Source organism: Paralichthys olivaceus, chromosome 9 (genome assembly GCF_024713975.1).
Source record: "Paralichthys olivaceus isolate ysfri-2021 chromosome 9, ASM2471397v2, whole genome shotgun sequence".
NCBI classification, from domain to species: Eukaryota; Metazoa; Chordata; class Actinopteri; order Pleuronectiformes; family Paralichthyidae; genus Paralichthys; species Paralichthys olivaceus.
In genome coordinates, this window is record NC_091101.1 from 991,068 (window position 1) to 1,063,156 (window position 72,089).

At 40.5% G+C, this 72,089-nt stretch overlaps 1 protein-coding gene and 2 long non-coding RNA genes across 3 annotated transcripts in view; all 3 read right to left on the minus strand.

Moving 5' to 3' along the window:
• LOC138411429 (tissue factor-like) overlaps positions 1-6,564 on the minus strand; it is a 9,894-nt gene extending 3,330 nt beyond the window's left edge. The window contains exons 1-3 of the mRNA XM_069531743.1: positions 6,297-6,564; positions 4,631-4,736; positions 3,903-4,096 (exon numbers count right to left, since the gene is read on the minus strand). Of these exons, the coding sequence (XP_069387844.1) occupies positions 3,903-4,096; positions 4,631-4,736; positions 6,297-6,360 (364 nt within the window). The 5' untranslated portion in view covers positions 6,361-6,564. The remainder of the gene's footprint in view (positions 1-3,902; positions 4,097-4,630; positions 4,737-6,296) is intronic.
• A 22,479-nt stretch (positions 6,565-29,043) lies between these two features.
• On the minus strand, positions 29,044-32,337 carry LOC138411433 (uncharacterized). Its single transcript, XR_011244076.1, has 4 exons — positions 32,178-32,337; positions 31,663-31,816; positions 31,191-31,303; positions 29,044-29,434 (listed from the first exon to the last, which is right to left on the minus strand). It is a non-coding gene; the product is annotated as an uncharacterized lncRNA (long non-coding RNA).
• A 38,974-nt stretch (positions 32,338-71,311) lies between these two features.
• Positions 71,312-72,089, minus strand: part of LOC138411460 (uncharacterized) — a 10,572-nt gene continuing 9,794 nt past the window's right edge. The window contains exon 3 of the long non-coding RNA XR_011244097.1: positions 71,312-72,089. This exon is cut by the window's right edge and continues 4,271 nt beyond it. This is a non-coding gene — a long non-coding RNA (uncharacterized lncRNA).

Sequence of the window (72,089 nt, forward strand, 5' to 3'; positions counted from 1 at the left end):
ATAATGGAACTGAGTTCACAGGTGGTGATTTCCAGGCGCTGCTGAGGAAAAGCAAAATTAGGCATGAGACGACAGCTCCGTACTCACCGCACCAAAATGGAACAGCAGAACGTGGGTGACGTACTCTTTTCGAGATGGGCAGGTGCATGCTAATTGAAAGTGAGTTACCAAAACACCTTTGGCACTACGCAGTACAAACAGCCGCAATGGTACGCAACAGATGCTTGAACAAGCGCACAGGGCTGACTCCTTACGAGATGTTGACAAACAAAAAGCCCAATGTGTCCAGAATGCAACGATTTGGGTCTGTTTGCTACACTTATAAGCAGGAAAAGGGGAAGCTTGACTCAAGGTGTGATCAGGGGCGTTTTGTGGGGTACGACAAAAATAGCCCAGCGTATTTAGTGTATCACTCAAATACAAACAAAGTGCAAAAACACAGGCTGGTGAAATTTGTGAGCAAAACAGCTTCAGAAAAACAAACACAGACAGATGAGCCAGATCTAATTGATGACAGTGTGGGGCACAGAGTCAGGACTAGGGGGACGCAGGGGGTCAACAGGAGTGCAGAAAAGGCTCTAGAGCAAAATTAACCCGGTGAAAGTCCAGATTGCGATAGTCCAAGGGCAGCAAATGAGTCTACTGAGAGTAGGCGGTATCCAACAAGAGAAAGGAGGGCACCAAATTACCTAGGCGAATTTGTGACAGAAGACAGTGATAGTGACGGGATGCATGTCACAGTAGACTACTGCTGCAGAGCAGTTTGTGGCATTCCGCAAACTTATGGTGAAGCAATGCAGTCAGACAATTCAAAAGAATGGAGAAAAGCAATGAATGAGGAAATCCAGTCTCTAAATGAGAATAAAACCTTTACCCCGACAACACTACCCGTGGGCAAGAAACCAGTGGGGGGTAGGTGGGTTTACGCAATCAAGTCTGGTGTAGATGGGAATGACCAGTACAAAGCTCGATTTGTCGCCAAGGGCTACAGCCAGAAAATGGGTGTAGACTATGGGGAAACGTTTTCACCTACAGCAGATCTAACCAGTGTTAGAATTTTGCTACAGAAGGCAGTGCAGGAAAATTTACTGGTCCACCAAATGGACGTGAAAACCGCGTTCTTACACGCCCCCATAGACCACGAAATCTACATCAATCCACCAGAGGGCTATGAGGAAAAAGAGGGTGTAGTCTATAGGCTAGAGAAATCGCTTTATGGTCTCAAACAGTCTGGAAGAAACTGGAACAGGGTTTTACATGATTGCTTAACTGAAAATGGTTTCACACAAAACCAAGCTGACCACTGTGTTTATTCTCAAGAGTCTAAAGAAGGGAAAGTGATCTTAATTGTGTGGGTAGATGACTTGATCATCGCTGCAAGCGATGAAGGAAAACTGAAAAAGGTGAAAGGGATGCTTGCAAAGCAATTCAAGATGAAAGATTTGGGGCAACTCAAACATTTTCTTGGTATTGATTTTGATTTTTCTGATGATTGCATTAAGATGTCACAAGAGGAGTACACTCACAAAATTCTACAGCGTTTCAACATGTCAGAATGCAGGGTGAGAGATACTCCTTGTGAGCAAAAGCTCGAATACATTAATGATGCAGTTAAAATGACAGATATCAGGATGTACAGAGAGGCCGTGGGCAGTCTGATATACCTGACGACCTGCACTAGGCCTGATCTGAGTTTTGTGGTGAGCAGGCTGTCACAGTACCTAGCTGAGCCTACAGAGGAGCAATGGGTTACTGTGAAGCATGTCCTGCGATACCTTAAAGGTACAGCAGACCAAGGTTTAACCTTTAGGAGAAGCACTGAGAATCTTGGTATGAAAGCCTACAGTGATGCAGACTGGGCGGCTGATACCAGTGATCGCCGCAGTACCACAGGATACTGTGTTAGTCTTAGTGAAAACAGTGCACTTGTTTCATGGAAGACAAAGAAGCAACCTACTCGCATGTGCACTTTCCACATGCGAAGCAGAGTATATGGCACTTGCTTCTACTGTTCAGGAATGCCTTTACCTAGAACAATTACTGGAGAATATGGATGGTTACCAATACACACAAACGGTAATACACGAAGACAATCAGGGGACGATTGCTCTTGCCAGAAATCCTGTGAATAGAAAGCGTTGTAAACACATAGACATTAGGTATAACTTTATTAGGTCTACTGTGAATGAGGGTAAGGTGAATTTAATGTACTGTGCTACTGATAAAATGGTCGCTGATGTGATGACGAAGCCTGTCAGCAAGTTCAAACTGGGAAAGTTTGCAGGTCTTCTTTTTGGTGACTAATATGTGTAAGCCAAAGGTACACATTTGTTCAATCTTGTTTTGGTGTTTTTGTGTTACCAGCCTGAGTACAAGTGGGGGTGTTAAAATGTAAGCCTATTTCTTATGTTCTCAGGTTACATGACTGTAAATGTTGTTTACTCTTAGCGACACAAGAGGGCGCAAGAGCACACACAATAATTAATGTGATGAATGTTCATGTATTGTATGTGACCTAATGGACTTCCCGTACATGGACATTTTTATGCGTGACTTTTCATATTCCAGTCAGTCCGCGCTCAACCCAACTGGCAGATGGCCACATTTCATTGTTCCTAAATAAATGTCCTTAAATGAGAGAAGTCGTCAGACTCCTTCCTACGCATCGTCAGCAGCACCACTCTGCTGATAAAACTCAACAATCTCTCATGGAAGTTACCATTTTAATTATGTTAGAGGCCAAAAAATTGTGAGCATTGACAACGCTGAAGCCATTTTTAGATATGACAGGTAAAGTGAGCAGTATTGGCTACAGAGTTTATCCATAGTCTGACTTTCAAACATGCACAACACAACAGGAGGTTCTCTGCCCAGACATGTTCACAACAGCAACACACACACAAACACTCTCTCTCACAGTGCTTTCACATTGAACGGAAGCGCATTGCATTCACTTGAAAAAAAAAAAAAACTCTGTTTACAATGCATGTCTAAATCAATATTTTTTTCAGTTTTTCTGACTTTTTTTTCCTATTTTTTGAAGTAATTTTTCTTCTGTTTTTCGGAATTTTTTTTTTTTTTCTGCGTTTAGAGAGCATTTGAAACAATAGACGCTTTCATTCCTTTATTGAGAGCTAGATGTAATGGAAACAAACATGACCTGCTTGTTTAGTTTCATCAAGTTTTACTTTGATCTGGGTTTAAGACACTGGGAGATAGTCCTGTCTTTAAGTCATATAGATGGTATTATCATTAGTTTGTCGATTCTACGCAGGCACCTGAGGACTTTGCGGTTGCTCAGAAGGAAAGCCCATTCAGATCTGCTGAGATGGGGCATGTATGTGCGGGCAGGAGTCACCATAGGTCCATGGGAGTCACTTGCAGGTTGGAGGTTCCGAGGGAGTTCGAAGTATCTCGATAATTCAGAAATTCAGAAAAAAAACTACTCCGAAAAACAGATAAGAATTACTGCGAAAAACAGAAAAAAAAAATTGTCAGAAAAACAGAAAAAAATATTCAAAAAAACAAACCAAAAAATAAATTACTCAGAAAAAACCGTTTTGTTTTTTTTCAAGTGAATGCAATACACTTCCGTAGAATTATCCTGAAATTCTACGGACATTATACTAGGAGGCCAGGAGGAGAAAGTCTGCAAAAACTGGGGAGCGTCTCACTTGGACATTTGCATTCACACATGCACCTCCTCTGGCAAATATACTGAGGAACTGCTGAGTTCGGTGCATGTCAGAAAGCAGCTTGAGAAAGACAGAGCTGAGCTGCAACAAGAGGTCATTGGGAAGGACCGGAGCACTGACGGGCTCTGGGACAATTTAACAGCTGTTATTTCCAACACGTTTTGTCAATTAGAAAAAAGTCTTCACGAGTGTAGCAGAAGAACGTACTGTCTTTGTAGGGGCAGAACCGTGGTGTGCTGGTGTGAGGGGACTCAATGAGGTCAGTGGTGGCCCCCCTCGGGGTTTCAGACAGGACGTCAGCTGTGTAGTAGGCGTTCAGGTCAGTCAGAGAGCTGGGCAGATCACACACTGTTTCTGTGGTCTGGATACAGTGAGGAGTCCTCTGATTGTTCCCTGAAACCCTGTAAAATTTGACAAGTTTCATATGGACATGAATGATGGATGAAAATAGTCTTATTTAGTCTATAATAGACACCAGATGAGCAATAAATTAGGTCTTAAGTCTGTCTAGTCTGGGTATCATTTATAACGCATACAGTCAGAAATAAATAATTTATTATCTGTGCAAAATAACATTGATGTGAATATACTGTGGAACAATGAGCTGAAAGAGCTGTTTGCAGCTGTTGGCATTTGTTAATTCTATTTGATTGTTGACATTGCTCTTGCCTCTTTCATTTTTCTCTTATTGAATCACAAAGGTCAATTGTCTTTTAGTTATCTTACTATTTAAAGAGCTCTGGCCTAAAATATACATTCCAGTAAAAGCTTTTACTGAATCAATAATGGAAAAACTCATTCCTGCTAGGTCACATAGCGGGAAAGTGTGAGGGCATTTGCTTTCCGTGGACACACTGACAAGATGAACGTTTCTGGGAATTAAATGCCATTTGTTAAAAGAGTTAAAGGGTGAGGGTTCGGATGCAGGTACTTACTTAGAGTACTCCACAGTGTAGCTGTAAGTGGCTGATGGTTTTGGTTCCCAGGACAAAATGGTTTTAAAGTTGGTTGATTTCCAATTTTGTGCTTGGGGATAGGAGCCTGGAAAATGAGACAATTTGTGTAAGATACTATACTAACATGATTTAAATGAAGGTTATAGTGACACACAAATGTTGACTCCTGTCATTATGAAAGAAAACAATACACCAAAGGTGTTTTATATACTTTATTAACTTATACAAGTAATTTCCATAGGTGAGCTGTACAGGGGACTGTCACACAGTGATAGGGCCTTAGTGCCATAAGTTTTAAACTATTAAAGGCCCAGTGTGTAAGATTTGAAGGGAACTATTATTTAATGTAGAATAATTCTCATAATGTTTTCACTAGTTTATTTCATCTAAATTGTATGAATTGTAGTTTCCTTACCCCAGAAAAGGCCCTTTAAATGTAAATACTTCGAGGAGACCCTCTCTACAGAGGCCACTATGTTTTTTACATTAGTCCAGACTGAACAAACTAAACACCTTTTGAGTTTTCATGACAATTAAAGGCTGCTTCAGTTTCTTTTTCATGTTTGGAAGGAGAGCGTGAGGTGTGGGGTAATCAGTTGCAAAATGCAATTTCAACACTAGATATCACAAAATTCTACACACTGAACACTATTTAACACTAAACTACACTTTTAAGTAATAAACACTTAACACCTTAATTGAGGCCCGTCACAATATGTAGGACTACACACATTCATTAGAGAGAAAAAAGCTTTGCACAAATGAGGCACTGTGGACCAGAAATAATTAAAAAAGCCACAAGTTCAGATACAGCACTTTGTCAGTGAGATAAGATAATGTTAATGTTGTGAATAGAGCACGTTGCGATTGTCAGTGTAAAATATCCTTGGTCCTATATTTTATTGGACTGACTGTTCTGTCACAACCACAAATGTGTGGGTTTTATGACTACAAAGCAGCAGTAGAAAGTGTGGCGCCCAAAGAACATAAGAGAAGGGCTGTTTTTATATCAGCAGTCTGTTACCTTACCTTACCTGAGTTGTTTAAGTCAGATCAGTCATTTCTTATTAACAACAGCTATACACTGTGGTAAGTCATTGCTGTTTCTTCACAGTATGAGCAAATACTGAGAAGAAACAGCAGTCCCCCCCCCCCCCACCCCCTCATGTTACATAATGTTTTAGGTACTAACAAATGCCTCAACATTAAATTGTTACAGGTAATCTTAAATTCTTAAATGTGATTTACAGCCTATAAAGCACGAGTGTCCACTGGTGTTCAAACATTTTTTTTCAAATATTAATCCTGCAAAGTGTGTAGTGACTTGTACTGAAAACTCTATAAGACATGAAAACTGTAAAGAGTATTTCTATGTGTGCCGGAAATCTAAACATAAACACTAAACGAATGACTGTATGCTGCTCCTCCAGTGACCTGTTCATGTAGATCTGTTCATGTGAATCCAACTTTACATTTGCTATACATTTACATTTTCACACTCACAATACTACAAAACAAACTGCTCCACACAGAGAATCATAGTATTTGATATTGTATGTACATATCATATGTCGCGCTACTACAATTTGACTTTAAGGTCATTTGAGAGAACGCGTGGAATGAAGGGCGAGCAGCGTGGACTCACCTGAGGCGGAGCGTGTGGAGAGAAAGAAGAGTGTAGAGACGAGAGCTGCTGTGACTGACATCATCTCCTCTGATGTATTCCTAAAGGTTCTGTTCTGTGTCTGTGCTGCTACTGAGCGAGTAACCTGTGCAGTCTGTCGATCGTCTGACTCTCTTGCTGGAAACCAGTGGTTTTAGCAACAAGCGGGGCATAGCCAAATATGGAGCGTCCGGCCGTGGCGTCACCAGACTGACACAGCCACAGTATTGCAAATTACTATACAGCATGCTGTCCTGCTGAGGTCATCCGCCACGTAATCAACCTTACTGATGTATTATTAGTTATTATTGTTATTCATATTATTGTTGTTATTATTATTATTGTTGTTGTTGTTATTGTTATTATTATTTCGACGTTTTGGTCAGTCAGCATATAATTATTGGACACCAACCAATCACAGCTATGAAAATCAGCTCTATTCATTCATTCATTCTCTCACTTCACCTGGCAGATTCTTTGAAATCAAGTGAAAGAAAGAAACATGGAACATCTGTAACAAATTCCAAGTAAGTAACTGAGGCTGATTTCAGAAAAACCATTGTTGCAACAAAGTCCTCAAATTACAATGCATGCTCCAAATCAAGGGCTTCTATTACCTCAACACAAAAGGCCTGATATAACAAGTTTTCTTGTTCTGTGAAGGTGAGAGACAGTTTATAGGCCAACGTTAAACAATAGTCCACCTGAGTCGCAGTGGTTTCTGTGAATATTTCTGCTACCAACACCTGAACTCTTCTTCAGTATTCAACAGTTCAACATTCATTCCACGCTGCTCTACAACCCTCACAGACAAAAGAGATCAAATAATCAGGCACATGCAAAAACTTACATATTGCAACCTTGTAATGGTTGACTTGTTATTTTTAGTGACACTGTTGCGGTGTAATGTTCAATAACATGATTCAATCTTGTGATTGAATTAAGTTTCCAAGTGTTAATAATTCAATCATATGTATTTTCCAAGTTGACGAAACTATTACACTTGAGTTCGACCAGGAACATATCAGATGCTATTATATTCCACTGTTTAAAAAAACAAATCCAGGTTTTTAAAAAAAAAGGTGGTTTGTGATAAACAACACAATAGTTTCCCCCCAGTATTTATTGTATGCAAAATAATTCATTAGACTTATTTATCTCAAAATGAGTTTTTCATTTGGCTCAATATTTATATATTTGCTTATTATTTTAATTACCACAAGAAGTTTTAAAAAGATGTAACAGGTGGTGAATATGTTTCATGACAGATTTATAAAAAATTTTATTTGGTTGGTCAATGTTCAACAGACACAAAGATGTTGGTAATGTGACTCAAACCGAGAGGTATAGTAGGTTCAGTGTCGTCATAGTGGGAATGGAATGGATGACATGCTTCCCGATGGTATGTTGACCATACAACCCTTACTACAGCGTGAGAGAACCTAAATATTCTAGAAGCTTACAAGCTCTGACCAGGTCGATGGCATCATCATGTCTCTGCAGAGGACATTAGTCAGGACTTCCACTAAGAGCTCAAGTGGGTGATCTGGAGGTCTATTCATAGACTGAGTGGTTTAGAGTTATGCTTCCAGACATACAGAGACACTGAGAGTGAGTTTGGCCTGTGGTATGTTAATAGAGAGGTTTATACTGTGTTAACCACAGTTAATATTCCACGTTACTGAAAGGGAAGCCCTCTGTTGTTTGTCTTTGCTCTCATATGTACAGGGTGGCCAGCCTTTTCAAATCAGTCTTACTACTACATTACTTCACCACACACGGTAACCTGTTCAACAATGTAACTGTAATAAAATCTCTGCAAATTCAGTTTCACATGCAGATTAAATCAAGTGAAACTAGCAGCAGGAAGGTTGGAATGCATGTACAACACTATAGCTTTGTGAGATGATTAGGAAGGACTGTCAATGATTTGTAGCAAATTTCAAAGCAGAGACAGTGGTTGTTTAATGTAGACGGCAGTTTTTCTTCCCATGGAGTTGGCACATGTGGCACTTTGCCAGAGCTCCTCCCCCTGCCCCATTATCCTTCTAGTCCCACAAGCCCCCCCACCCCTGGCAGTGAGGGGCCTGGCTGTATTACACTTCACCGTGGCTTGAATACCAAGGAACACTCCGAAGGGAAGGACTGAATCCAAATGACTAAATGAGTCCACCAACTGTTTACACAGGATAAAGCTTCAGGAACACATGCACACATACCTGCACAGGCACACATGTCAAGAAAAGCAACAACAGCAGAGTTTAGTGATCTGTGTTGATGGGTGAGATTAAATTTAAATACCAGAGAAAAGCTTAATGCTCCCAGACCCTGGTGAATTATGTAATTCTATTTCAATTTCTCCCCCCAAAAAATCTTACCTTTATAGTACTGACTTCAGTGCAGCAATCAAGCATTCACTTGGCTCTGTGGTCCATTGCTTCTTTAGTCTTAGTCTCAGTGAACTTTATTGTCAACCAAACAATGCAACAGGTCACAGAGGATTCAAATTGCGTTTCCCCATACTCCAAATGTGCAAGTAATATATAACACACAACTTATAACAAACAACAAATAGTGCAAACAAACAACAACAATGGAAACAACATATACAGACAGACAATGGACCTATAAGTTGTATAAGAAAAAATAAATGAATAAATAAAATAAAATAAAATGAAAATAAAATGAAATTCACAGTGTGACAGAGTGTATTCATGACAATAAAAGTAATTCTTCTTTTTCTTCTTCTATTCAAATTTTGAGGTATGTTATCAAGGGGCTATAATGAAGATGCAACACGGAAAAGTGCAAAGTGTAAAAAGTGGTAAGGGGGAGGTGCAGCCATACAGTATATCTGGGTGTCAAACACTGTTGGATCCACCTGAGATTTATTTTCCTTTTATTTTCAGTGTATAATCTTCAGCAGTCCTTTTCAACTGCAGCCCATTGGGCCAAAGTGTATTTGGGTTCTGAGGGTTCTGCTTCCCCCCCCAACACAATAGAGGTATTTATCACAATATACAGTACAGACAAATCCAACAACAACTCTTTCTGGGACACTTTACATCCCTTAAGTCCCTGTTACTATAATCAACCAATTGCAGACTACTTTTATTTTCTGAATCTGAATAATGCTTTAGAAAGTTTCTCCAAATGGTCTTTAGAGTGAATATCCTTTCACAGCCAATGTGTCTCATCCATCTATCAGTTTATCAAATGAGTAAAACCAGAGGTGGGAAGTAACAAAGTACAAATATTTCATTACTGTACTTAAGTAGATTTTTCAGGTATCTACTCCTTAAATTCTCAAAACTGGCTCGTTACTTGTTTCAACCTCCACGGATGACAACACGACATAAGAAAACATATCAACACAGAGAGGACCTCACTAAACCATCCAATCTATGGTAGTGACAGGTGGTGTGTACAAAGGGCAGGGACTTAATCAACCCGAACACATTCCACATCCATTTATTCCCTGTAGTCTTTATTATTCTGTCTGAAATTTGGCAGCAAAACTAGATGTGTGTCCAGTGATTTTTTTTCTCAGTACCAGTTCTGTGTAGGTTGATACCAAAAGAGGAAAACTATCCTATATCCTAGAAAAAGCATTGTGTATCATTGAAGTTAAAAATTCATTTTTACTTTTTACTCATATACTTGAGAACATTTCAGAGCCTGTACTTGAGTTAAGGAGTTGTATCAGTACTTTTACTTTTACCAGAGTCTTTTTTTACTCAAGTATCTGTATTTCTACTTTAGTAAAGAATGTGAGTACCTTTGCCACCTCTGAGTAACACAGTGTAATGTGTAAATATGCAGTGACAACCTGAGCTACTGTCCCGAGATGAGAAGTTCAGTGAAAGGTTTCACAATGAACTACACTGGCCATGCTCTTTCTGCAGATTTATTGCAGAGTTTAAACAGCAACATGGATTTGTTATTATGTTCAGTTAATAATGAAATTGCCTTTACACCACAGTGATGGACATGAATTGGAAAGAGAGAGAGAGCTGAGGGAGAGTTCAAGACAATAAGAAAACAATTACTCTTTCTTAAGTAATTATTCACTGACAAAAATGATCACCTCCGATAAAATGTGAAGATCGATACCTAACACCATAATTCTCACAAAGTCATCAGGATTAATTGTTCTCTTTAAATTTACCAGCTGGGGGCAGATGTTTATTTAACACTGTGCCATCCTCTCTTTTTATGTTGTTGAAAGATAAAAGGATATTCAAATTTCTTCTGTTATTCTATTGAGGAAATGTCAAAGACAAAGGCCTGTGAGGCTGGGCGTCATCCAGTACTTCCTGTTTTGCAAACTTGTTACTTATGGCATATTTACCAGGAGCATAAGCCTGCATCCTCTAAGAGAGGATGTGGTCATCTTAGTATTTCATGTAAATGAATTGGCAAGTCACGGGTCCTTAAATATCTATTGACAACATTAAACAACTTTACAATAAACCTTTGAATAATATTGACAAGCTGCGGGAATGGGGATTGTCTGTCTAATGGAAGGAGACAGTGTGTAAACTGAGGTCTGCTGGGAGTCAGTCAGTAAGCCACCATCGTAAAGCTTAAAGTTGCCCTTTTCGATTAACAATTTGGTCAACCATTTGGTCAGTCCTCCACATATATCTTTGCTCATGCAATTATACATACACAAATGTAACATTTCCATTACAGTGCTAAAAGTGTTCGAGCTGAGCAGGGATCAGTGAGGATGAGGTCGTATTTAAAGAGACCACTTTGGTGAGAGAATGGGCTGTGATTGGTTCGTGACTGACGAGCACCCATAAACCTATCGGTAGCTGAGCATATGACTCTGTGTTCTGCATGAACTAACACAATGCTTCATTAGTCACAATTCAAGTTCAGGATTTCTACGATGACATTCTCACTTTAAACTTAATGTCCCTTGATGATAGTATTCTAAGAGTTTGAGGACTGATGCCTAAAATTTATGTCCTTGGTTTTTGTCACATTTAGTAGTAAAAATGCACAGTCACACCAATACAGATTCACAATCCACAATGGGACCATGGTTGTTCTCATCTGCATGGAGGAGACTGACTGTCACAGAGTCATCAGCAAATTTGAAAAGTAATCTGTTGTCATGCCAGCTGCGGCAGTCATCAGTATACACATTATAGAGGGGAGGTGAAAGGACACAGGAGGAGACCCTGTGGATGATGACAATATGTCTTACATGCATTACTTTCTGTGTCAGTTGTCAGTTGCAGCTCGAGGCATGTATCCAAAATTATCTTTTCCAGGCACTATACTGATACTGTAGTCACTACAAGTTACGCATGTTCCATTTTGCCTGGGGGGACATTTAAAACAAACGAGTCTACAACACAATAAAAATCACATGAAAATCAACCTCCCTCCTCATCTTTTCATATTTTTTTACTCCTCCATTTTTTAATGTGGATTTAGAATTTAATACTGAGCATAGCCGTGAAATTGCCCCCCCAAATAGAAATGGTACAAGTTGTCAAATAAATGTTATCTACAAAAATCCCCACAGATTTCAAAAACATTCTCAGAACACAGTTAACAGCACAGTATATTGTAAGGTATCACATTTTTTATTACTCACCTTATTGATGGAACCTCAACCATATTTACTGTCCCTGGCTCAGACTCTCTCTCAAGCATCTACAGTGGGTGTTTTCATTCCCAAAACACAGGCTCTCTTGTGGTTCCAAGAGTCTGTAAGTGTAGAACAGGAGGTAGAGCATTCAGCTACCAGGCAGACAACTTCTGTGCATTTACGGTTAAACATAAAACATTCCTTTTTGATAAAGCCTTGCTGGATCAGGTGAGTCCTGAACCATCCCTTAGCTGCTATAGGTCTAGACTGCAGGGGAAACTCCCATCATCCACAGAGCACTTCTCCACTTCTCTCTGTCTCTCTGAACAGTACTATTGCAATATATTCAGTAGACTTTTCAAAAATAATGTTTTTTTTTCTTTCATGAACATATTTTCCATTTCATATTACGCACACACCAACCTATAACTGTGGGCTGAGTTTCCTGAGCACATATACACATTCACCTAACACACTGGTAAATATTAACCATTACTATGAGGAACTAATACCTGAAAAAGGGAGTATTTGAATGAACAATACATGGACACAAACTTTTCTCAAATCATGTGCATTATGACTGAAGGGAGTAAGCAAGGTGTCTCTTAACGTTCCTCAAAAGCTACATGCTCCCTCTGCTGGATCCCTCTGGTAACTACACCTGCTCTTACTGCTGCTGGTGTTAGAATAACTTGTTGAACATAAAACACAAGAATACACAAAAATACTGTTCTCTAACTGCTGCAACTGACAGTAAACATTATAACCATAACATGAATATGCTCAAGTATTAGAATATGAGAAATTTAATGTTACTCTGCTACTTCAGCTAACTTGCTGGTGAAGCACAATATTCCTTGTGTCACAAAAGCAACACGTGTCAGAACCTGTCTGACTGCCTAATTCAACCAGTTACAACTTTTTTTCTTTCGCGCCTGCGGACACCAGGCCGAAATAGGTGGATGGGCTTTCTGTAAAGAAGGCTCCTGTTGTGGTTTCAAACCTCTCCGTGCTTTCTGGCATTTGCTGGAGGCCCGTCAAATTGCAATCTATAATGAAAGGGGAATCAGAAGTTAGTGTAAATCCCATTATCAATGCCTAGTATATGCTGGCCCCTCATTTCAGCCAAATAAGCCTCAAACTGTTTGAAAGTTACACCTTTGCGATCACGTAGGCCCCCCGATCAACATTCTTCCCTCTCATACCCGTATGTACTCTGTACGGCTATGAAAATGGAGCCCTTAGAAATGGGCTTAATTGATACCAAAGGTCACAAAGGTCACCTGGGACCTTCTGCGGTTTTGGTGAAAATCGGTAATGCAGGCTCAAAGAGCCCCTCATGACCAGTGGGTCAAATTTGGGGCTCCTAGGCCCTTGGGAAGGCCCCGAAAGGGATCGTAATTTTCCCAAAAATCTCCAGAACCAAGAGGCTGCGAACCCTGTTTAGGCCCCTGACCAGCTAGAGGGCTGAAATCCAAGTGACAACTCATGTAGCGTTGATAAGAAATTCCCTCAAGCAGTCCAAGTTACCAGATATAATGAAATTCCCTACTGACAGTCCTAACATATCACATTCACAGTGACGTTACGCTGACCTTTAACTTCGAATGGGAATAAAATCCTTCATCTTTGAATTGAAGTTAATATTTTTACCAAGTTTGACGACATTCCCATAGGCTGATCTTGATATATCATTTTAAGGAAAAATATTAACATACTTTGTGAGAACACTGTGACATTTGGCTACCAAAATGAAATCCAAATCCAAATTCATGTGAATGTTTGTGCCAAATATGAAATAATTCCCTGAAGGCATTTTGGATATATATTGCATATACAAGGCAAGAAGTGTGCTTTGTGAGGTGCTAGTGACCTTGCCATTTGATCTTTGACAACTTGATTGAGTCCAAATGAATGTTTGTGCCACATGTAATGATATTTCCTTTGGACAATCTTGATAAATTGTATTCAAAACAATGCAAAGTTATGTCAGCTTGACCTTTTGACCTTTGACTAATATAACGTAGTTGTTCATGAGATATCGCATTCACATGAATGGGACAGACAGATGGATGGACAACTTGAAAACATAATGCCTCTGGCCATACTGAATGTGAAAATGGTAAAGAAATAAATATAGCAATACATGATAAATAATTTGTTCCATGTTCTTTTATTTTACAAGGATGATTTCTTGACAAAACAAGCCAACTCTATAAATGTGAACTGAGTGTCAGAAATTAACAAGACATTCATAGCATCTGCAAACAATTTTTCCCCACAAATTTCTGTAACTTTCTGAGAATCTACATCACAGTATATTGTAAAATATCATGTGTTTCAATACTCACCTTATTGATGGAACCTCAGTGATGTCTACTGTCCCTGGCTCAGACACTCTCTCACGCATCTACAGTACATGTCAAGAAAGGTAATGGTAGCATTAAAATAACATTAGATTTCTACAATTCAGTTGAACTATTATAGTTTCAGATATTAACCATTTAATTCCGAGTTCAGTCAGGAACCCTTTGTTATGATTTACCCATTTGTTGCAAATGGGGACACAGTTATGATTGGCGCTGAAGGCTCCATTCTTTGGATGTTCCCTGGTTAGCCGAGCAGCGTGCTAAGATAAAACAGGGAACATATGCAGAACCCCCCAGTGGGCGTAGCAGGCAAGGTACTTTGGTTAAGATGATTTACCACAACCGTGTTTGTACTCTGTGCTGTGGTGGCAATTTCTGTGAAACAAGCAAATGTCAAACACTTCTTTATGTAAGTTTAATTCAGAATCTGCAGATGGACTCATTAGTACACATCACCTGATTGACATGCACAAATGAGCAAAGAACATAGGAGAATCTGTGTTCTTATAACTCACAGCCCCCTCCCACTAAGCATGCAAAGGTATATATTACCCTTCTGTAGTTTCACTCAGTGGAGGAGACATCCTGTCCTTTTGTTTACATGTTCTGTGGATGACCCCCCCCCCCCCCCCCCCCGTGAGATCCCAGTTGTTTGATCCCAATCAGAGATACAACGAGATACCATAAAGTTGTGGTTTCTCGAGGCCATAAAACTCAAGTCTCTTAAGCCACCATCGTAAACCTTAAAGTTGCACTTTTAGATTAACAATTTGTTGGTCCTCGACATACAGTACATGTCTGCTCATGCAATTATACATACACAAATGTAACATTTCCATTACAGTGCTAAAAGTGTTATAGCTGAGCAGGGATCAGTGAGGATGAGGTCGTATTTAAAGGGACCGCTTTGGTGAGAGAATGGTCTGTGAATGGTGAGTGACTGACGAGCACCCATGAACCTATCGGTAGCTGAGCACATGACTCCGTGTCCTGCATGAACTAACACAATGCTTCATTAGTCACTATTTAAGTTCAGGATTTCCACAATGACATTCTCACTTTAAACTTAATTTAAGGTATCTCGAATTGAGGCAAATTAAAGCTGACCTTGAATTGTGATCAGTCACAATCAAATTGTCATATATCACAAATCATAAACTGGATTTATTTTCATAATTAATTATGGATAAAATTACAAGGTATGTTGCAGAAATCTGGAATGGATATCTATATCATTGAGCATTGTACAAGTTACATTGTACAAGTACATGTTCTACTGAATAAGGGATCAGCCACTTGCTATCTGTAAACCCCCAACCCCCAAGTGAATCTCCTAATATTATGCTAGGTGTTGTTTGGGCAAAGAAAAACTTAAAAGAAAAAAAGTCTAATTTCTGCATTTCAGCAGGTGCTCTTAATAAAAATGTTCCCTTTTTAGCACCATGCATCTTATCCACTGAAATATCCACACTTACATCACTGATATAAACATATACCTATTGAGATTTAAATAAAGTAAATGGAGAATTACAGGATTACCTCCACATTTGCTATGGTTTGAGATACTGCTGCTAGTGCGACATCTAGTGGCAGTGAATATCGCTAATGAATATCATATGTACATAAACACTCTCAGAGGTGGGTAGTAGAACCTGTGGTGAACTTCAGCTGACATAAAAACTCAAAAGCTTTAGTTTGTCCAGTTTGGACGCGCTCCTGATGTAAATATAAAGTATTTAAATCTAGCAGGGCCCATTCTGTTCAATCTGTACAATTTTGACGATTGCCCACTGGTGGATTATTTTATATTCAATTCTTGCCAATAGATCACTTTCTCCTAAGTCTTATACACTGGACCTTTTAAGAAAATACTTCATTCAATACATTGTACTCATTTTCTTGTGGACAGTTTTTCATGCTCAAAAATCTTTGCTTTAACCCTCCGTTTAAGTGAATTGTTCTTTACTTTATTTGAAGTAAGAGTAGTTCAGTTAAAGAAGTCAAAGTACATTTCAGAACCTGTACTTTTATACTTTTACTTGGTTAAAGAAGCCGAAACAGTGGTTAAACTTCTTTATTTTTAATACAAGTATCTGTACCTCTACTTGAGTAAAGAATGTGTGTGCTTTTATCACCTCTGCACACACATACACACACACAGTGGATTTTTTTTAACAACAGGGAGACCACAACTTCACAATAACACAACGATACCCACAAGCAACAGTTAAATTCGAAAAAACAAGCTGCAAAGCAACCAAACTCACGCCATGCAGTAGCAAACTGTCAATAACAACTGCCTGGAAACTCCAAACAATTTGTAGAGCAGCACATAATGTCCTGAGCACGTACTTACATAGGCATCAGGACAAACACCAAATGTTAGCTCTCAACTTGAACCCGGTTATGATGCTGTGGCAAGACTTTAGAGTACAGCATGAATGTACAGTTCATGCTCAAAAACCTATGTGCTGGATTTTAAAAAGTCCTGCAATGGCAATGGTTCAAACATTCCTCCACAGGGATGTAAAAGACTTAAAGTTATTGCAAATAGAACAGTATTTAGGTTTTGGGGTGGATTACCTTTTAATGGGGGATTTAGATTAACTCTTTCCTTTCAATAAATCCAATGATATACTCACATTGCCTTTACCTTATATTAAAATGTGTTTGATGATCTGCAACATTGCTCGAAAAACATTCCTCTGTTACGGCATGCTGTCAAAAAATAACTTGATGATGTGAAGAGCTATTTGTTTCTCTTATCTGTGAAGATAGTTCTTGATAAATCTTTATAAGGCTATATGTTTGGAGTCATTGCTATGTGCATGATTGTATTATGCATGTTATTAATTATAATATTTTTGCACGGCACTAAATACAAACGATTTCTGCATCATCATGCCACTTTCAATTAACATACAGAAACAGAAGCAAATGAGACAGAACTGTGGTTGTTCTCTAAGATGTGATACAGTTACATTTTGTTCTGTTGTTGCCTTTTAACTGAAGTGCCAGTATGTATGACATGTGTCAGATCAGCCTATGTTGTGGTGGCTGGTCATTATCCTGTCTGGTCCATCGGCCATCACGGACCAACATCCTGTCTGGTCAACAGACTGAGGCCCCTGCTGAAGAAATACAGAGTCACTGTGTACTTGTCTGGCCATGACCACAATCTGCAGGTATGTAAGTGAGTGCACGCTCAATCATAAAAAATATCATGTGTAAATGATACACATCAAGGAAGTGTATCTCAGTGTGCTGTTATTTGTCTGTCTGTCTCTTTGACAGTTATTTATTCTTTTTCATATCCCACTTATCACACTGTGTTTGAGAAGAGCATGTGCAAGATTGCCCCTCTCTGTACAGGAGGTGGCATTCACTAGTGGGTGCTACAAAGCCTGTACTTGTTGATAGTTCAAAGCTAGTTTGCATCATTTTCTGGCACCAAGACTGGCATGTGCCCACATTACACAATCACAGGTTTTATACATTTCCAAAAATTAGAAACCATCCAGATAGTTATTGGGTTAAATGATACTTTGTTTCAACGGATATTACTGGTCAATATAATTAGTCATAAAGATGAAATCTTATTTATTTTATATGAGCACAGTGTTGACATATTGTTCCAGGAAGATGAGCATTTGTTTTTCCTGCAGTAGTATAACTTACAGTCCAACAATTGGCTTCAACTTATCTCAATGAAGTAAATGATTGCACAATGTGATGGCTACTGAGTAAAGACAGCCTTAAGAATGGTACACTGTAAGCCTTATCTTCACTATGCAAGTCTGTATGGCACAAAATGACCGTAAAAAAACTAAAGTCACTGCACAACAGAAGCAGAAAGGGAGGGGGGATTGAAAAGATGGAAACAATAACATAGAATGATACACTGTGATGGAATATCTGGTAACTTAATCTACCACTTGTATGATATGGTTTTATATTTAATTTTATAATTACCTCAACATTATGAAGTTATCTGTGTCTCTGTAAAACACGTTGGAGCAAGCGGAATCTACTGTGCAATGTGAGTGTTGCAGTCTAAGCATACAGATGTGTTGATTGTCAATATGTGTGTGTCAGTGTAAGAGGGAATCAATGTGCTGCATAAAGCCCTACAATGAAATAAGATTGGAAACAAGTGGTTGATATGAGAACAGTTCAATCAGGAGAGACTTTAACTTGACAGTTGAATATTTTTTTTATTTCTATGCAATTAAGACTTTTGGCATTTTGACCCCTATGTGATGTCATTGGCATCAGAGGGGTTGATGGAGAAATAATTATGAATGACTCTGCTGGACTGGACCATGGCTTCGGATTAAACCGGAGGAGATTGGGTTGAAGGGGAGTTACAGCGATCACTAATGACAGCTGACTGCCGGAGAGAGGAGAAAGGATTTCAAATTTGATCACAACCGCACGACTGGCTGGATGAGATTGTGGCAATATCTGAATGGGCATTCAAAATGCCCACAATCAGCTGATTAATAAGAAAAAATATATATAGAGAGATAGATTTGTGAGTAATTGAATATTTCAAATTTATATAGCACGGTATCACAACAAGCAGTTGTCTAAGGGTGCTGCACAAAAGTCCAAGTCCAAGAAGAAACACAAAATCCAACTTGTTCCACACCGAGCAAGCATGAGCAACAGCGGGGAGGAAAAACTCCCAGGTGTAAGAAACCTCCGGCAGAACTGGGCTCTGTGTGGACGGCCTCTGCCAGGAACGGTTTATGAGAAAGTTTTCCTGAATTATACTTCCTACTTATACTGTGCAGCTTCATGTTGCAGCTGAATACCCCTCATCTTACCCTCCTCTTCCAAACATGAAAGAGAACCTGTGGCAGCCTTCACTTGTCATAAAAACTCAAGAGGCGTTTAGTTTGTCCAGTTTTTACTACTGTAAAAACATGGCGGCCTCTGTAGAGAGGACCTGCTCCCCATGTAAATATAAAGTATTTAAATATAGATGGCTCATTCTAAGAAAACAACAATCGTACAATTTAGATAAAACACACTAGTGAAAACATCACTAGGATTGCTTTGTATTCACTTTCTGCTCCCTTTCACCTAAATCTTACACACTAAACCTTTAATGAATTTTGTCGCTGTATCTTGGTCTAATTGAGCACAACATTGATGCCTTTAATGCTGTCTGTCTCTGTATTTTTAACAGTTCATCAGAGAGGATGATGGGAGCTCATATGTAGTCAGTGGGAGTGGGGTGGTCAGCGATCCTGACACCACTCACAAGGACAGTGTTCCTCAGTCCTGGCAGCTCTACTCCAGTCCTGTCAATCACACAATAGGAGGCGTGGCTTACTTCCAGGTCACTGAGCATAAGATGACAGTCACCTTCATGCAGACTAACGGGAAATGTGTTTACCGCACAGAGCTGCCAACACGTATAGTCAGAAGTAATGGCATGCTCTAAAACTGAAGATATGATTACTGATATCTTTGGGCGATGGCATGTTACTATTAAGTGAAATGTGTATATATTAAGATATATTCATAGTATTTTGTACTGTATGTAATGTTTGACACATGTAACAAAATACAAACTGTTTTATGTCTTTTGTTGTGCATTGTATTTCATGATGGAGGCCTCAATGTGCAGGATAAAATATAGCTCTACTTGCATACAAGTAAGTAGTAGAGCAATAGTAGAGCCAAGTAGAGCATTGTTAGGTTTGCAACCAAAACATCTGCTCTGCCATTTTCACTCAAAATTGGACCAAATTAATATTTGATTGTCATATTACTGCTTTTATTTGTTCAATTTTTTATTTACTTTGCTTGCTTTTCAGTCAAAGCACTTCTGTTTTTTAAAGTGCTATATGAATAAAGTGTATTACTAGTATCAATATTATTATTATTATTATAGTATTCAAGTGAGTTTACCATGAGTGAGTGACTACAACAAGTTTCTGGAATCAGTGTGGGCGCCCATCTGCCTTGACTTGAGGAGAATAATGGAGGAGAGGAGAGATGAGTGGATAAGAGGGGAGAGAAGAGAGAGAGAGAGAGAGACAGAGAGAGACTGTTGTTGTCATAAAAATATAAATATAATGAATAGTGATACATTGAGATGCAATTATATTATTAATAATAACAGTTTATCATCATCATCATAATCATAATATGGTGGTAGTATTAGTAGTGAAATTTGGAGAGAGAGGGAGAGAGATAGAGAGATGGAAGCACAAACAATGGACTTTAGTTACATGAAGTAATATGAGAAAAATATGGGGCCACAGGCACAGTTCAGTGCATGTTGGGAGTTGTAGAAGAAAATTGTTGTTGTTTTCTCTATTTCTTTTGATATTTTTATGCACCTTTCAAGTTCCTGCTTTTCTTCATGACATCGATCTTTGTGTTTACTGTATCTACTTTCCCAGGAGGATGGCTTTTGAGACAGCTTTCCTGATTACATGTTGTTATGGCCTGGCTGGCTGAGACCATAACAATAATAATAATAAATGTATTTATACATAAAATGCAGCTAAAATGTATTATCATAGCAACAAGTCTTGAGTTGTTTCTTAAAACTATCAACAGAAGAAGCATGTCTGATGTGTGGTGGGAGTTTGTTCCAAATCTTTGGATAGCATAGCATAGGAAAGAGAAGCAAGAGAAAGCTGCTTCCCCAAACCTTTTATAGTTTGTTTTGGGGACATTGAGCAAGCCCGCTGTAGACGACCTGAGGGAATGATTCGTAACATATTCCGATAAACAGTCAGAGATGTATGACGGTGCTGTACCATTAAGAGAATTAAAAACAAGTAAAATAATTTTAAAATCAATCCTCAGTGATGCTAGAAGCCAGTGTAAAGACACTAAAATAAGAGTAATATGGAATCTTTTCCTATTTCTCATTAAAACCATGGCGGCTGAATTTTGCAAAAGCTGTAGGCGATCGATGGATTTTTTCGGTAATCCTGAATATAGTGCATTACAGTAGTCCAGGCGAGAAAGTATAAAAGCATGAATCAACTTTTTGGCAGTTTCCAAAGTGAGGTACAGTCTTACTCTTGCAATGTTTCTTAAATGATAAAAGGCAATCTTTGTGACATTGTTTATGTGTGGATTAAAATCTAGTCCTGAGTAACACCCAGGTTCTTTATTTTTGATTTATTTTGCTGCTCCAACTTTGCCGATAATCTTTTGTCCTTGAACATTACAAGATTTTCAGTTTTATTTTCACAGGCAATTTATAACTTGGTTTGGCGCATCAGAGTCATCTGGCACTAAATAAGGGAAGACACATGATGGATCAGATTTTTCTAACAAAAAGTAATTTTCAAAGAACTAAAACAAAAAAGAAATTCAACTGATAAGGCTGACAGGAACTGAATTCCAGACCAAAACAAGATCAAATTAATGCTACAGAAATCAAAACTCATCTGAATGGCAGGATGAGCATGGCTATTATTATATGAGGCAGTGGCCAGCTACCTCTACTTCACTGATGGCCCCCAGCTCCAGCCAAAGCAGGATCTTGCAACACAAGACACACAAGCAAGTATACCTAGGCAAGATGCTGAACCCCAAATTGCCCTTCATTGAAAAAAAAACTGTATGAATATGTGTGTGAATGGGTGAATTGCAAACTGTATTGTAAAGTGCTTTGAGTGATCATCAAGACTAGAAAGGTGCTATATAAATACAAACCATTCACAAGCTCTCACATCACAGTGTGAATTCAATTTACTTGAACCCCCAATGCATACAGATATGCCACATCAGCAGGGGTGGTGAAGGTGTTTATCACATGACTTAGTGAATGATTGGAGCATAATTGTATAATAAATTAGCCTGTCCAGGAGTTCCTGGAGTTGTATTCACATTTATTTTCACAGAGACCCCTCCATCGGCAAAGAGATGAGTAGATAATGAGTGAATTTTCTTTTTGCGTTGAACTATCCATTTAAGTGATGATACAAAAACCTAAACTCTGAATGTTGTCCATTAGAAAGAATTGTACCGCCTTGTGTGATGTCTCTCCCCACTCTGCAGTGAGTAAAACACATCTGAACAAGCCACAACATTTTTATTCTTTCACAGAATTCCCCAAGCGGTCGACAGGTAACAAATGCATGGACTACTTTTTCAGCATTCTTTGAGACGAGATGTTTCTCATTTTCATATTTTGTAGGTGGAAGAAGGCTGTCCCAGAGGCTTGTTTTCATGTAACTCCAAGGTTCCCCACAGTAAAGCTGGGGGCCAGGCTTAAGCCATGCAAGATAACTGGGTTCAGACCTCTTTATATACAGTCTATGGTTCAGACAATGTTTCTCTGAGACATTTAAGTACTTCTCTTTTGTTTGCCGTAAACCATATTATATTGTATGGCATCAAGATGTAATTATCTGTAGAAATGTCAGTCTGTGAATGTAACAAATGGTTTCATTTGAGGTTTAATTGATGGGTGCAGAATGGCCCTGAAACACGATATTTCCTTTGATTACTATCCTACCTCATTACCTCTACCTTCACTGTGGCTCTTCATATTGTAGGCATTATTTTATTCACCCAAATTTGTAAAAGACTATGGTTTATCTTTTCTACTTTGTATTTGTATTTTGGTTTTCTTACATGATGCCCATGGGTGATCATGACCATCTCATTGCTGAATATTAGTTGTGAAAACTTATTGTTGTTTCTATCTTGGCATAGAAATTGTGTTATCTCCCTGCTAAAATTTGTAGAATCAACAAAATGCATTCTGTCCACTTTACTGTTTGGATTGACTAAATGAAAATAATGAAGTTAATCTGGGTAACTTTACAGCTTTAACTGTAACTGGTGAGATAGTTGTAATATGTGTCTTTGCACTGCTCAGTTTTGCAAAATCCTCACCCTATTCACCTCATTACCCTTGTTTTCACCTTACTCTTAAACACGTTTCATATTCTTATTGTATTTGATGTCAATATTGTATTTGATGTCAATATTGTATTTGAATGTCAATTTTGGTCGGCTGGTTTTCCAGAAAGGACAGCACAAGAATTTCAATTCACAGGGGAACGTGTGTTCTCGTGTGTATTGGACAGTAAAAATTGTTGAATCTTGAATTGGCAAGAAAACATTCAGCCACTGAGCCCTTTATGGAATAGTTTGGACATGGCTACAGACAAATAACAAAGGCAGTGTCCAAGATGAAACACTAAAACACTTGACTTCTGCTAACGATAGTCTTTGGTTTCCACTGACTGCATTTCCATTGGATTTGCACTCAAAATCATTGATTTTTAATGGTTTGTGAGTGTAGGAATAATGGGGATTGTGACTTGATTAGGTGGGTGCAATGGTTTTTTCCGTCCACTAGATGGAGGTCATTGACCATGGATCACAACAGTTTTTCCAAGATTCAACATCTTGAATCAACTTTATCAGTGTTCAAGTCAAGTCAACTTTATGATCAATAATGCCATATGTGCAGGACATACAGAGAATTGAAATAGCTTTTCCCTCTTATTCCCGGTGCAAACAGCATTCAACATGAAATATAAAATATCAAAAATAGAAGTCATTCAAAGATATAAACAGGCAGTGGCAAATCTAGACCATATCAAGAGTATAAATATGGCAGATATGGCGGGATGAACAGAATGAATGGTATAAATATAAACAGAATTATCAGTGGAATATAAATATGGCAGTATGTACAGAATTACAGTACTAATATCAATGTGATGCTCTCCCAAAAAAATCCAGCACTACAAACCACCACCACCACGACTACAAATAACCTGAAACGTGCTCCTAACACTATTCTGGAGGAACGATTTGGGCCTCCACACTTGGTGAAACTTTCACTACTGACCATCCCATTCGCTGATAATAGGGAGTGTTTTTCCCTGAATATCTCAGGGACCGAAGATCATAGCTGCCAGGCACTGCCACCAACAGAAAGAGCACCCCTGAAAATGGGGTGGGGGTAGCCAAAGTAATAACAATATAGTAGTAATATGTGTCTGTTGTGCTGCTGCTGCTTCAATCATTTCAGCTTTAAATACCTAGGGGTCCACTTCAGTGACGACCTCACCTGGACATTAAACGCCACACAGCTAGTCATGAAGGCTCAACAGCGGCTGTACTTCTTGAGGAGGCTGAGGAAGTTTGGGATGACTCCTAAGATCCTCAGCAACTTCTACAGCTGCATCATTGAGAGCATATTGACCAGCTGCATCACCGTGTGGTACGACAGCACATTTACTATGGACCGCAAACGCCTGCAGAGAGTGGTGAAGACAGCAGAAAAAATCATCAAGAACTCACTGCCCTCTCTGCAGAGCATTTACCACCGCAGGCAGGGTTCACAGGAGAGCTGCCTCCATTATTAAACTATGTCCATTTGTACTGTTTACATTTACATTGCATACATTTGCACTGCTCAGTTTTGCAAAATCCTCACCCTATTCACCTCATTACCCTTGTTTTCACCTTACTCTTAAACATGTTTCATATTCTTATTGTATTTGATGTCAATATTGTATTTGAATGTCAATTTTGGTCAGCTGGTTTTCCAGAAAGGACAGCACAAGAATTTCAATTCACAGGGGAACGTGTGTTCTCGTGTGTATTGGACAGTAAAAATTGTTGAATCTTGAATTGGCAAGAAAACATTCAGCCACTCAGCCCTTTATGGAATAGTTTGGACATGGCTACAGACAAATAACAAAGGCAGTGTCCAAGATGAAACACTAAAACACTTGACTTCTGCTAACAATAGTCTTTGGTTTCCACTGACTGCATTTCCATTGGATTTGCACTCAAAATCATTGATTTTTAATGGTTTGTGAGTGTAGGAATAATGGGGATTGTGACTTGATTAGGTGGGTGCAATGGTTTTTTCCGTCCACTAGATGGAGGTCATTGACCACGGATCACAACAGTTTTTCCAAGATTCAACATCTTGAATCAACTTTATCAGTGTTCAAGTCAAGTCAACTTTATGATCAATAATGCCATATGTGCAGGACATACAGAGAATTGAAATAGCTTTTCCCTCTAATCCCCAGTGCAAACAGCATTCAACATGAAATATAAAATATCAAAAATTGAAGTCATTCAAAGATATAAACAGGCAGTGGCAAATCTAGACCATATCAAGAGTATAAATATGGCAGATATGGCAGGATGAACAGAATGAATGGTATAAATATAAACAGAATTATCAGTGGAATATAAATATGGCAGTATGTACAGAATTACAGTACTAATATCAATGTGATGCTCTCCCAAAAAAATCCAGCACTACAAACCACCACCACCACGACTACAAATAACCTGAAACGTGCTCCTAACACTATTCTGGAGGAACGATTTGGGCCTCCACACTTGGTGAAACTTTCACTACTGACCATCCCATTCACTTTTAATGGGGAGTGTTTTTACCTGAATATCTCAGGGACCAAAGGTCATAGCTGCCGGGCACTGCCACCGACAGAAAGAGCACCCCTGAAAATGGGGGGGGGGTTTGCCAAACTAATAATAATATAATAGTAATATGTGTCTGTTGTGCTGCTGCTGCTGCTTCAATCATTTCAGCTTTAAATACCTCGGGGTCCACTTCAGTGACGACCTCACCTGGACATTAAACGCCACACAGCTAGTCATGAAGGCTCAACAGCGGCTGTACTTCCTGAGGAGGCTGAGGAAGTTTGGGATGACTCCTAAGATCCTCAGCAACTTCTACAGCTGCATCATTGAGAGCATAGTGACCAGCTGCATCACCGTGTGGTACGACAGCACATTTACTATGGACCGCAAACGCCTGCAGAGAGTGGTGAAGACAGCAGAAAAAATCATCAAGAACTCACTGCCCTCTCTGCAGAGCATTTACCACCGCAGGCAGGGTTCACAGGAGAGCTGCCTCCATTATTAAACTATGTCCATTTGTACTGTTTACATTTACATTGCATACATTTGCACTGCTCAGTTTTGCAAAATCCTCACCCTATTCACCTCATTACCCTTGTTTTCACCTTACTCTTAAACATGTTTCATATTCTTATTGTATTTGATGTCAATATTGTATTTGAATGTCAATTTTGGTCAGCTGGTTTTCCAGAAAGGACAGCACAAGAATTTCAATTCACAGGGGAACGTGTGTTCTGCTGTGTATTTGACAGTAAAAATTGTTGCATCTTGAATTGGCAAGAAAACATTCAGCCACTCGGCCCTTTGTGGAATAGTTTGGACATGGCTACAGACAAATAACAAAGGCAGTGTCCAAGATGAAACACTAAAACACTTGACTTCTGCTAACAATAGTCTTTGGTTTCCACTGACTGCATTTTCATTGGATTTGCACTCAAAATCATTGCTTTTTAATGGTTTGTGAGTGTAGGAATAATGGGGATTGTGACTTGATTAGGTGGGTGCAATGGTTTTTTCCGTCCACTAGATGGAGGTCATTGACCACGGATCACAACAGTTTTTCCAAGATTCAACATCTTGAATCAACTTTATCAGTGTTCAAGTCAAGTCAACTTTATGATCAATAATGACATATGTGCAGGACATATAGAGAATTGAAATAGTGTTTCCCTCTTATCCCCGGTGCAAACAGCATTCAACTTGAAATATAAAATATCAAAAATAGAAGTCATTCAAAGATATAAACAGGCAGTGGCAAATCTAGATGATATCAAAGATTCGCAGTTTGGACCCCTGACCAGCTAGAGCTCTGACATTTTGCACACTGGATCTCCTCTCACCCCAGAAGGCTCCATATGTGTTATTAAAGCTCTGGGTGTTGCAGGTCAAGAGATCTAATTTTTTCCACCTACCTCCTACCTCAGTTCGAGCCCAAAACCAACCAGGGGCCCCAAGTTTTCAGTAGAGGTTCCCCCGGGGACCCAGGAAGCACAACTACATTCGGGTCGCCGTAGCCGGAAGTTGTTTTTATAGTGTAAAATACCTGAAAAAGGGAGTATTTGAGTGAACGATAAATGGACACATACCTTTCTCAGATCATGTGTATTATGACTCATTATCAGGGTAACCACCTACTGTAAATACAAATGCCACAATGTGTACAATTACTGCTGAATATCTACCGAACTGAAATATTACATACGTCAATAGACTATACTGAAATATTACTATAGACAATGTACATCCAGACAGACATTTAACATGTCTTATCTGTCACCTAGCACTTGCATTCATCAAACAACTTTGGATACCAGTAATAAAGTAAACATAAGCATGTAAGATAAACAAATACAGCATTTCACAAAATATTCTTTAACTCGGCTTACTTCTAATATACTGATAATATATTGCAACTCACAATTTAGAACAGTACTCACTCAGTAACGCAAATATTTCTGAAAAAATAAATTTAAAATAGCCTGCTTGCAACAACACTAGTCACATAGTTTTTCCACAGCCACGGTGTACTACTATTCCACAGACGGCGCACAGTTAGCATTGCAGGAGATTAATGTGCCTTATGTTAACTTAATCGTCGTCATGTAATTATCAATATTACTTCACGCTACACGAACAGACCGTATTACAAATAGTTTCCTGAGCACATATACACATTCACCTAACACACTGGTAAATATTAACCATTACTTTGAGGTACTGCTGTCAAAATGGAACTTCAAAAATTGGCTTAATTGATACCAAAGGTCACAAAGGTCACCTGGGCCCCTCTGCGGTTTTGGTGAAAATGGGTAATGCAGGCTCAAAGAGCCTCTCGTGACCAGTGGGTCAAATATGGGGCTCCTAGGCCCTTGGGAAGGCCCAGAAAGGGATCCTAATTTTCCCAAAAGCTCCAGAACCAAGAGGCTGCCAACCCAGTCACACTACCCAAGTTGGAAGCACCTTGTGAGGCATGCCTGCTGGACGATTGGTGGCACTTTTCCTAGATGTAAAATGCCTACAAGTTTCTGAGTCGTGTCTTTTTGGCCCCTGTTTAGGCCCCTGACCAGGTAGAGGGCTAAAATCCAAGAGACAACTCATGTAACATTGATAAGAAATTCACTCAAGCAGTGACTCCAAGTTACCAGATATAATGAAATTCCCTACTGACAGTCCTAACATATCACATTTACAGTGACTTGAGGTTACTCTGACCTTTAACTTCGAAGGGAATAAAATCGTTCATCTTTGAGTTGAAGTTACTGTTTTTACCAAGTTTGACGAGATTCCCATGAGCTGATCTTTAGATATCATTTTCAGGAAAAATATTAACATACTTTGTGAGAACACTGTGACATTTGGCCACCAAAATTAAATCCAATGTCATGCGAATGTTGGTGCCAAATGTGAAAGAATTCCCTCAAGGCATTTCGGATATATCCCATGTAATAATATTTCCTTTGTATTCAAAACAATGCAAAGTCAAGTTAGCTTGACCTTTCGACCTTTGACTTACATAATGTAGTTGTTCATGAGATATCACTTTCACATGAATGGGACAGACAGATGGATGGACAAGCTGAAAACATAATGCCTCTGGCCACACTGAAAGTGAAAATGGTAAAGAAATAAATATAGCAATACATGATAAATAATTTGTTCCCTGTTCTTTTAATTTACACGGATGATTTCTTGACAAAACAAGCCAACTCTATAAATGTGAACTGAGTGTCAGAAATGAACACGACATTCATAGCATCTGCAAACAATTTTCCCCCACAAATTTCTGTAACTTTCTGAGAATCTACTTCACAGTATATTGTAAAATATCATGCGTTTCAATACTCACATTATTGATGGAACCTCAGTGATGTCTACTGTCCCTGGCTCAGACACTCTCTCAAGCATCTACAGTACATGTCAAGACAGGTAATGGTAGAATTAAAATAACATTAGATATCTACAATTCAGTTGAACTATTATAGTTTCAGAAATTCATTTTATTCCGAGTTCAGTCAGGAACTCTTTGTCATGATTTACCCATTTGTTGCAAATGGGGACACAGTTATGATTGGCGCTGAAGGCTCCATTCTTTGGATGTTCCCTGGTTAGCCGAGCAGCGTGCTAAGATAAAAACAGGGAACATATGCAGAGCCCCCAGTGGGCGTAGCAGGCAAGGTACCTTTGTTTAAGATGATTTACCACAACCGTGTTTGGACTCGGTGCTGTGGTGGCAGTTTCTGTGAAACAAGCACAAAGTCAAACACTTCTTTCTTTAAGTTTAATTCAGCATCTGCAGATGGACTCATTGGTACACATCACCTGAATGACATGCACAAATAAGCAAAGAACATAGGAGAATCTGTGTTCTTATAACTCACAGCCCCCTCCCACTAAGCATGCAAAGGTATATATTACCCTTCTGTATTTTCACTCAGTGGAGGAGACATCCTGTCCTTTTGTTTACATGTTCTGTGGATGACTCCCCCCCCCCTGTGAGATCCCAGTTGTTTGATCCCAATCAGAGATACGAGATACCATAAAGTTGTGGTTTCTCAAGGCCATAAAACTCAAGTTTCTTAAGCCATCACCGTAAACCTTAAAGTTGCCCTTTTAGATGAACAATTTGGTCAACCATTTGGTCAGTCCTCCACATACATGTCTGTTTATGCATTTATACACACACAAATGTAAAATTTCCATTACAGTGCTAAAAGTGTTATAGCTTAGCAGGGATCAGTGAGGATGAGGTTGTATTTAAAGGGACCGCTTTGGTGAGAGAATGGGCTGTGATTGGTGGGTGACTGACGAGCACCCATAAACCTATCGGTATAGCTGAGCACATGACTCCGTGTCCTGCATGAACTAACACAATGCTTCATTAATCACAATTCTAGTTTAGGATTTCCACAATGACATTCTAACTTTAAACTTCATTTAAGGTATCTTGAATTGAGGCAAATTAAAGCTGACCTTGAATTATGATCAGTCAGAATCAAATTGTCATATATCACAAATCATAAACTGGATTTATTTTCATAATTAATTATGGATACAATTCCAAGGTATGTTGCAGAAATCTGGAATGGATATCTATATCATTGAGCATTGTACAAGAAGACAAGTAAATTATTTTTAAATAAACAGCATGGAACATGGATATGTTACTACATGTTCTACTGAATAAGGGATCAGCCAGATGCTATCCGTAATACAAACAGCCATCATCAGGGACATAGTCATCAGAGAGATCATAGTTAATGTTCATCCCAAGGTACTTGTAGTTCTTTACAAAGTCTATCACCTGCCCCTTGATGATAGTACTCAGAGTTTGAGGGCTGATGCCTAAAACTCATGTCCTTGGTTTTTGTCACATTTAGTAGTAAAAATGCAGTCACAGCAATACAGATTCACAATCCACAATGGGACCATGGCTGTTCTCATCCGCATGGAGGAGACTGACTGTCACAGAGTCATCAGCAAGTTTGAAAAGTAATCTGTTGTCATGCCAGCTGCGGCAGTCATCAGTATACACATTACAGAGTGAAAAGACACAGGAGAAGACCCTGTGGATGATGACAATGCCTCTTACGTGCATTTGTTTACCCTCACTTTCTGTGTTACTTGTCAGTTGCAGCTCGAGGCATCATGCATGTATCCAATATTATCTTTTCCAGGCACTATACTGGTACTGTAGTACCTACAAGTTATGCACGTTCCATTTTGCATGGGGACATTTAAAACAAACCAGTCTACAACATAGTAAAAATCACATGCAAATCAACTGCCCTCCTCATCTTTTCATATGTTTTTACTCCCCAATTTTTTAATGTGGATTTAGAATTTGATACTGAGCATAGCCGTGAAATTGGCTCCCCAATAGAAATGGTAAAGGTTGTCAAATTAATGTTACCTACATAAATCCCCACAGATTTACAAAACATTCTCAGAACACAGTTTACATCACAGTAAGGTATCACATTTTTTATTACTCACCTTATTGATGGAACCTCAACCATATTTACTGTCCCTGGCTCAGACTCTCTCTCAAGCATCTACAGTAGGTGTTTTCGTTCCCAAAACACAGTCTCTCTTGTGGTTTCAAGAGTCTGTAAGAGTAGAACATGAGGTAGAGCATTCAGCTACCAGGCAGACACCTTCTGTGCATTTAAGGTTAAACTTAAAACATTCCTTTTTGATAAAGCCTGGCTGGATCAGGTGAGTCCTGAACCGGCCGGCAATTTACTGAATGCAAAACACACATATAAAATACAATACACAAAACAAAACAAATACCCTGCAGGTTCCTAATACTAAGGCAAGTATAATTGAAAAGAGTATTTCACTTTTTCCTTTCGTAGCTAATCTAAGTTAAGTTAGACCAGTCTTTTTTCTCCTCAGTTCAATTTAGTCCGAAAAAAATAACAAATCAATCAGTTCAGTTCAAACTAGTTCCTGATACTCCTACCACTGAGTCACCATACGCCGAAGATTTCCTCACTGGCGCGAAGGAGTAGATGAGTTAAAGGTGAAGGTCTGGGTCTGGCTCGCCATCTTGAATCCCGTCTGTGTGTGCACAGTCCTTGCTCCGACCCAGCTTCAAACCGAGCAAAAAACCTGACCTGTGTAACATGTCATAAACACAAATAATCTCTTTTTAAATCCTCAAATCACACAATTAAATGTTTCACAGTTTCTAAGTTGTAACGTTACTGCTACGGTGTTTTTTCGTCTCAAAATGGCAGCGGAGCGGTCTCTTTCAACTCACGGCTCCGTCTCCCACACAAACTACAGCGCATACCTTTCATTTATACAGCTTACACACACTTTTGTAACATTTACAGTCTTCATAAACCCCAAAAAATAACTGATAAACAGGTTATGACGGAGCATTTCCTTGTGAATAGCTACGTTTTTAGCATTAGCTTTCCGCTAAAAAGGTACAACGCAGCAAAATTGCAAGAAAATAAACACAAAACTCACCAAAACCGGTGTGACTTAGTTCTCATAAAATCCCCGTCAGTTCCCGACCAGGTAAGTTATATTTTTCAACTGCTAAATCAACTTTTTTCACTCTTTTTCTGCTTATTAATCGCAGCTCGTTTTTCTCCGTTTTCTCCTCTGCTCTCTCCCTATGGTCTCTGCTGCAGCATCACGCAGGCGCTGCGTTGAGTGTCACTAGTCCCTTAAAGGGGCAGGCATGAAATTTCTGTCAGCATACTTTTAATCTTAAATAGACATTAAATTATTGTTGTATGAACATTTCTAATTAACTTTGATGAATTGACTTACATAAAATGGATCACTAATTTTAAACTTATTTATGCAGCCTTTAAACTATTTATTCTTATTTATATCATATCTTGACATGGGTTACAAATTGAATAGGTGATGGGATAATAATAGTAATTAATTGAGCAGTAGTATCGCAATATATTCAGTAAACTGTACAAAAATTGATATTTATTAAAATAAATAAATGAGTGTGTGTGTGTGTGGGGGGGGGGGGGGGGGTTAGGATTAGGGGTTAGGGGTTAGGGTTAGGGTTAGGTAGGGGGATAATAGCCAAGCGTGTCGGCGTCCGGCTCGGTGGACACGTAATTTCCCGGGGTGCCAGAGACTCGGGACATTGGCTACCCCCACCCCCCCATTTTCAGGGGTGCTCTTTCCGTTGCTGGCAGTGGCCGGCAGCTACGACCTACGGTTGCGGAGATATGGGCGAAAAACGACTCCCCGTGATAAGCGAATGGGACGGTCGGGAGTGAAACAGTGTGGAGGCCCAAATCGCTCCTCCAGAATAGTGTTAGGAGCATGTTTCAGGTCATAAGGGTTAGGGTGTCAGGGTATAGGGGCAAGAGGGGGTAAGAAGACGGCACAAACACTGAGATAAGCCATCCATCATGTGACCTTTGACCTTTGCGGAGGTCGCACGGGTCTGAAACTCGGCACAGCGGTCAGACCCCCTGATAAGCAAATGGAGATTTCAGATCCCCGGTCCAAAGCCTCGATGAGTTATCAGAGATAAGGCCTTAAAGGGCCTGAGAGGCTTTATAGAACAAAAAGAGGGGTGTGTCTGACCTTTGCGGAGGTTGCACGGGTCTGAAACTCGGCACAGCGGTCAGACCCCGTCCCCTGACAAGCATACTCATTTTTCAGATCCCCTGCCCAAAGCCTCCATGAGTTATCAGAGATAAGGGCCTTAAAGGGCCTGAGAGGCTTTATAGAACAAAAAGAGGGGTGTGTCTGACCTTTGCGGAAGTCGCACAGGTCAGAAACTTGGCTCAGCGGTCAGACCCCGTCCCCTGACAAGCATACGGATATTTCAGATCCCCGGCCCAAAGCCTCGATGAGTTATCAGAGATAAGGCCTTAAAGGGCCTGAGAGGCTTTATAGAACAAAAAGAGGGGTGTGTCTGACCTTTGCGGAGGTCGCACGGGTCTGAAACTCGGCACAGCGGTCAGACCCCGTCCCCTGACAAGCATACTCATTTTTCAGATCCCCTGCCCGAAGCCTCCATGAGTTATCAGAGATAAGGCCTTAAAGGGCTTGAGAGGCTTGATTTAAAAAATTAGCTCGGGAGTGGGTCTCTGAGCGGCCACCGGAGGGCGGGCACGGCCCTCCCTGAGACCGAGCATCACATGTGGTGCAGACTGTAGCGGCTTTGCACAGAGAGATCCAAAGTGAACCGCTTTTGATAGGAAGCTCGTAGAAAGATGAAACCCACGTTCCCAGCAGCACAACAGACACATATTACTACTATATTATTATAAATGTGATCATTATATAGTGTTATTATTATTACATACACACAGACAGATTCAAAGTGTGTTACTATTATTACATTATTACATACTGTTGTTAACAATCACACGACCATCATGTCATCAGTACGGTTGCCATTAGTAGTAGTAGTAGTAATACAAGTATTTCATTCTATGGTTGTATTTCATTCTATGGTTGTATTTCATTCTATGGTTGTATTGCATTCTATTGTTGTATTTCATTCTATTGTATTATGTATTGTATTTTAATGCAATAAAATCAATGTATTCAAGGCATTGTCCTTTGTAGCACAATAAAACATGGATTTAAAACATCACACCAAACAGCAGCAACAGCAGCAGCAACAACAACAACAACAAACTAAGAGAACAATAAATGATCATGATAATGAATGCGACGGTCAGGAGTGAAAAAAGTGTGGAGGCTGAAATCGTTCCTCCAGAATAGTGTTAGGAGCACGTTTCAGGTAATTTGTAGTCATGGTGGTGGTGGTGGATTTTATTTGGAGAGCATCCCATTTCTATTTCTACTGTAATTCTGTTCATATTTCCATATTTCTATTGATATTCCACTGATAATTCTGTTTCTATTTATACCGTTCATTCTGTTCATCCCACCATATCTGCAATATTTATACTCTTGATATCATCTAGATTTGCCACTGCCTGTTTCTATCTTTGAATGACTTGTATTTTTGATATTTGATATTTCATGTTGAATGTTGTTTGCACCGGGGATAAGAGGGAAACACTATTTCAATTGTCTGTATGTCCTGCACATATGGCATTATTGATAAGTGACAAGTTGACTTGACTTGAAGACTGATAAAGTTGATTCAAGATGTTGAAGCTTGAAAAAACTGTTGTGCTCAGTGGTCAATGACCTCCATCTGGTGGACAAAAAAAACAATTGCACCCACCTGATCAAGTCACAATCCCCATGATTCCCACACTCACAAAGCATTAAAAAGCAGTGATTTTGAGTGCGAATCCAATGGAAATGCAGTCAGTGGAAGCCAAAGACTATTGTTAGCCGAAGTCAAGTGTTTTAGTGTTTCATCATGGACAGGGCCGAGTGGCTGAATGTTTTTTTTTTCCAATGAAGTAGCAGCAGAAGCACAACACATATTTCTAATATATTATTATAAATATTATCATTATATAGTATTATTGTTACATACTGTTGTTAACAATCACAATAGCATCATGTCATCAGTATACTCACCATAAGTAGTAGTAGTAGTAGTAGAACAAGTATTTCATTTTATTGTTGTATTTCATTCTATTGTGTTTTGTCATGTATTTTGGGGGGAAGTCTTGCTCACACGTGTTCCTATTTATCGTGGTTAAAACAAAACATCTGAGAATCTCAGTGTATTTACCAATTTTTGGTAATTAGTGGATAAAATATATTTGTAAAGTTTAATTCTTATTGTTTGAGAGTGGGATGTGTATTTTAAGGAGAAAAAAATATTTTAAGGTTGTAATAAATTCATAAGTAATTGAAATTTCTGAGTATGTTTTAAAACATTTTTTTTAATTTTAGGGAAATCCTTATTGGGATAGTAATTTGTTTATGATTCCAACTTTTTTTTAGGATTGGTGGTTGATATAAGGGAAATGAATGGAGAAAAATTCATTATTTAATCAACTCCCTTGATCCTTTGGGAGTAGTGGAGCCAATCAGAGGAAAACGTTATTTTTATCAAGTTTAAAACTTGTTGTTGTATGTAAAATATTGTTTACAATCTAGTTTGAGTTGTAAAATAGAATTAGGAATAACATTTAAAATATCTCCTTATTAATTAATTCGTATATATAAAAAAAAAAAATCATAAAAGTGATTTGGTTTGGAATCCTCCTTTTCATATTTTTTTATACCATTCATATAATAAGGGTAGCAGAGTCAGGGAGAGAAGCCTGTCCGGGCTAAGCCCTCCCCCGCCTGTTCGGGCTGTGAACTCTGCCTCCCCCTACTCCCTCACTTTCATGAGGGAAGAGAGGTGAGGAAAGTGATTTGTTATAAAAAATGTCTAACTTTTTTAGGAATTGTTTCAATTGATTTAAATTAGATTGGATAAATAATATTAATTGTAATAGTAATAATAATAATAATAATGATAATGATAATGATAATGATAATGATAATAATAATAAAAAATAATAATGTATGCGTACATGTATACACACATACAACTATATATGTACATATATACACACACACACACATATATAAAAAATATGTTTATTTATTCCATCTTGTTTCATAACTATTTTTGTTTTATTTGTTTAAAGGGGAGAATCTGCTCCAGGTTTGTTCTGGCCACAGTCATGAACAGAACCTGTTGGTTCCATTCTTTGGCTTACGGCCTTGAGCATTAGTCCTGTGTTTGTCATCATTTTCATCCCCTTTTTAAAATGTTTAAAATTTAAGTTTAAAATGTCAATCATTAGGGTTAGGGAAAAGGGGGATTTGGTGAGGGTTAGGAAAAAGGGAAGTGGTTAGGATTAGAGAAGGGGAAGTGGATAGGGTTAGGATCTAGGGCTAGGTTAATGGTTAGGGTTAGGGTTAGGGTTAGGGGTTAGGGTTAGGGTTAGGTAAGGGGATAATAGCCGAGCGTGTCCGCGTCCGGCTCTGCGGACACGCTATTTCCCGGGGTGCCAGAGACTCGGGACTTTGGCTACCCCCCTCCATTTTCAGGGGGGCTCTTTCCGTTGGTGGCAGTGGCCGGCAGCTACGACCTACGGTTGCGGAGATATGGGCGAAAAACGACTCCCTGTGATAAGCGAATGGGACGGTCGGGAGTGAAACAGTGTGGAGGCCCAAATCACTCCTCCAGAATAGTGTTAGGAGCACGTTTCAAGTCATAAGGGTTAGGGGGTCAGGGTATAGGGGCGAGAGGGGGTAAGAAGACGGCACAAACACTGAGATAAGCCATCCATCATGTGACCTTTGACCTTTGCGGAGGTCGCACGGGTCTGACACTCGGCACAGCGGTCAGACCCCGTCCCCTGACAAGCATATGGAGATTTCAATCCCCGGTTCAAAGCCTCGATGAGTTATCAGAGATAAGGCCTTAAAGGGCCTGAGAGGCTTTATAGAACAAAAAGAGGGGTGTGTCTGACCTTTTGCGGAGGTCGCACGGGTCTGAAACTCAGCACAGCGTTCAGACCCCGTCCCCTGACAAGCATACTCATTTTTCAGATCCCCTGCCCAAAGCCTCCATGAGTTATCAGAGATAAGGGCCTTAAAGGGCCTGAGAGGCTTTATAGAACAAAAAGAGGGGTGTGTCTGACCTTTGCGGAGGTCGCACGGGTCTGAAACTCGGCACAGCAGTCAGACCCCGTCCCCTGACAAGCATACGGAGATTTCAGATCCCCTGCCCAAAGCATCGATGAGTTATCAGAGATAAGGCCTTAAAGGGCCTGAGAGGCTTTATAGAACAAAAAGAGGGGTGTGTCTGACCTTTTGCGGAGGTCGCACGGGTCTGAAACTCGGCACAGCGGTCAGACCCCGTCCCCTGACAAGCATACTCATTTTTCAGATCCCCTGCCCGAAGCCTCCATGAGTTATCAGAGATAAGGCCTTAAAGGGCTTGAGAGGCTTGATTTAAAAAAAAAAAAGCTCGGGAGTGGGTCTCTGAGCGGCCACCGGAGGGCAGGCACGGCCCTCCCTGAGCCCGAGCATCACATGTGCTGCAGACTGTAGCGGCTTTGCACAGACAGATCCAAAGTGTGTCTGGTGCGGGTCCCTGAGCGGCCACCGGAGGGCAGGCACGGCCCTCCCTGAGCCCGAGCATCACATGTGCTGCAGACTGTAGCGGCTTTGCACAGACAGATCCAAAGTGTGCCTGGTGCGGGTCCCTGAGCGGCCACCGGAGGGCGGGCACGGCCCTCCCTGAGACCGAGCATCACATATGGTGCAGACTGTAGCTGCTTTGCACAGTGAGATCCAAAGTGAACCGCTTTTGATAGGAAGCTCGTAGAAAGATGAAACCCACGTTCCCAGCAGCACAACAGACACATATTACTACTATATTATTATAAATGTGATCATTATATAGTGTTATTATTATTACATACACACAGAGAGATTCAAAGTGTGTTACTATTATTACATTATTACATACTGTTGTTAACAATCACACAACCATCATGTCATCAGTACGGTTGCCATTAGTAGAAGTAGTAGTAGTAGTACAAATATTTCATTCTATGGTTGTATTTCATTCTATGGTTGTATTTTATTCTATGGTTGTATTTTATTCTATTGTTGTATTTCATTCTATTGTATTATGTATTGTATTTTAATGCAATAAAATCAATGTATTCACGGCATTGTCCTTTGTAGCAAAATAAAACATGGATTTAAAACATCACACCAAACAGCAGCAACAGCAGCAGCAGCAACAACAACAACAGCAACAAACTAAGTGAACAATAAATGATCATGATAATGAATGCGACGGTCAGGAGTGAAAAAAGTGTGGAGGCCCAAATTGTTCCTCCAGAATAGTGTTAGGAGCATGTTCAGGTCATTTGTAGTCGTGGTGGTGGTGGTGGATTATTTTTTGGAGAGCATCCCATTTTTATTTCTACTGTAATTCTGTTCATATTTCCATATTTCTATTGATATTCCACTGATAATTCTGTTTCTATTTATACCGTTCATTCTGTTCATCCCGCCATATCTGCAATATTTATACTCTTGATATCATCTAGATTTGCCACTGCCTGTTTCTATCTTTGAATGACTTGTATTTTTGATATTTGATATTTCATGTTGAATGTTGTTTGCACCGGGGATAAGAGGGAAACACTATTTCAATTCTCTGTATGTCCTGCATATATGGCATTATTGATAAGTGACAAGTTGACTTGACTTGAAGACTGATAAAGTTGATTCAAGATGAAGCTTGAAAAAACTGTTGTGCTCAGTGGTCAATGACCTCTATCTGGTGGGCGAAAAAAACCATTGCACCCACCTGATCAAGTCACAATCCCCATGATTCCCACACTCACAAAGCATTAAAAAGCAGTGATTTTGAGTGCAAATCCAATGGAAATGCAGCCAGTGGAAGCCAAAGACTATTGTTAGCCGAAGTCAAGTGTTTTAGTGTTTCATCTTGGACAGGGCCGAGTGGTTGAATGTTTTTTTTTCCAATGAAGCAGCAGCAGAAGCACAACACATATTTCTAATATATTATTATAAATATTATCATTATATAGTATTTTTGTTACATACTGTTGTTAACAATCACAATAGCATCATGTCATCAGTATACTCACCATAAGTAGTAGTAGTAGAACAAGTATTTCATTTCATTTTTGTATTTCATTCTATTGTGTTTTGTCATGTATTTTGGGGGGAAGTCTTGCTCACACGTGTTCCTATTTATTGTGGTTAAAACAAAACATCTGAGAATCTCAGTGTATTTACCATTTTTTGGTTAATTAGTGGATAAAATATATTTGTAAAGTTTAATTCTCATTGTTTGAGAGTGGGATGTGTATTTTAAGGAGAAAAAAATATTTTAAAGTTGTAAAAAATTCATAAGTAATTGAAATTTCTGAGTATGTTTTAAAATATTTTTTTTAATTTTAGGGAAATCCTTATTGGGATAGTAATTTGTTTATGATTCAAACTTTTTTTTAGGATTGGTGGTTGATATAAGGGAAATGAATGGAGAAAAATTCATTATTTAATCAACTCCCATGATCCTTTGGGAGTAGTGGAGCCAATCAGAGGAAAACGTTATTTTTATCAAGTTTAAAACTTGTTGTTGTATGTAAAATATTGTTTACAATCTAGTTTGAGTTGTAAAATAGAATTAGGAATAACATTTAAAATATCTCCTTATTAATTAATTCGTATATTTAAAAAAATAATAATCATAAAAGTGATTTGGTTTGGAATCCTCCTTTTCATATTTTTTTATACCATTCATATAATAAGGGTAGCAGAGTTGGGGAGAGAAGCCTGTCCGGGCTAAGCCCTCCCCCGCCTGTTCGGGCTGTGAACTCTGCCTCCCCCTACTCCCTCACTTTCATGAGGGAAGAGAGGTGAGGAAAGTGATTTTGTTTAAAAAAATGTCTAACTTTTTTAAGGAATTGTTTCAATTGATTTAAATTAGATTGGATAAATAATATTAATAGTAATAGTAATAGTAATAGTAATAATAATAATGATAATGATAATGATAATGATAATGATAATAATAATAATAATAATAAAAAATAATAATGTATGCGTACATGTATACACACATACAACTATATATGTACATATATATATACACACACACACACATACATAAAATAATATGTTTATTTATTCCATCTTGTTTCATAACTATTTTTGTTTTATTTGTTTAAAGGGGAGAATCTGCTCCAGGTTTGTTCTGGCCACAGTCATGAACAGAACCTGTTGGTTCCATTCTTTGGCTTACGGCCTTGAGCATTAGTCCTGTGTTTGTTATCATTTTCATCCCCTTTTTTAAAATTTTAAAATTTAAAATTTAAAATGTTAATCATTAGGGTTAGGGAAAAGGGGGATTTGGTTAGGGTTAGGAAAAAGGGAAGTGGTTAGGATTAGAGAAGGGGAAGTGGTTAGGGTTAGGATCTAGGGCTAGGTTAATGGTTAGGTTTAGGCATGGGGCCACTGGTTAGGGGTTAGGAGTTAGGGTAAGGGGTTAGGGGTTAGGGTTAGGGGTTAGGGTTAGGGAGTTAGGGTTAGGGTTAGGTAAGGGGATAACAGCCGAGCGTGTCCGCGTCCGGCCCTGCGGACACGCTATTTCCCGGGGTGCCAGAGACTCTGGACTTTGGCTACCCCCCCCATTTTCAGGGGTGCTCTTTCCGTTGGTGGCAGTGGCCGGCAGCTACGACCTACGGTTGTGGAGATATGGGCGAAAAACGACTCCCCGTGATAAGTGAATTGGACGGTCGGGAGTGAAACAGTGTGGAGGCCCAAATCGCTCCTCCAGAATAGTGTTAGGAGCATGTTTCAGGTCATAAGGGTTAGGGGGTCAGGGTATAGGGGCGAGAGGGGGTAAGAAGACGGCACAAACACTGAGATAAGCCATCCATCATGTGACCTTTGACCTTTGCGGAGGTCGCACGGGTCTGAAACTCGGCACAGCTTTCAGACCCCACCCCCTGACAAGCATATGGAGATTTCAGATCCCCGGTCCAAAGCCTCGATGAGTTATCAGAGATAAGGCCTTAAAGGGCCTGAGAGGCTATATAGAACAAAAAGATCGGTGTGTCTGACCTTTGCGGAGGTCGCACGGGTCTGAAACTTGGCACAGCGGTCAGACCCCGTCCCCTGACAAGCATACGGAGATTTCAGATCCCCAGCCCAAAGCCTCGATGAGTTATCAGAGATAAGGCCTTAAAGGGCTTGAGAGGCTTGATTTAAAAAAAAAGAAGCTCGGGTGTGGGTCTCTGGGCGGTCACCGGAGGGCGGGCACGGCCCTCCCTGAGCCCGAGCATCACATGTGCTGCAGACTGTAGCGGCTTTGCACAGACAGATCCAAAGTGTGTCTGGTGCGGGTCCCTGAGCGGCCACCGGAGGGTGGGCACGGCCCTCCCTGAGACCGAGCATCACATGTGGTGCAGACTGTAGCGACTTTGGCTGAACTCATTGACTCCGGATTCACATGTTTCACTGGGTGGATTTAATCTACATCGGGCCGACAGGACAGAGGAGAGCGGTAAGAGGAAAGGAGGAGGGCTGGCTGTGTTTGTGAATGACAGATGGTGTAAGACTGGACATACCACTGTTAAAGAACAACTCTGCTGCAAAGACATTGAACTGTTAGCTGTTAGCATGTGGCCATTTTATCTACCTCGGGATTTTTCACACGTCGTCGTGATTGTGGCATATGTCCCCCCCTCTGCTAATGGTGACACGGCCTGCGATGTCCTGCACTCAGCTGTGAGCAGGCTGCAGACACAGCACCCACAAGCTCTCTTCCTCATCTCTGGGGACTTCAACCATGCCTCTCCTTCCTCAACTCTACCCAAATTCACCCAGTACATCACCTGCCACACCAGAGACAATAAAATACTGGATCTTTTGTATGCCAATACCAAGGACGCATATAATGTAACACCCCTCCCCCCCCTGGGGAGATCAGACCACAACCTGGTTCATCTCCGGCCTGTGTATGAACCCCTCGTGCACAGGCAACCAGCTGTGACCCGCACAGTGAGAATCAGAATCAGAATCAGAATCAGAATTCTTTTACTTGCCAGGTATGTTTGCACATACAGGAAATTGCCTTGGTGTAATTGGTGCACTACTTATGTACATAAAACAACAATGTAGAAAAACAACAATATATAAGAAATTGTATAAAATAAAATAGAATAAAATAAAATAAAATAAAGTAAAGTATATACATATATGCAGTAACAGAGTAGTAATAAATTATAAATTATGTGCAGGTGGTGGGGTGTGGTGGGGTAGAGTCAGTGCGGTGCAGAGTCAGTGTGATGCAGGGGGCTTGTTTGTGAGCCCCACTGCCACGGGGAAAAAACTGTTCAGATGGCGAGAGGTTTTAGTCCTGATGGCCCGAAACCTTTTTCCGGAGGGAAGTCTCTGGAACAGGTGGTGACCGGGATGTGAGGGATCAGCAATGATCTTGCCTGCTCTCCTACTGGTCCTGGAGTGGAACAGGTCTAGGAGGGCCGGCAGGTCACAGCCGATGACCTTCTTAGCTGACCTTATGATCCGCTGCAGTCTTCCCTTGTCCTTGGCAGTGGAGGCAGCGAACCAGACGGTGATTGATGAGGTGAGGATGGACTCAATGATGGCTGTGTAGAATTCAACCATCACTTTCTGCGGCATGTTGAATTTCCTCAATTGCCGCAGGAAGAACATCCTCTGCTGGGCCTTCTTGGTGATGGAGGTGATGTTCTCCGCCCACCTCAAGTCCTGTGCAATGATGGTCCCCAGGAATCTGAAGGACTCCACTGTTTTAACTGGGGAGTTGCACAGGCTGAGGGGGGCAGTTTGGGCTGGGCTCCTCCTGAAGTCTACTACCATCTCTACAGTTTTTAGAGCGTTCAGCTCCAGGTGGTTCTGGCTGCACCAGGAAGCCAGGCTGTTAACTTCCTCTCTGTAGGCGGCTTCGTCCCCATTGGTGATTAATCCGATGAGGGTCGTGTCGTCTGCAAACTTCAGGAGTTTGACAGAGGGATGGCTGGAGGTGCAGTTGTTGGTGTAGAGGGAGAACAGTAGAGGGGAGAGCACACAACCTTGTGGGGCTCCAGTGCTGATGGTCCGTGACTCAGAGACAAGCTTGCCCAGCCTCACGCGCTGCTTCCTGTCAGTCAGGAGAAGATGGTCTGTGGAGACTGAAGAGGCTCTGAGGGACTGTTTTGAAACAACTGTGTGGGAAGAACTCTGTGATCCTCATGGGGAGGACATTGACAGTCTCACTCACTGCATCACAGACTATATAAACTTCTGCATGGAGAACACTGTACCCACCAGGACTGTACGGTGTTTCTCCAATAACAAACCCTGGATTAATCCAGACATAAAGGTCCTTCTTAAGGAGAAAAAGAGGGCCTTTCAGTCTGGAGATAAGGAGAGACTGAAGACTGTGCAGAAGGAGCTGAGGTGGAAGATCAGAGAGGGGAAGAACCGCTACAGGAAGAAGATGGAGGATCAGCTGCAGCAGAACAACGTCAGCGGAGTCTGGAGAGGCCTGAAGACCATCTCAGGATACAGACAGGCTGACTCCCAGGCTGAGGGGGATCAGAAGTGGGTGAATGACCTGAACCTATTCTTCAACAGGTTCGATCAGACAGCTAACCCTCCCCCAGCCCAGTCGTCCTTGCTGCAGCCCCCCTTGTCGACACACTCTGTATTTCCCCTCTCCACCCCCCCCACCCCCACTCCCACTCACTCTCTCACAGCACTCAGATCACAGCCAGCCATCATTGCCCCCACCTCTACTCCCCCACCCCCCCCACTGATGTTCCCACCTCCTCCCACACCTCCACCCTCCCCCACACCCCCAATCACCCTGCCCTTGAGCCCCGATCTGTCCCTCACTGCCGACCAGGTGAGGAGAGAGCTCAGGAAGATCAAGGTGAAAAAGGCTGCAGGTCCGGACGGCATCAGTTCCAGGCTCCTCAAGTCCTGCGCAGACCAACTCTGTGGGATTGTGGAGCACGTCTTCAACCTGAGCCTGAAGCTGGGGAGAGTTCCACAACTGTGGAAAACATCCTGCGTGGTGCCGGTGCCAAAGACGCCGCACCCGAAAGACCTCAACAGCTACAGGCCAGTGGCGCTGACATCGCACCTGATGAAGACACTGGAACGGCTGGTCCTCGTCCATCTCCGCCCTCTGGTTGGACCATCGATGGATCCGTTGCAGTTCGCCTACCAGCCCAGCATCGGGGTGGATGACGCTGTCATCTTCCTCCTGCACAGAGCCCTCTCCCACCTTGAAAGGCCTGGAAGCACTGTGAGAGTCACATTCTTCGACTTCTCCAGTGCTTTCAACACCATCCAGCCTCTGCTTCTGAGGGACAAGCTGGAGCTGTCAGGCGTGGATCACCACCTCACATCATGGATTATAGACTACCTCACCAACCGCCCACAGTATGTGAGGAGTAAGGACTGTGTCTCAGACACGGTGCTCTGCAGTACAGGGGCTCCACAGGGAACCGTCTTGGCTCCTTTCCTGTTCACCCTGTACACTGCAGACTTCAGGCACAGTTCTGCACACTGCCATCTGCAGAAGTTCTCTGACGACTCTGCCATCGTCGGCCTCATCACTGACGATGATGACAGGGAATACAGAGAACTGATCAAGGACTTTGTGGACTGGTGTCAGTGGAACCGCCTCCAGATCAACTCAGGGAAAACCAAGGAGCTGGTGGTGGATTTCCGCAGGCGCAATCACACACCCCCGACACCGGTGAACATCCAGGGAATGGACATAGAGAGAGTGGACTCTTATAAGTACCTGGGTGTTCACCTGAACAATAAACTAGACTGGACTCAAAACACTCATGCGCTTTACAGGAAAGGTCAGAGCCGACTCTACCTGCTGCGTAAACTTAGGTCCTTTGGAGTGCAGGGAGCGCTCCTCAGGACCTTCTTTGACACTGTTGTGGCATCAGCCATCTTCTCTGGAGTGGTCTGCTGGAGCAGCAGCATCTCAACAGCTGACAGGAAGAGACTTGACAAGCTGATAAAGAAGGCCAGCTCTGTCTTGGGTTGCCCCCTTGACTCAGTGCAGGTGGTGGGAGAGAGGAGGATGATGACGAAACTATCATCAATGTTGGACAATGTCTCCCACCCCATGCAGGACACCATCATTGCACTGAGCAGCTCCTTCAGTGACCGACTCCTTCACCCCAGGTGTGTGAAGGAGAGATATCGTAGGTCCTTCCTTCCCGCTGCTGTCAGACTATTTAACAACCAGGTCTGACCCCCCCCAGTAGACCACACACACACACGCAATGTGCAATTAACCACTGCAATAACCACAGTACAATTTAAAAATTTTGCTATTTGCCCATGTACAACTGCTGCTATATATACTACCTGATGTTGTGTGTTTCTGTTTGCTTTTTTGTTTGTCCTCTCTTTGGATTTAAATCTTGTGCTACTGCTGTAACATGTGAATTTCCCCACTGAGGGACAATAAAGGAAATCTAAATCTAAATCTAAATCTTTGCACAGAGAGATCCAAAGTGAACCGCTTTTGATTGGAAGCTCGTAGAAAGATGAAACCCACGTTCCCAGCAGCACAACAGACACATATTACTACTATATTATTATAAATGTGATCATTATATAGTGTTATTATTATTACATACACACAGACAGATCCAAAGTGTGTTACTATTATTACATTATTACATACTGTTGTTAACAATCACACGACCATCATGTCATCAGTACGGTTGCCATTAGTAGTAGTAGTACAAGTATTTCATTCTATGGTAGTATTTCATTCTATGGTTGTATTTCATTCTATTGTTGTATTTCATTCTTTTGTATTATGTATTGTATTTTAATGCAATAAAATCAATGTATTCAAGGCATTGTCCTTTGTAGCAAAATAAAACATGGATTTAAAACATCACACCAAACAGCAGCAACAGCAACAGCAGCAGCAACAACAACAACAACAAACTAAGAGAACAATAAATGATCATGATAATGAATGCGACGGTCAGGAGTGAAAAAAGTGTGGAGGCCCAAATCGTTCCTCCAGAATAGTGTTAGGAGCACGTTTGAAGTCATTTGTAGTCGTGGTGGTGGTGGTGTATTTTTTTTGGAGAGCATCCCATTTCTATTTCTACTGTAATTCTGTTCATATTTCCATATTTCTATTGATATTCCACTGATAATTCTGTTTCTATTTATACCGTTCATTCTGTTCATCCCGCCATATCTGCAATATTTATACTCTTGATATCATCTAGATTTGCCACTGCCTGTTTCTATCTTTGAATGACTTGTATTTTTGATATTTGATATTTCATGTTGAATGTTGTTTGCACCGGGGATAAGAGGGAAACACTATTTCAATTCTCTGTATGTCCTGCACATATGGCATTATTGATAAGTGACAAGTTGACTTGACTTGAAGACTGATAAAGTTGATTCAAGATGTTGAAGCTTGAAAAAACTGTTGTGCTCAGTGGTCAATGACCTCCATCTGGTGGACGAAAAAAACCATTGCACCCACCTGATCAAGTCACAATCCCCATGATTCCCACACTCACAAAGCATTAAAAAGCAGTGATTTTGAGTGAAAATCCAATGGAAATGCAGCCAGTGGAAGCCAAAGACTATTGTTAGCCGAAGTCAAGTGTTTTAGTGTTTCATCTTGGACAGGGCCGGGTGGCTGAATGTTTTTTTTTCCAATGAAGCAGCAGCAGAAGCACAACACATATTTCTAATATATTATTATAAATATTATCATTATATAGTATTTTTGTTACATACTGTTGTTAACAATCACAATAGCATCATGTCATCAGTATACTCACCATAAGTAATAGTAGTAGAACAAGTATTTCATTTCATTTTTGTATTTCATTCTATTGTGTTTTGTCATGTATTTTGGGGGGAAGTCTTGCTCACACGTGTTCCTATTTATCGTGGTTAAAACAAAACATCTGAGAATCTCAGTGTATTTACCATTTTTTGGTTAATTAGTGGATAAAATATATTTGTAAAGTTTAATTCTCATTGTTTGAGAGTGGGATGTGTATTTTAAGGAGAAAAAAATATTTTAAAGTTGTAAAAAATTCATAAGTAATTGAAATTTCTGAGTATGTTTTAAAATATTTTTTTTAATTTTAGGGAAATCCTTATTGGGATAGTAATTTGTTTATGATTCAAACTTTTTTTTAGGATTGGTGGTTGATATAAGGGAAATGAATGGAGAAAAATTCATTATTTAATCAACTCCCATGATCCTTTGGGAGTAGTGGAGCCAATCAGAGGAAAACGATATTTTTATCAAGTTTAAAACTTGTTGTTGTATGTAAAATATTGTTTACAATCTAGTTTGAGTTGTAAAATAGAATTAGGAATAACATTTAAAATATCTCCTTATTAATTAATTCGTATATTTAAAAAAAAAAAATCATAAAAGTGATTTGGTTTGGAATCCTCCTTTTCATATTTTTTTATACCATTCATATAATAAGGGTAGCAGAGTTGGGGAGAGAAGCCTGTCCGGGCTAAGCCCTCCCCCGCCTGTTCGGGCTGTGAACTCTGCCTCCCCCTACTCCCTCACTTTCATGAGGGAAGAGAGGTGAGGAAAGTGATTTTGTTTAAAAAAATGTCTAACTTTTTTAAGGAATTGTTTCAATTGATTTAAATTAGATTGGATAAATAATATTAATAGTAATAGTAATAATAATAATGATAATGATAATGATAATGATAATGATAATAATAATAATAATAATAATGTATGCATACATGTATACACACATACAACTATATATGTACATATATATACACACACACATACATAAAATAATATGTTTATTTATTCCATCTTGTTTCATAACTATTTTTGTTTTATTTGTTTAAAGGGGAGAATCTGCTCCAGGTTTGTTCTGGCCACAGTCATGAACAGAACCTGTTGGTTCCATTCTTTGGCTTACGGCCTTGAGCATTAGTCCTGTGTTTGTTATCATTTTCATCCCCTTTTTTAAAATTTTTAAATTTTTAATTTAAAATGTTAATCATTAGGGTTAGGGAAAAGGGGGATTTGGTTAGGGTTAGGAAAAAGGGAAGTGGTTAGGATTAGAGAAGGGGAAGTGGTTAGGGTTAGGATCTAGGGCTAGGTTAATGGTTAGGTTTAGGCATGGGGCCACTGGTTAGGGGTTAGGAGTTAGGGTAAGGGGTTAGGGGTTAGGGTTAGGGGTTAGGGTTAGGGAGTTAGGGTTAGGGTTAGGTAAGGGGATAACAGCCGAGCGTGTCCGCGTCCGGCCCTGCGGACACGCTATTTCCCGGGGTGCCAGAGACTCGGGACTTTGGCTACCCACCCCATTTTCAGGGGTGCTCTTTCCGTTGGTGGCAGTGGCCGGCAGCTACGACCTACGGTTGTGGAGATATGGGCGAAAAACGACTCCCCGTGATAAGTGAATGGGACGGTCGGGAGTGAAACAGTGTAGAGGCCCAAATCGCTCCTCCAGAATAGTGTTAGGAGCACGTTTCAGGTCATAAGGGTTAGGGGGTCAGGGTATAGGGGCGAGAGGGGGTAAGAAGACGGCACAAACACTGAGATAAGCCATCCATCATGTGACCTTTGACCTTTGCGGAGGTCGCACGGGTCTGACACTCGGCACAGCTTTCAGACCCCGCCCCCTGACAAGCATATGGAGATTTCAATCCCCTGCCCAAAGCATCGATGAGTTATCAGAGATAAGGCCTTAAAGGGCCTGAGAGGCTTTATAGAACAAAAAGAGGGGTGTGTCTGACCTTTTGCGGAGGTCGCACGGGTCTGAAACTCGGCACAGCGGTCAGACCCCGTCCCCTGACAAGCATACTCATTTTTCAGATCCCCTGCCCGAAGCCTCCATGAGTTATCAGAGATAAGGCCTTAAAGGGCTTGAGAGGCTTGATTTTTAAAAAAAAAGCTCGGGAGTGGGTCTCTGAGCGGCCACCGGAGGGCAGGCACGGCCCTCCCTGAGCCCGAGCATCACATGTGCTGCAGACTGTAGCGGCTTTGCACAGACAGATCCAAAGTGTGCCTGGTGCGGGTCCCTGAGCGGCCACCGGAGGGCGGGCACGGCCCTCCCTGAGACCGAGCATCACATGTGGTGCAGACTGTAGCTGCTTTGCACAGTGAGATCCAAAGTGAACCGCTTTTGATAGGAAGCTCGTAGAAAGATGAAACCCACGTTCCCAGCAGCACAACAGACACATTACTACTATATTATTATAAATGTGATCATTATATAGTGTTATTATTATTACATACACACAGACAGATTCAAAGTGTGTTACTATTATTACATTATTACATACTGTTGTTAACAATCACACAACCATCATGTCATCAGTACGGTTGCCATTAGTAGAAGTAGTAGTAGTAGTACAAGTATTTCATTCTATGGTTGTATTTCATTCTATGGTTGTATTTTATTCTATGGTTGTATTTTATTCTATTGTTGTATTTCATTCTATTGTATTATGTATTGTATTTTAATGCAATAAAATCAATGTATTCACGGCATTGTCCTTTGTAGCAAAATAAAACATGGATTTAAAACATCACACCAAACAGCAGCAACAGCAGCAGCAGCAACAACAACAACAACAAACTAAGTGAACAATAAATGATCATGATAATGAATGCGACGGTCAGGAGTGAAAAAAGTGTGGAGGCCCAAATTGTTCCTCCAGAATAGTGTTAGGAGCATGTTCAGGTCATTTGTAGTCGTGGTGGTGGTGGTGGATTATTTTTTGGAGAGCATCCCATTTTTATTTCTACTGTAATTCTGTTCATATTTCCATATTTCTATTGATATTCCACTGATAATTCTGTTTCTATTTATACCGTTTATTCTGTTCATCCCGCCATATCTGCAATATTTATACTCTTGATATCATCTAGATTTGCCACTGCCTGTTTCTATCTTTGAATGACTTGTATTTTTGATATTTGATATTTCATGTTGAATGTTGTTTGCACCGGGGATAAGAGGGAAACACTATTTCAATTCTCTGTATGTCCTGCACATATGGCATTATTGATAAGTGACAAGTTGACTTGACTTGAAGACTGATAAAGTTGATTCAAGATGTTGAAGCTTGAAAAAACTGTTGTGCTCAGTGGTCAATGACCTCCATCTGGTGGACGAAAAAAACCATTGCACCCACCTGATCAAGTCACAATCCCCATGATTCCCACACTCACAAAGCATTAAAAAGCAGTGATTTTGAGTGCAAATCCAATGGAAATGCCGTCAGTGGAAGCCAAAGACTATTGTTAGCCGAAGTCAAGTGTTTTAGTGTTTCATCTTGGACAGGGCCGAGTGGCTGAATGTTTTTTTTTCCAATGAAGCAGCAGCAGAAGCACAACACATATTTCTAATATATTATTATAAACATTATCATTATATAGTATTTTTGTTACATACTGTTGTTAACAATCACAATAGCATCATGTCATCAGTATACTCACCATAAGTAGTAGTAGTAGTAGTAGTAGAACAAGTATTTCATTTTATTTTTGTATTTCATTCTATTGTGTTTTGTCATGTATTTTGGGGGAAAGTCTTGCTCACACGTGTTCCTATTTATCGTGGTTAAAACAAAACATCTGAGAATCTCAGTGTATTTACAATTTTTTGGTTAATTAGTGGATAAAATATATTTGTAAAGTTTAATTCTCATTGTTTGAGAGTGGGATGTGTATTTTAAGGAGAAAAAAATATTTTAAAGTTGTAAAAAATTCATAAGTAATTGAAATTTCTGAGTATGTTTTAAAATATTTTTTTTAATTTTAGGGAAATCCTTATTGGGATAGTAATTTGTTTATGATTCAAACTTTTTTTTAGGATTGGTGGTTGATATAAGGGAAATGAATGGAGAAAAATTCATTATTTAATCAACTCCCATGATCCTTTGGGAGTAGTGGAGCCAATCAGAGGAAAACGTTATTTTTATCAAGTTTAAAACTTGTTGTTGTATGTAAAATATTGTTTACAATCTAGTTTGAGTTGTAAAATAGAATTAGGAATAACATTTAAAATATCTCCTTATTAATTAATTCGTATATTTAAAAAAAAAAAAAAATCATAAAAGTGATTTGGTTTGGAATCCTCCTTTTCATATTTTTTTATACCATTCATATAATAAGGGTAGCAGAGTCGGGGAGAGAAGCCTGTCCGGGCTAAGCCCTCCCCCGCCTGTTCGGGCTGTGAACTCTGCCTCCCCCTACTCCCTCACTTTCATGAGGGAAGAGAGGTGAGGAAAGTGATTTTGTTTAAAAAAATGTCTAACTTTTTTAAGGAATTGTTTCAATTGATTTAAATTAGATTGGATAAATAATAGTAATAGTAATAGTAATAGTAATAATAATAATAATAATAATAATAATAATAATGATAATAATGATAATAATAAAAAATAATAATGTATGCGTACATGTATACACACATACAACTATATATGTACATATATACACACACACACACATACATAAAATAATATGTTTATTTATTCCATCTTGTTTCATAACTATTTTTGTTTGATTTGTTTAAAGGGGAGAATCTGCTCCAGGTTTGTTCTGGCCACAGTAATGAACAGAACCTGTTGGTTCCATTCTTTGGCTTACGGCCTTGAGCATTAGTCCTGTGTTTGTCATCATTTTCATCCCCTTTTTTAAAATTTTTAAAATTTAAATTTAAAATGTCAATCATTAAGGTTAAGGAAAAAGGGAAGTGGTTAGAATTAGAAAAGGGGAAGTGGATAGAGTTAGGATCTAGGTCTAGGTTAGGGTTAGGGTTAGGGGGTTAGGGTTAGGGTTAAGGGGATAATTGCCGAGCGTGTCCGCGTCCGGCTCTGCGGACACGCTATTTCCCGGGGTGCCAGAGACTCGGGACTTTGGCTACCCCCCCATTTTCAGGGGTGCTCTTTCCGTTGGTGGCAGTGGCCTGCAGCTACGACCTATGGTTGCGGAGATATGGGCGAAAAACAACTCCCTGTGATAAGCGAATGGGACGGTCGGGAGTGAAACAGTGTGGAGGCCCAAATCGCTCCTCCAGAATAGTGTTAGGAGCACGTTTCAGGTCAGAAGGGTTAGGGGGTCAGGGTATAGGGGCGAGAGGGGGTAAGAAGACGGCACAAACACTGAGATAAGCCATCCATCATGTGACCTTTGACCTTTGCGGAGGTCGCAAGGGCCTGCATGAGTTATCAGAGATAAGGCCTTAAAGTAAAGATAAATGGCGCCGTACTAACGGGAGCCTGTCGTAGCAGCTCCGTGTATTACTGTCGGTCTTTTGTGTTTTTATTATGTTTGCTGTTTGTTTTCTATATTTATTTTTGCACTGCTCTGTGCATCTTCGTACTGCACAATGACGAGATGCTTTTGCAACTGATTTGACACTTTTTATTACTTTTAACCGCACTTCGGTCTCTTCGGATCACTGGACGCATGCCTGCAACACACGCCGGCATTGTTTACACCCGCGACCAGCTGATGGCCCTGAGGCACACCACCCTCTTGGCCGGAGAGAGACCCACCATCCCGGAGGAGCTAAAGAAGAGACGGCGGGGCTGTAGAGTGGGGCTTAAACGGAGGATGGTGAAGAGGAAGTTTAAGCCCTTCATCCCTGCAGTCATCACTTGAAACGTGAGGTCGCTGGCAAATAAAGTGGACGAACTGGAAGCGCTCATCAGAACATAGAGGGAGTACAGGGAGTCCAGTATTGTGTGTCTCACAGAAACGTGGCTGCACGAGCAGATACCGGACTCCAACGTCACCATTCCCGGCTTCCAGACGGTTCGAGCCGACAGAGACACCACCGCGACCGGCAAGAAGAAAGGAGGGTGTCTCGCCGTGCTCGTGAACAACAGGTGGTGTCACCCCGGGTACGTCACAGTTAAACAGCGTGTATGCAACCCGGACATCGAGCTCGTCGCAGTGGGACTTCGTCCATATTATTTGCCGAGGGAGTTTAACAGTGTTTTCGCCACCACTGTTTATATTCCTCCATCTGGGAACACAGAAGCAGCGTGTGACGTCATCCACACTGTGACTGCAGGATTACAGACACAACACCCCGGGGCCTTCATCGTCATCACAGGTGACTTTAACCATGCTTCCCTCTCATCCACACTCCCAACATTCTTCCAGTTTGTAAAATGTGCCACCCGTGACAATAAGACTTTGGACCTGCTGTATGCAAATGTTAAGGATGCATACAGCTCCACTGCCCTGCCACCACTGGGCAGATCAGACCACAACCTAGTCCTGCTCTCACCATCATACAAGCCTGTGGTTCAGCGGCACCCAGTCAAAGTGAGACAGTGAGGAAATGGACTCCTGAGGCCATGGAAAAACTGCGTGGAGCGCTGGAGGCCACAGACTGGGATGCTCTGTATGAGCCACATGGTGAGGACATTGATGGCATGACTGACTGTGTCTCTGAGTACATTGGGTTCTGCATAGACAACACCATACCCACTAAAGAGGTCCGCTGTTACCCAAATAACAAACCGTTGGTAACAAGCGACCTGAAGGCCCTTCTCAACGAGAAGAAGAGGGCCTTTAGATCACGGGACAGAGCAGAACTCAAACGGGTACAAAGGGAGCTAAAGCGCAGCATCAGGGAGAGCAAGGACAACTTCAGAAGAAAACTGGAGCACAAACTGGAGGACAAAAATAGCAGAGACGTCTGGAGTGGGATGAAGGAGATCACCGGCTTTCAGAGGAGAGGTGAGGGAGCAGCTGGGAATAAACGACGTGCGAACGAGCTGAACACGTACTTCAATAGGTTCATCAACAACCCCCCCACCCCCAGCGGACCCTCCACTGCCCCTACGACTGCCTCTACTGCTTCTCAGAGCAACAACCCCCCACCTCCCCCCATCACCCTCTGCCCCACACCACACCCGTCACCATCTCCCCCCACCCCTCCGCTGGCTTTCACCACAGACTTTTTCACACCTCCCACCCCCAGGACAACCTCACATCACCCACAGTCCCCCACCACCACCACCTCCTGCAACACACACCTCTTTGCACCACCCTCAAACCCACCACTGACATCCCCTACCCTCCAGTCTGGACTACACATCACAGCCAGCCAGGTGAGGAGAGAGCTGGAGAGGCTCAAACAGAGGAAAGCTGCTGGACCGGACCGCATCAGCCCTCGTGTGCTGAAGGCATGTTCCAGCCAGCTCTGTGGAGTTCTCCAGCACCTCTTCAACCTGAGCCTACACCTTCAGAGAGTGCCAGTGCTCTGGAAAACATCCTGCCTGGTCCCAGTGCCCAAAAAAGGACGTCCTGCTGCACTGGAGGACTACAGGCCGGTGCACTGACCTCTCATATCATGAAGGTCATGGAGAGACTGGTATTGGCACACCTCAGACCGCTGGTGTGCCCATCACAAGACCCCCTGCAGTTTGCATATCAGCCCCATGTTGGGGTTGATGATGCAATCATCTACCTGCTGCAGAAGGCCTACTCCTCCCTGGACACACCCAACACCTCAGTTTTTCATTTAAGGAAAAAGGGAAGTGGTTAGAATTAGAAAAGGGGAAGTGGATAGAGTTAGGATCTAGGTCTAGGTTAATGGTTAGGGTTAGGGTTAGGGGGTTAGGGTTAGGGTTAAGGGGATAATTGCCGAGCGTGTCCATGTTTTTTGATTTCTCCAGCGCCTTCAACACCATCCAGCCCAGACTGCTGAAGGCCAAACTGGAGGGCACGCGGGTGAGTGCTCCCCTCATTACTTGGGTCGATGACTATCTGACGGGCAGACCACAGTTTGTGAGATTACAGAACTGTGTGTCTGATCGTCTGATCAGTAACATCGGGGCCCCCCAGGGAACTGTACTGTCCCCCTTCCTCTTCACCACATACACTGCTGATTTTAAGCACTGCACTGGATGTGTCATCTGCAGAAGTTCTCTGATGACACGGCCATTGTGGGGTGTATTGAGGGCTGGGGGAGGCTGAGTACAGGGACCTGGTCGACCGCTTTGTGAAGTGGTGTGGGGAGAACCGCCTGCAGCTCAACGTGGAGAAGACGAAGGAGATGGTGGTGGATTTCAGGAGGAACAAGCCCCTGCCCTCTCCTGTCTGCAGCTCAACGTGGAGAAGACGAAGGAGATGGTGGTGGATTTCAGGAGGAACAAGCCCCTGCCCTCTCCTGTCTGCATCGGTGGGACGGATGTGGAGGTGGTACCTGCATACAAGTACCTCGGTATCACATTGGACAATAAACTGGACTGGTCCACCCACACAGAGGCTGTCTACAAGAAGGGCCTGAGCCGGCTTTACTTCCTGAGGAGGCTCGGGTCCTTCAATGTCTGCAACCAGATGCTGCAGATGTTCTATCAGTCTGTTGTGGCGAGCACCATCTTCTTTGCTGTGGTGTCCTGGGGTGCGGGCATCAAGACAAAGGACGCCAACAGACTGAACAAAATCATAAGGAAAGCAGAGTCTGTGGTTGGCTCTAAGCTTGTCACCATGGAGGAGGTGGTGGAGAACAGGATGCTGGCAAAACTGCTGGCAATCATGGACAATCCCTCTCACCCCCTCCACAAAACACTGGACAAGCTAAAGAGCAGCTTCAGCCACAGGCTCATCCAACCCCGCTGCTCTAAGGAGCGATACAGGAAATCGTTCATTCCAACCGCAATAAGACTACATAACTCATCGACCTCTGTCAGAACCACCATCACAGAACTGCACTAATATACCTGTCACCCTTGCACCATGTAGCCTGTACTACACTACGCCCCATATACTGGAACATTTACTTCTGTGATATGTGTTAATTTAAACCATTTTATACAATAATATTGTCTTTTGCACACCCAGTCTACATATTCTTACACTGATAGTATATTGTATAGTCAAGTACTTATATTTATACCCTACTATATACTATATATCATATCATATTATTTCATACTCTGTATATTCTCTGTATATTCTTCGTATATATAAGTCTATATACACATATTTATACATGTGTACATGTTATTATTATTATATTATTACTACTACTATTACTATTATTATTATATATACTGTTGCTGCCATTATTACTATATACTGCTATTATATTGGTATAATTACTATCTATATAAATATATATTATGTTATATTGTATACTATATATATATATATATATATATATATATATATATATATATATATATACTGTACTACTATTCTTATATACTGTCTAACAATAACATTACCATCATATCATCATTACTATTACCATCATATTGCCACTGCACTACTTGTCTGCCTATTCATCTTGTGTTTCTGTTTTTGTTCTTTTTACCTCAATGTTTTGTTTTGTTCTATTGTATTGTGTTTTGTTGTGTTCTGATACGTGAGCTGCTATGACGACTTAATTTCCCTCTGGGCATGAATAAAGTAATCTATCTATCTATCTATCTATCTATCTATCTATCTATCTATCTATCTAAAGGGCTTGAGAGGCTTGATTTTAAAAAAAAAGCTCGGGTGTGGGTCTCTGAGCGGCCACCGGAGGGCGGGCACGGCCCTCCCTGAGCCCGAGCATCACATGTGTTGCAGACTGTAGCGGCTTTGCACAGAGAGATCCAAAGTGAACCGCTTTTGATAGGAAGCTCGTAGAAAGATGAAACCCATGTTCCCAGCAGCTCAACAGACACATATTACTACCATATTATTATATATGTGATCATTATATAGTGTTATTATTATTACATACACACAGACAGATCCAAAGTGTGTTACTATTATTACATTATTACATACTGTTGTTAACAATCACACGACCATCATGTCATCAGTACGGTTGCCATTAGTAGTAGTAGTAGTAGTGCAAGTATTTCATTCTATGGTTGTATTTCATTCTATTGTATTATGTATTGTATTTTAATTCAATAAAATCAATGTATTCAAGGCATTGTCCTTTGTAGCAAAATAAAACATGGATTTAAAACATCACACCAAACAGCCACAACATCAGCAACAACAACAACAATAAACTAAGAGAACAATAAATGATCATGATAATGAATGGGACGGTCAGGAGTGAAAAAGTGTGGAGGTCCAAATCGTTCCTCCAGAATAGTGTTAGGAGCACCTTTGAAGTCATTTGTAGTCGTGGTGGTGGTGGTGGATTTTTTTTGGAGAGCATCCCATTTCTATTTCTACTGTTATTCTGTTCATATTTCCATATTTCTATTGATATTCCACTGATAATTCTGTTTCTATTTATACCGTTCATTCTGTTCATCCCGCCATATCTGCAATATTTATACTCTTGATATCATCTAGATTTGCCACTGCCTGTTTCTATCTTTGAATGACTTGTATTTTTGATATTTGATATTTCATGTTGAATGTTGTTTGCACCGGGGATAAGAGGGAAACACTATTTCAATTCTCTGTATGTCCTGCACATATGGCATTATTGATAAGTGACAAGTTGACTTGACTTGAAGACTGATAAAGTTGATTCAAGATGTTGAAGCTTGAAAAAACTGTTGTGCTCAGTGGTCAATGACCTCCATCTGGTGGACGAAAAAAACCATTGCACCCACCTGATCAAGTCACAATCCCCATGATTCCCACACTCACAAAGCATTAAAAAGCAGTGATTTTGAGTGCAAATCCAATGGAAATGCAGCCAGTGGAAGCCAAAGACTATTGTTAGCCGAAGTCAAGTGTTTTAGTGTTTCATCTTGGACAGGGCCGAGTGGCTGAATGTTTTTTTTTTCCAATGAAGCAGCAGCAGAAGCACAACACATATTTCTACTATATTATTATAAATATTATCATTATATAGTATTTTTGTTACATACTGTTGTTAACAATCACAATAGCATCATGTCCTCAGTATACTCACCATAAGTAGTAGTAGTAGAACAAGTATTTCATTTTATTTTTGTATTTCATTCTATTGTGTTTTGTCATGTATTTTGGGGGGATGTCTTGCTCACACGTGTTCCTATTTATCGTGGTTAAAACAAAACATCTGAGAATCTCAGTGTATTTTTTGGTTAATTAGTGGATAAAATATATTTGTAAAGTTTAATTCTCATTGTTTGAGAGTGGGATGTGTATTTTAAAGAGAAAAAATTATTTTAAAGTTGTAAAAAATTCATAAGTAATTGAAATTTCTGAGTATGTTTTAAAATATTTTTTTTAATTTTAGGGAAATCCTTATTGGGATAGTAATTTGTTTATGATTCCAACTTTTTTTTAGGATTGGTGGTTGATATAAGGGAAATGAATGGAGAAAAATTCATTATTTAATCAACTCCCATGATCCTTTGGGAGTAGTGGAGCCAATCAGAGGAAAACGTTATTTTTATCAAGTTTAAAACTTGTTGTTGTATGTAAAATATTGTTTACAATCTAGTTTGAGTTGTAAAATAGAATTAGGAATAACATTTAAAATATCTCCTTATTAATTAATTCGTATATTAAAAAAAAAAAATCATAAAAGTGATTTGGTTTGGAATCCTCCTTTTCATATTTTTTTATACCATTCATATAATAAGGGTAGCAGAGTCAGGGAGAGAAGCCTGTCCGGGCTAAGCCCTCCCCCGCCTGTTCGGGCTGTGAACTCTGCCTCCCCCTACTCCCTCACTTTCATGAGGGAAGAGAGGTGAGGAAAGTGATTTTGTTTAAAAAAATGTCTAACTTTTTTAGGAATTGTTTCAATTGATTTAAATTAGATTGGATAAATAATATTAATAGTAATAATGATAATGATAATGATAATGATAATAATAATAAAAAATAATACTGTATGCGTACATGTATACACACATACAACTATATATATATACATATATACACACACACACATACATAAAATAATATGTTTATTTATTCCATCTTGTTTCATAACTATTTTTGTTTTATTTGTTTAAAGGGGAGAATCTGCTCCAGGTTTGTTCTGGCCACAGTCATGAACAGAACCTGTTGGTTCCATTCTTTGGCTTACGGCCTTGAGCATTAGTCCTGTGTTTGTTATCATTTTCATCCCCTTTTTTAAAATTTTAAAATTTTTAATTTAAAATGTTAATCATTAGGGTTAGGGAAAAGGGGGATTTGGTTAGGGTTAGGAAAAAGGGAAGTGGTTAGGGTTAGGATCTAGGGCTAGGTTAATGGTTAGGTTTAGGCATGGGGCCACTGGGTAGGGGTTAGGGGTTAGGGTTAGGGGTTAGGGTTAGGGAGTTAGGGTTAGGGTTAGGATTAGGTAAGGGCATAATAGCCGAGCGTGTCCGCGTTCGGCCCTGCGGACACGCTATTTCTCGGGGTGCCAGAGACTTGGGACTTTGGCTACCCCACCCCATTTTCAGGGGTGCTCTTTCCGTTGGTGGCAGTGGCTGGCAGCTACGACCTACGGTTGTGGAGATATGGGCGAAAAACGACTCCCCGTGATAAGTGAATGGGACGGTCGGGAGTGAAACAGTGTGGAGGCCCAAATCGCTCCTCCAGAATAGTGTTAGGAGCACGTTTCTGTAACGATCTGTTCAGTCTGTGTCTGTTTTTGATTTCACTTCCTGTTTTATTTTGGTGTCTGGGTTCTTGTGTCTTGTGTCTAGCTTTACTTCCTGTTGGTTTCCCCACACACCTGTACCTTGTTGTCATTAAGCATTCCCTATTTAAACCCTGTGTTTCCCCTCACCCTCTGCCAGATTGTCATTGTCTCCTGTGTGTGTACATGCTCTCCAGCGAATTCTTCCGTGTTTGGACTACCTGGTTTTTGGACTCTGCTTGGATTTATGACATTCGTTTTCTGCCTGTTCCCTGTATGGACTTGTTACTTTGGACAACTAAGTAAAGTTTTATTTAATACTTTATTTTTCTGCCTCACTCGCTTTCTTTGCTACTGAGTCTCTGCCTAGTTGAGGATTGTTACAGTACAATCTGGCCATGACAGACTCAGCAGAGGAAGACGTTCTTCGCTCGGCCCTCCGTGCCCAAGGGAGTTTGCTTCACAGTCATGAGCAACAGCTGTCCTCATTGATGGGTGGCGTGCAGCAATTGCAAACCAGGCAAGACGCTTTTCAAACTTCCCTGTCAGACCAGTTTCAAGACCTATCTACCAAGATGCAACAGATGTTCGCTAGCCTGACAACCACTGGTTCGGCTCCACCTGCTCAGCCTGCTCCCCAGCCCAGGGAGGTTCAACCTGTTTTTCACCCGGATCCCAGTCTCCCCAGTATCGAGAGGTATGATGGTGACCCCTCAACTTGCCTATCCTTCCTGTCACTCTGCACAATGACTTTTGAACTGCAGCCTCACTCTTACCCCTCCGAGACCTCTCGTGTGGCTTTCATGATTACTCACCTGTCAGGAAGAGCCCGTGAGTGGGCTACCGCAGAGTGGGACAAGAGGTCTGTTACCTGTGTCTCAGCGAGGAGCTTCGCGGAAGCCCTCCGGAAGGTTTTCGATCACCACACACCAGGCAGAGAGGCGGCTCAAGGACTGTTGGACCTGAGACAGCGAGGCAGTCGAGTAGCCGATCATGCTATCCGCTTCCGCACCCTGGCGTCGGAGAGCGAGTGGAGTGAGAATTCTTTATGTGACACTTTCCTGCATAGTTTATCCGAGGACATTAAAGATCACCTGGCCCCACTCGACCTGCCATCTGACTTCGATGCTCTGGTCACTCTGGCTATAAAGATTGATAATCGACTCCATGAAAGGAGGATGGGGGCAGCCTTCGCCATCTCGTATTCCTGCTTCTTCTCCTGTTCCAGTGACAGCAGCGGACAGCGCCACAGTGCCTCCTAGTGGTCAGGAGGAACCCATGCAGCTCGGCCGCACTCCCCTCTCCTCTGAGGAACGTCAGCGCCGCCGTAGGGAGGGAAGATGCCTCTACTGCGGAAAGCTGGGCCATTTCCTGGCGTCATGTCCGTTAAAAGACCGGGCTCATCAATAAGGGGAGGGTTATTGGTGAGCCAAACCTCAATTTCCTATACTCCCTTCAGACCATTAACCCACGCCTGTCTGAGCTCTCCTGAGGTTTCCCTGGAGCTAGCTGTGTTTGTGGATTCTGGAGCTGATGAAAACTTCCTGGATCGGGAGCTAGCTAAGCAGCTTCAGCTTATCCCTGAACTACTCCCTGTTCCCCGGGAGGCCAACGCCCTGGATGGCCGCCTGTTGTGTCATGTTACCCACCGTACTCCAGCTTTGAGCCTCACGATCTCAGGTAACCACGCTGAGATGCTATCCCTTTTGCTTATTGACTCGCCTCAGGTGCCACTCGTTTTGGGGCTGCCTTGGCTCAAGAGACACAATCCTCATATTGACTGGTCAACTGGGTTAATTTTGGGGTGGAGTGAGTTTTGCCTATCATCCTGTCTCGTGTCTGCCTCTCCTAGTTGTTATCCCCAGAACTCTGACTCTTCCTCAGACTTTCCTAATCTCTCTAATGTCCCACCCGTCTACCTGGATTTGAGAGAGGTTTTCAACAAGTCCCGCGCTACCCCCTTACCCCTCCATCGGCCCTATGACTGTACCATCGACCTCCTTCATGGGGTCTCTCTTCCCAAGGGTCGTCTTTACTCCTTGTCTGCCCCTGAGACGGAGGCCATGAACAAATACATTCAATAATCCCTGTCTACTGGTATTATCCGTCCCTCTTCCTCTCCTACTGGTGCTGGGTTTTTTTTGTTAGTAAGAAGGACAAATCCCTGCGTCCTTGCATTGACTACAGAGGTCTGAACAATATCATGGTCAAAAACAGGTATCCTCTGCCACTCATTTCCTCTGCATTTGAGCTATTGAAAGGGGCAACAATTTTTTCCAAGCTGGATTTAAGAAATGCTTATCATTTAGTTCGCATAAGGCAGGGGGACGAATGGAAAACGGCCTTTAACACTCCTAGCGGCCACTATGAATATCTAGTCATGCCTTTTGGGTTGACTAACGCCCCAGCAGTTTTTCAGGCTCTTGTCAACGATGTGATGAGGGATGCGGCTGCTGGAGAATCAGCTGTTTGTGAAGGCTGAAAAATGCGAATTTCATCAGCAAACGGTTAGCTTCCTGGGGTTCATTGTGGCACCTGGTAGCATCCAGATGGACCCTGCTAAGGTCAGTGGAGTTATGGATTGGCCTGTTCCCACAGACAGAAAGCAGCTGCAGAGGTTCTTGGGCTTTGCTAATTTTTACCGAAGATTCATCAGGAACTACAGCTCTGTTGCAGCCCCTCTCCATGTCCTCACGTCCCCAGGAACCAGGTTTTCGTGGAGTCCTCAGTCAGAGGAGGCCTTCCGTTCTCTTAAACAGCGGTTCTCTTCTGCACCCATCCTCACCTTGCCTGACCCAAAGCTGCAGTTTATCGTCGAGGTCGACGCTTCTGGGTTGGGGGCAGGGGCAGTGCTCTCCCAGCGCTGTTCCAAAGATAACAAGGTTCACCCCTGTGCTTTTTTTTCCAGGAGGTTTTCGCCGGCTGAGAGGAATTATGATGTGGGCAACAGGGAGCTGCTGGCTGTGAAGCTGGCTTTGGAGGAATGGAGGCACTGGCTGGAGGGGGCTGAGCAGCTGTTTTTGGTGTGGACCGACCATAAAAACCTGGAGTATATAAGGACTGCTAAAAGACTGAACTCTCGTCAAGCCAGGTGGGCACTATTTTTTAACCGATTTGTGTTCACACTGTCCTATCGCCCTGGCACCAGAAACATCAAGGCTGATGCATGGGGACAGGCTGATGCACTCGCTTTCTTTGCTACTGAGTCTCTGCCTAGTTGAGGATTGTTACAGTTTCAGGTCATAAGGGTTAGGGGGTCAGGGTATAGGGGCGAGAGGGGGTAAGAAGACGGCACAAACACTGAGATAAGCCATCCATCATGTGACCTTTGACCTTTGCGGAGGTCGCACGGGTCTGAAACTCGGCACAGCTGTCAGACCCCGCCCCCTGACAAGCATATGGAGATTTCAGATCCCCGGTCCAAAGCCTCGATGAGTTATCAGAGATAAGGCCTTAAAGGGCCTGAGAGGCTGTATAGAACAAAAAGAGGGGTGTGTCTGACCTTTGCGGAGGTCGCACGGGTCTGAAACTCGGCACAGCGGTCAGACCCTGTCCCCTGACAAGCATACTCATTTTTCAGATCCCCTGCCCCATGTGATCATTATATAGTGTTGTTATTATTATTACATACACACAGACAGATCCAAAGTGTGTTACTATTATTACATTATTACATACTGTTGTTAACAATCACACGACCATCATGTCATCAGTACGGTTGCCATTAGTAGTAGTAGTACAAGTATTTCATTCTATGGTAGTATTTCATTCTTTGGTTGTATTTCATTCTATTGTTGTATTTCATTCTATTGTATTATGTATTGTATTTTAATGCAATAAAATCAATGTATTCAAGGCATTGTCCTTTGTAGCAAAATAAAACATGGATTTAAAACATCACACCAAACAGCAGCAGCAGCAGCAGCAACAACAACAACAACAAACTAAGAGAACAATAAATGATCATGATAATGAATGCGACGGTCAGGAGTGAAAAAAGTGTGGAGGCCCAAATCGTTCCTCCAGAATAGTGTTAGGAGCACGTTTGAAGTCATTTGTAGTCGTGGTGGTGGTGGTGGATTTTTTTTGGAGAGCATCCCATTTCTATTTCTACTGTAATTCTGTTCATATTTCCATATTTCTATTGATATTCCACTGATAATTCTGTTTCTATTTATACCGTTCATTCTGTTCATCCCACCATATCTGCAATATTTATACTCTTGATATCATCTAGATTTGCCACTGCCTGTTTCTATCTTTGAATGACTTGTATTTTTGATATTTGATATTTCATGTTGAATGTTGTTTGCACCGGGGATAAGAGGGAAACACTATTTCAATTCTCTGTATGTCCTGCACATATGGCATTATTGATCATAAAGTTGACTTAACTTGAACACTGATCAAGTTGATTCCAGATGTTGAAGCTTGAAAAAACTGTTGTGCTCAGTGGTCAATGACCTCCATCTGGTGGACGAAAAAAACCATTGCACCCACCTGATCAAGTCACAATCCCCATGATTCCCACACTCACAAAGCATTAAAAAGCAGTGATTTTGAGTGCAAATCCAATGGAAATGCAGTCAGTGGAAGCCAAAGACTATTGTTAGCCGAAGTCAAGTGTTTTAGTGTTTCATCTTGGACAGGGCCGAGTGGTTGAATGTTTTTTTTTCCAATGAAGCAGCAGCAGAAGCACAACACATATTTCTACTATATTATTATAAATATTATCATTATATAGTATTTTTGTTACATACTGTTGTTAACAATCACAATAGCATCATGTCATCAGTATACTCACCATAAGTAGTAGTAGTAGTAGAACAAGTATTTCATTTTATTTTTGTATTTCATTCTATTGTGTTTTGTCATGTATTTTGGGGGGAAGTCTTGCTCACACGTGTTCCTATTTATCGTGGTTAAAACAAAACATCTGAGAATCTCAGTGTATTTACCATTTTTTGGTTAATTAGTGGATAAAATATATTTGTAAAGTTTAATTCTCATTGTTTGAGAGTGGGATGTGTATTTTAAGGAGAAAAAAATATTTTAAAGTTGTAAAAAATTCATAAGTAATTGAAATTTCTGAGTATGTTTTAAAATATTTTTTTTAATTTTAGGGAAATCCTTATTGGGATAGTAATTTGTTTATGATTCAAACTTTTTTTTGGGATTGGTGGTTGATATAAGGGAAATGAATGGAGAAAAATTCATTATTTAATCAACTCCCATGATCCTTTGGGAGTAGTGGAGCCAATCAGAGGAAAACGTTATTTTTATCAAGTTTAAAACTTGTTGTTGTATGTAAAATATTGTTTACAATCTAGTTTGAGTTGTAAAATAGAATTAGGAATAACATTTAAAATATCTCCTTATTAATTAATTCGTATATTTAAAAAAAAAAATCATAAAAGTGATTTGGTTTGGAATCCTCCTTTTCATATTTTTTTATACCATTCATATAATAAGGGTAGCAGAGTCAGGGAGAGAAGCCTGTCCGGGCTAAGCCCTCCCCTGCCTGTTCGGGCTGTGAACTCTGCCTCCCCCTACTCCCTCACTTTCATGAGGGAAGAGAGGTGAGGAAAGTGATTTTGTTTAAAAAAATGTCTAACTTTTTTAGGAATTGTTTCAATTGATTTAAATTAGATTGGATAAATAATATTAATAGTAATAGTAATAGTAATAGTAATAATGATAATGATAATGATAATAATAAAAAATAATACTGTATGCGTACATGTATACACACATACAACTATATATGTACATATATACACACACACACATACATAAAATAATATGTTTATTTATTCCATCTTGTTTCATAGCTATTTTTGTTTTATTTGTTTAAAGGGGAGAATCTGCTCCAGGTTTGTTCTGGCCACAGTCATGAACAGAACCTGTTGGTTCCATTCTTTGGCTTACGGCCTTGAGCATTAGTCCTGTGTTTGTCATCATTTTCATCCCCTTTTTTAAAATTTTTAAAATTTTAATTCAAAATGTTAATCATTGGGGTTCATATTTTTTTATACCATTCATATAATAAGGGTAGCAGAGTCAGGGAGAGAAGCCTTTCCGGGCTTAGCCCGGAAAGGCTTCTCTCCAGGCTTCTGTTTTCAGCTTCTCCATCCATCTGTCTGTCCCATTCATGTGAATGCGATATCTCATGAACAACTACGTCATGTTAGTCAAAGGTCGAATGGTCAAGCTCACTTGACTTTGGATTGTTTTGAATACAAAGGAAATATCATTACATGTGGCACAAACATTCACTTGGCCTCAATGATGACTTAAATAGAATTCAGTTGTCAAAGATCAAATGGCAAGGTCACTAGGACCTCACAAAGCACACTTCTTGCCTTGTAAATGCAATATATCCGAAATGCCTTCAGGGAATTCTTTCACATTTGGCACAAACATTCACATGAATTTGTATTTCATTTTGGTAGCCAAATGTCACAGTGTTCTCACAAAGTATGTTACTATTTTTCCTGAAATCGATATCTAAAGATGGGAATTTCGTCAAACTTGGTAAAAACATTAACTTCAACTTGGATTTCAGCTCTCTAGCTGGTCAGGGGCCTAAACAGGGGGCAAAAAGACACGACTCAGAAACTTGTAGGCATTTTACATAGGGGAAAAGTGCCACCAATTGTCCAGCAGGCATTCCTCACAAGGTGCTTCCAAATTGGGTAGTGTGACTGGGTTTGGAGCCTCTTGGTTCTGGAGCTTTTTGGGAAAATTACAATCCCTTTCAGGGCCTTCCCAAGAGCCCCAAATTTGACCCACTGGTCATGAGGGGCTCTTTGAGCCTGCATTACCGATTTTCACCCAAACCACACAGGGGCCCAGGTGACCTTTGGTATCAATTAAGCCCATTTCCGAGGTTCCATTTTGATATCAGTACAGAGGACATACGGGTATGACAGGGTAGAATGTTGATCGGGGGGCCTATGTGATCGCAATGGTGTAACTTTCAAACAGTTTGAAGCTATTTTGGCTGAAATGAAGGGCCAGCAAATTCTAGGCATCTGTAATGGGATTCACCCTAACTTTTATATTCCCCTTTCATATATTATATAATATTGTGCTTTACCAGCAAGTTAGCTGAAGTAGCAGAGTAATATTTCATTTCTCATATTCTAATACTTGAGCATATAAATGTTATGGTTATAATTTTTACTGTCAGTTGCAGTAGTTAGAGAACAGTATTTTTGTGTATTATTGTGTTTTATGTTCAACAAGTTATTCTCAAACCAGCAGCAGTAAGAGCAGGAGTAGTTACCTGAGGGATCCAGCAGAGGGAGCATAGAACTTTTGAGTAACGTTAAGCGACACTACGCTTCCTCCCTTCAGTCATAATACACATGATCTGAGAAAAGTTTGTGTCCATGTATCATTCACTCAAATACTCCCTTTTTCAGGTATGAGTTCCTCATAATAGTGTTTAATATTTACCAGTGTGTTAGGTGAATGTGTATATGTGCTCAGGAAACTATTTGCAATACAGTATGTTCGTGTAGCGTGAAGTAATGTTGTTAATTACATGACGACAATTAAGCTAACATTAGCCACATTAATCTCCTGCAATGCAAACTGTGTGTCGTCTGTGGAATAGTACATCGTGGCTGTGGAAAAACTATGTGACTAGTGTTGTTGCAAGCAGGCTATTCTATATTTATGTTTGCTGAAATATTTGCGTTACTGAGTGAGTGTACTGTTCTAAATTGTGAGTTGCAATATATTATCAGTATATTAGAAGTAAGCCGAGTTAGAGAATATTTTGTGAAATGCTGTATTTGTTTATCTTACATGCTTATGTTTACTTTATTACTGGTATCCAAAGTTGTTTGATGAATGCAAGTGCTATGTGACAGATTAGACATGTTAAATGTCTGTTTGGATGTACATTGTCTATAGTAATATTTCAGTATAGTCTATTGACGTATGTTATATTTCAGTTCTGTAGATATTCAGCAGTAATTGTACACATTGTGGCACTTGTATTTACAGTAGGTGGTTACCCTGATAATGAGTCATAAAACACATGATCTGAGAAAAGTTTGTGTCCATCTATCGTTCACTCAAATACTCCCTTTTTCAGGTATTTTACACTTTCACACCTTGAGACGAAAAAAACATAACTTCCGGCTACGGCAACCAGAACGTAGTTGCGCTGCCTGGGTCCCCGGGGGAACCTCTACTGACAATTTTGAGCCCCTGGGTGGTTTGGGGCTGGAACTGAGGTAGGTGGAATTTGAACCCAAAAGGCACCAAATTAATATTTTGACCTGCAACAACCAGAGCTTTTTTATTGATTCCACATATCAATATTCCATTAACATTTTACATAATCTGTACAATTTTCCAACAGTATAAAACCTTCCTATACTTGTCCACCGCGGAGCAGAGACATAATTGGACATGAATTCTCAATTAAAGTTACAGTAGAGTAAATGTGAAGTAAAATGAACCACTTTTTCACTCTTGTCCTTATTTTCACACCTCTCCTGCATTGTCCCTTGTCTCCTGATGGGGGGTAAACATATCAAATAAATATATGAACAATAAACAAGTTTGTAACCTGAACCAAGGGGTCAACACTGCAATACACACTGCCCTTACTGCACAAAGTCTGCTCTCAATGGAGACACAAAATCAACCCTTGCAGTTTTCCCAGTAGTTTTTAAAAGTATCTGATTTTAGTCTAGCTGAGAAAGTCAGCTTCTCCATTCTATATATATCGAGCATAACCTTTACCCAACCCTCTATTTTTGGTTTGGTGGATCTGTTTTTAGCCATTTTCTGGTGATGGCCTTTTTAGCCGCCACCACCATTATTCGAAATATGTATTTAATCTCCTGACCTTGTAATCTCCTGGTTCTCTTTTCCCAAATATAAAACTTCAAATGAAAGTGGAATTTGCACTCTCAGAATTTTTTCCATACTCTTCTTTAACTCCTGCCAAAAAGGTCATCCCCAAAAGATATGAAAATGGTTGGCCTTATTTTCCCCACACAGTCTCCAACATCGTGTGTCTTGAGATTTCTGTTGTGTTGGTGTAATAAAGTATCTTACAATGTTCTTCCAACCATATTCTCTCCATGAGAGGGAGCATGTTGTTTTCCACTGTCCTTCATTTACCTTGTCCCATTACTCCTCTGATAACCGCCTCCCAGCCTCTTTTCCCCCCTTTTCTTTTGTATATGTCATATTGTTACCCTTTAATCTTTCGACTTCTTTATAAAGTTTTGTGATTAGTTTCTTTCCCTGGTCTGAATCATATGCTGAGATGAATAACTTATGATTCCTGAATCAGGCTCATCTGAATTAAACTTTTTTATAGTTTGCTCCATATAATGCTGCATCTGTAGATATCTGTATAAATCTTGATTGTTTAATCCATACAGATTTTTTAGATCCTGAAAACTTTCGATGGTCTTCTTTTTAAAAAGTTCCCAAAATATTTTTGGTCCCGCATCCCATCTACTGAATCTACTCTGCTGTGTTTGGTGTGAAGTCTGAATCATATGCGAATCATCTCAATACCTTACTCTGTTCAATCACTTTATTCTTTAATATAATCTCAAACCATATCTTCAAGGATATCCCCAGCCATGGATTAAATTCCTCTTGGAGATGTTGCCTCAATTTTATATCACTTATTATTGCTTGTATTGGAACATGTGTGTTTGATGTGAGACACTCATGTCCTTCCATCTTGCACTGTAGGTGGGATTGCATCATTTTGAGTCCTACTTAAACCTAAAACTCTCTCTAATTTTTCTATCTGGGACATAATTGAATGTGAGAATCTGGGTTTTCCTCACGTTCAGTTTATAGCCCGAAAATAAGCCAAAATCCTCAAGTGTTGACATGAGTGCTGGAAGAGATTTAGTGGGATCTGTTAAGTATATTAATACATCATCTGCAAATAATTCTATTTTCTGTTCATTGCCCTTAAAGTTGATACCTTTTATATTTTCAATTTGTTTTATCCATTGACTCAGGGGTTCCAAATAGAGAGCAAATAACAGCGCGCTAATTGAACAGCCCTGGCGACGGCCCCGCTCTAATATGAAAGAGTTTGAGAGATTCCCATTAATTCTAATCCTGGCTGTAGGTTTATTATATTATATAAAGATTGTATTGTATTGTACAAACGTTGCATGAAAACCAAATCGCTCCAGCACCATATATAGGAAATCCCACCTGACAGAGTCAAACGCTTTTTCTGCGTCCACTCCTAATATTATCGCCTCTATTCGTTTTTCAATAATGTTTTGCATAATATGTAATGTACGTCGGATATTGTCCTGTGTCTGTCTCTGCTTTATAAAGCCCATCTGGTCCTAATGAATTATGTCTGGCAAAATTGTTTCTAAACGTCTAGCTAAGATAGCGGTGAATAATCTATAGTCCTGGTTAAGGACACTAACTGGTCTATAATTACTCCATTTTGTCCTTTCCCTTCGGGATAACCGAAATGTAGGCTTCCCTCCAGGAGTTCGGGATATCTCCCTCTTTTAGCACCCAGTTAAATGCATTATTTAGCAAGATGATCACTGGTTCTGTGAGCACTTTATAAAACTCTGAGGTGTATCCATCTGTGCCCAGAGCCTTGTTGGTCTTCAGCTTTGAATCGCTGATTTTATTTCTTCTGCTGAATTCTGGTCCTCTGCCACCCTGTGTAAATTTAAGGAATCCAGCCATGTGGCTATCTGATGTTTATTATTTATTTTTGGTTGGGAATATAGATTCTTATAATATGTTTCAAAACATGTATGTATCTCTTCTGTCTTATATTTTGGTAGATTTGTAGCTGAGTCCCTATGCCATTTGCCTTTTTAATCTGTAGGTCAGCAATTTTGTATATTTACTTCCCGCGTCATAGTATCTCTGTTTCATGTACAACAGCTTTTTTGAATCTCTTGTCCTGAGATGTCATTTACCTCTGTTCTAACTCTTTTGATATTTTGGTTTATTTGCTCGTCCACATTTTTTTAATGTTCTTTTTCCAATTTTTTAAGCTCTGATTCTAATTTATTGAGTTTTTCCTGTGTTTGCCTTTTCAAGTATGTTGATTTAGCAATTCGTTTACCTCTAATCACAGCTTTACACGCGTCCCACAGCAGCGAGGGAGACACCTCACCATTATCATTCTCCCTCACATACAGCTAAATTTCTTTAATAAACTCTTCCTTCATTGGTCCTTTTAATACATTTATATTTAGCCTCCAAAGTGTTGATTTTTGTTCTTTTGACATAGCCAGAGTCATATATACAGGACTATGGTCTGATATGTCTCTCACTCCAATTTCACAATTTTCGATCCTATAACTATCCTTACTGAACATGAAAAAATTATCTATCCTGGAGTATATTTGATGTGGTGCTGAGAAAAATGTATAGTCTTCCCTTAGGATTGAATTCTTTCCAAACGTCAATTACTCTTTATGTAAAAAAAAATGTTTGTACTTATTGCACGTCTGTACTTATTGCACTTGTAATTTCACATTGTGGCATTTGTATTTACAGTAGGTGGTTACACTTGTGGTGGAAATTTATCTTGAGATGTAAAATAAAGAGTTTCTCAGACAGTTGTCTTTAGGTCATTTAATAGAAAGCTCTGCAGAGGGTTTCACACTTAGCATGAATGCTCAGAGTGGAACAACTCCGAATAGGGAAAGAAGAAGGTTTTATACAGTCAGGTAAACAGGAAACATAAGAGACAACTGTTGTGGCAGAACGCTCATGTGCTAATCACAAGACACTCTGTGATTCTCAACCTGTGGGAGTATCAGTGCAGGGCTGGACTGGGAGAACAAAACGGCCTGGGCATTTTTTGGCTCAGACCGGCCCACATAATTAGCGGAGCACATCTGCCATTAAATTGACGTAACTTATGTCTTCTAAATGTACAAACGTTCTGGCCTAGTGGAAAAGGTGCACAATTTAACTAAAAAAACTCTCTTTCAGGTACCAAAAAAACACCAGGAAATGTGCAGTGACTTCACACTCAATTGTTTATTTAAAATGAATCTATAAATTTGTCATGATAGCTGGCAGAAAACCTGGACGTTGAGAGAAGAGAACCCCTGGCAGCTGCCGATGAACTGGCCTTATCTACTCTCTTCACTCCAATCAGCTCCTTGGACAGAGAGAGGGGGGGGGGGCACATACGACGACAAAAAAGACGACGACAACCACTTCAATAATAACCACCAACCCCTGTAATAAATTGGCTCAGCTATTACCATAATGGCCCAAGTTGCATCGCTAAATACACTGTGTAATGCCATAGTAGTGTAATACTACGTGGTAATAAAAACTTTCCAACGACTATTATTACAGCATTCCACCTGTGAACGGCGTGTAT